This window comes from Nicotiana tabacum, chromosome 15 (genome assembly GCF_000715075.1).
Source record: "Nicotiana tabacum cultivar K326 chromosome 15, ASM71507v2, whole genome shotgun sequence".
In the NCBI taxonomy this organism is placed as follows: Eukaryota; Viridiplantae; Streptophyta; class Magnoliopsida; order Solanales; family Solanaceae; genus Nicotiana; species Nicotiana tabacum.
This window is the reverse complement of record NC_134094.1, coordinates 21,851,739-21,914,206: the sequence shown is the minus strand read 5'-3', so window position 1 is coordinate 21,914,206 and position 62,468 is coordinate 21,851,739. Positions and strand designations below refer to the sequence as shown.

Below are 62,468 nucleotides of genomic sequence, written 5' to 3'. Positions count from 1 at the left end.
AATTTTTGGGAAGTTTGACCGGGGGGTTGACTTTTTAATATCGGGGTCGGAATCCGATTCTGAAAATTGGAATACCTTTTTTATATCATTTATGACTTGTGTGCAAAATTTAAGGTCAATCAGACGTGATTTGATAGGTTCCGGAGTCGTTTGTAGAAATTTCAAAGTTTATTAGGCTTGAATTAGGGTGTAATTCATGGTTTTAGCGTTGTTTTAGGTGATTTGAGGGTTCGACTAAGTTCGTATGATGTTTTAGGACTTGTTGGTATATTTGGTTGAGGTCCCGAGGGGCTCGGGTGAGTTTTGGATGGTTAACGGATCATTTGTGGCCTTGGTAAGATTGCTATATCTGTTGCTGCATTTTTCGGATTTTCTCTTTCGCGTTTGCGAGTGGGCCCTCGCGCTCGCGAAGAGGAATTTCAGGCAGGTAGGATTTACTCTTCACGTTCGCGAGGGGGTCTCGCGTTCGCGAAAATGAGCTCGATTGTGCATCGCGTTCGCATTTGGGGTATCACGTTCGCAAAGAGAAAATGTTGGGAAGCACATTTTGTGCTTCGCGAACGCGAGGTACGTGTCGCGTTCGCGAAGAAGAGAGGTTTGGACAGAGAGTTTAAGTTCTGAAAATGGGACTTCCCATTTTCAGTTTTTAACGGATTGGAGCTCGGAAAGAGGCGATTTTCGAGAGTTTTTCAAGGAAAACAATGGGGTAAGTGTTCTTAACTCAATATTGGTTAAATTACCTGAATCCATGATTGTTTTTATCATATAATTGGTGAATTAAGTTGGAAAAGTTTGAAAACCCTCTTTGTTTAAATTGAAGATTTGAGGGTTGAGTTGTGGGTCAGATTTTGGTAAAATTGGTATGGTTAAACTCGTGGTTGAATGAGCTTCCGAATTTTGTAACTTTTGTCGAGTTCCAAGACGTGGGCCCCACAGACGATTTTTGAGCTAAAAATTTGGATTTTTATGGAAAATTAGCATTTTCTTATGGAATTAATTCCAATAAATTTTATTGATTGAAATAAAATTTTTGTGACTAGATTCGAGGCATTCAGAGGCCGATTTGCGAGGCAAAGGCATAGCAGAGTATAGAATTTCACGCTCTGAGGTAAGTAATAGTTTTAAATCTGGTCCTGAGAGTATGAAACCCCGAATTTTTTGTGTCATATGACTATTTTGGAGGTGACGCACATGCTAGGTGACGGGCGTGTGGGCGTGCACCGAGGGAATTGTGACTTGGTCCGTCCCGTAGAAACTGTATAGTTGAATAATTTATTGTTAGCTATATGCTCTCTATGTGTTGAACAAATTTGACTGTAAGTCATGTTTAGGCTACGTTATAGTACTGTTAGGACCCGCAGAGGTCGCGTACTTGTTGAATTATTTGCTAATTGTTGTTTTGTACTCTGTCATGATTTTTCTTGCGTATTATACCTTAGTCTTTCTGGATATTTGTTGATACATTATGTTATCTTAGTTTAGGTTGATCTTTGTGATTTCTGAGATCCCGAGAGACTAGAGAGGTTGAGGACTGAGTAAGGCCGAGGGCCTGTCGGTGAGGTAAGGATATTATGGCACGTGAGTTGTCCGTGCAGGATATTATAGCACGTGAGTTGTCCGTGCAGCACGTGAGTTGTCCATGCAGATTATGGCGCTTGGGCTGTAGGAGCCCCTCCGGAGTCTGTACACACCCCCAGTGAGCGCGGGTACCCATTGAGTGTGAGTGCTGAGGGCTGAGAGCTGAGTGATGAGTTGAGTGACTGTTGCCTGAGAGGCTGTACTTGCTTTGCATTTGTTATTGCACCTGATTGCTATCTAACATTGTGGTGAAATCTCTGAAAGATTTTATATCCGGATTACATGAAATTAAACTGTATAAAATTGATTTGACTTAAAATGCCAGATTTGAAAGCATGCCTATTCTTTGCTGGAATTACTTAAAGTGAACTATATCTGTGTAGCTCGTCATTATCTTCAGTTCCTTAGTTATTATTGTTACTTGCTGAGTTGGTTGTACTCATACTACACCCTGCACTTCGTGTGCAGATCCAGGTGTTCCCGGACATAGCGGGTGTTGATCATTTCGCGCAGTTGATTTTCAGGAAATTCAGAGATAGCTGTCGTGTTTCGCAGACCTTGTCTCTCTTTCCCTATCTCCTTGTTTACTGTATTTTGGTCTTAGACTATTATAGACCTTATGTTCCAGATTTGTATCTATATTAGATGCTCATGTACTCAGTGACACCAGGTTTTTGGGGAGTGTTCGTGTTAGTATTTATGAGATTTTGTATTGTATTAAATTATTGTATTTTCAAACTTAAGAGAAATTGTGATTTATCGAGATTATCGGCCTGCCTAGTATCGAGATAGGCGTCATCACGACAGGTTGGGATTTTGGGTCATGACAAGTTGGTATCAGAGCCTAGGTTCCATAGGTCTCACGAGTCATGAGCAGGTTTAGTAGAGTCTTGCCGATCGGTACGGAGACGTCTGTACTTATCTTCGAGAGGCTACAGAACTCTTAGGAAAAATTTCACTTTCTTGTATTCTGTCGTGCGAATTTGTTGATTCCGGAAACTAAATTTCTATTAATCTATTCTCTCACAGATGGTGAAGACACGTACTACCGGATCAGACGCTCAGCTACCAGTGCCACCAGTTAGGGCCGTGAGAGGCCGAGGCAGTGGTAGAGGCCGTGGCCGAGGTAGAGGTCGAGGTGTAGCTCATACCACAGTTGGACCAGCACATGTAGTACCACCAGTTGCTCCAGCTCAGGAGCAAATTTCGGATATAGTTGAGCCGACAGGATCAGCTAAGGCACTAGCTGTGCCTATTGAGATTCCAGGCCTTCAGGAGACTTTGGCCCAGAAATTGGCAGCTTGCACTGGTCTTGCTTAGGTGGTTTCGGCTCAGGCCGCACCTGTCTCTTCTCAAGCCGGGGGAGGTACTTAGACCCCCGTTGCCCGTACTCCAAACAGGTAGTACAGGGACTCAGATACCGGGGGCACTACCAGCCCATCTGGTTGCAGCTGCTCAGGCCCCGGTAGTTCCTATTATGGAAGATGATGAGCAGAGGAGACTTGAGAGATTTGAGAGACTTCGACCTCCATCTTTTAGTGGTGCTGAGTCAGAGGATGCCCAAGGTTTTCTGGATAAGTGTCAACGGATGCTTCGGACAACGGGTATTCTAAAGACCAGTGGGGTCTCATCCACTACTTTTCAGTTTTCTGGGGCTGCCTTCAGATAGTTGGAGTCTTACGAGAGGTGTAGGCCAGTCGGTGCAGCACCCCTTACCTGGCAGCAGTTCTCCGGTCTATTCCTAGAGAAGTTCGTACCTCAGTCCCGCAGAGAGGAGCTGCGCAGGCAGTTTGAGTAGCTTCGCCAGGGTGATATGTCCGTGACACAATATGAGATGAGATTTTCAGAATTGGCCCGTCATGCTATCTGGTTAATTCCTACAGACAAGGAAAGGATTAGAAGGTTCATAGATGGCCTCACTTTTCAGCTGCGATTACTCATAACTAGAGAGAGAGAGTGTCTGGTGCTACTTTCGACGAGGTTGTTGACATTACTCATCAGATTGAGATGGTTTGCATCCAGGAGCGGGTTGAGAGGGAGCTAAGAGGTCTCGTGGTTCCGGTGATTTCAACGGTGTTCCTTCAAGGGGTCAGTTTTACCGCGGTAGGGGCCGTTCTTACAGACACGCTCAGGCGGGTTGTCCAGTTCATCGCGGTGCATCAGCTAGTCACGGTTCTTACAGTGCTCACTCAGGCCATTCATCATTCAGTGCACTACCAGCGCAGAGTTCTCATCATGCCTCGTCTGCTCAGGCTTCTACAAGTAATTCTTCGGGTTATCAGGAGCAGCAATTCCGTCAAAGGAGGGGTTGTTTCGAGTGCGGAGAATTGGGTCATTTCAAGAGAGATTATCCTAGGCTGTTGAGTGGGGCTCCACAGCAGAGTTCTCGAACAACGACACTAGCTCCAGCAGTTACATCACCCACCCAGCCAGCTCGGGGTGGGGGTCAGGCAGCTAGGGGTCGCCCAAGAGGGGGAGGCCGATCAGGTGGCGGGCATGCTTGATTCTATGCTTTTCCTGCCAGGCCAGATATTGTTGCCTCAGACGCAGTGATCACATATATTGTTTCAGTGTGCCACAGGGAGGCTTCTATATTATTTGACCATGGTTCCACTTATTCATATGTATCATCATATTTTGCTCATTATCTAAATATGCCTTGTGAGTCCTTAGTTTCACCTGTTTATGTATCTACACCCGTGGGCGATATTATTACTGTGGATCGTGTGTATCAGTCGTGTGTGGTAACTATTGGGGAACTAGAGACTAGAGTTGATCTCTTATTACTCGGTATGGTTGATTTCGATGTAATCCTGGGTATGGATTAGTTGTATCCATGTCATGCTATTCTAGACTGTCACGCAAAAATCGTGACGTTGATGATACCGGGGTTGCCAAAGGTTGAATGGAGAGGTTCTCTAGATTTTTTTCCTAGTAGGGTAATTTCTTATTTGAAGGCCCAACGTATGGTTGGAAATGGATGTCTGTCATATTTGGCCTTTGTGAGAGATGTTGATGTTGATACTCCTATTATTGATTCAGTACCGGTCGTGCAAGACTTTCCGGATGTATTTCCTGCAAACCTACCGGGTATGCCACCCGACATGGATATTGATTTCGGTATTAACTTGGTGTAAGGAACTCAACCTATTTCTATTTCTCCGTATCACATGGCACCAGCTGAGTTAAAAGAATTGAAAGAACAACTTCAGGAACTCCTTGAAAAGGGGTTTATTAGGCCTAGTGTGTCACCTTGGGGTGCACTAGTTCTGTTTGTCAAAAAGAAAGATGATACTATGCGAATGTGTATTGATTATAGGCAGTTGAACAAAGTTACAATCAAGAATAAATATCCATTACCGCGTATTGATGACTTATTTGACTAACTTCAGGGAGCGAGGGTGTTCTCCAAAGTTGATTTGAGATCAGGGTATCACCAGTTGAAAATTCGAGATTCGGATATTCTAAAGATGACATTTAGAACTCGTTATGACCACTATGAATTTCTTGTGATGTCATTTGGGCTAACCAATACCCCAGCAGCATTTATGCATTTGATGAATAGTGTGTTCCAGCCATATCTTGATTTATTTATCGTAGTATTTATTGATGATATTCTGGTGTACTCACGTAGCCAGGAGGAGCATGTACAACACTTGGGTATTGTATTACAGAGGTTGAGAGAGGAAAAACTTTATGCCAAATTCTCTAAGTGTGAGTTCTGACTTAGTTCGATGGCATTCTTGGGACATATAGTGCCCAGTGAAGGAATTAAGGTGGATCCAAAGAAAATAGAGGCAGTTCAGAGTTGTCCCAAGCCATCTTCAGTTATTGAGATTCAGAGTTTTCTCAGCTTGGCCAGTTATTATCGTCGTTTTGTGAAGGGATTCTCGTCTATTGCATCGCCTATAACTAAATTGACCCAGAAAGGTGCTCCGTTCAGGTGGTCGGATGAGTGTGAAGAGAGCTTTCAGAAGCCAAAACAGCTTTGACTACAACTCCAGTATTGGTGTTGCCTACAGGTTCAGAATCTTATACTGTGTATTGTGATGCGTCGCGTATTGGTCTCGGCACAGTGCTGATGCAAGATGGTAGGGTGATTGCCTATGCATCCAGACAGTTAAAGGTACATGAGAAGAATTATCCAGTAGCAGAAGGATCTTAACTTGCGGCAGCGAAGGTGGCTGGAGTTGCTTAAGGATTATGATATCACCATTCTCTATCATCCCGGAAAGGCCAATGTGGTGGCCGATGCCTTGAGTCGTAAGACAGAGAGTTTGGGCAGTTTGGGCAGACGGAGGCCTTGGCTAATCAATTTGTTAGATTGGATATTTCTGAGCCGAATCGAGTTTTGGCCTGTGTGGTTTCTCGATCTTCTTTATATGATCGCATCAGAGAGTGCCAATATGATGATCCACATCTGCTTGTACTTAAGTATACGGTTCAGCACGGTGATGCCAAGGAAGTCACTATTGGAGATGACGGTGTATTACGGATGCAGGGCAGGCTATGTGTGCCTAATGTAGATGGTTTGCATGAGCTGATTCTCCAGGAAGCTCACAGTTCGCCTAAACGGTGTACCAGTGTCCATTATGTATTAGGATTTGAGACAACACTATTGGTGGAGGCGAATGAAGAAAGATATAGTTGGGTTTGTATCTCGGTGTTTAAATTGTCAACAGCTAAAGTACGAGTATCAGAGACCGGGCGAATTGCTACAGAGACTTGAAATTCCGGAGTGGAAGTGGGAGCGTATTACCATGGACTTCGTAGTTCGGCTCCCACCGACCTTGAGAAATTTTGATGCTGTTTGGGTGATTGTAGATCGGCTAACCAAGTCCGCACATTTTATTCCAGTTGGTACTAATTATTCTTCGGAGTGGTTGGCTGGGATTTATATTCGCAAGATTGTTCGCCTACATGGTGTGCCGGTGTCCATTATTTCAAATCGGGGTACGCCGTTTACCTCACAGTTTTGGAGGGCAGTGCAGCGAGAATTGGGCACACAGGTTCAGTTAAGTACAACATTTCACCCTCAGACGGACGAACAGTCCGAGCGCACTATTCAGATATTGGAGAATATGCTACGCGCTTGTGTAATTGATTTTGGGGGTTCTTGGGATTATTTTCTTCCACTTGCAGAGTTTGCTTACAGTAATAGCTATCAGTCAAGCATTCAGATGGCTCCGTATGAAGCTTTATATGGGAGACGGTGTCGGTCTCCGATGGGTTGGTTTGAGCCGGGTGAGGTTAGACTATTGGGTACTGACTTGGTTCAGGATGCTTTAGAGAAGGTCAAAGTAATTCAGGAACGGCTTCGCAAGACACCGTCTAGACAGAAGAGTTATGCCGACAGGAAAGTTCGTGATGTTATTCACATGGTTTGGGAGAAGGTTTTACTCAAGATTTCACCCATTAAGGGTGTGTTGAGGTTCGGGAAGAAGGGCAAGTTGAGCCCTCGGTATATTGGGCCTTTTGAGATACTTAAGAAAATTGGAGAGGTGGCTTATGAACTTGCTTTGCCACCTAGTCTATCAGGTGTCCATCCAGTGTTCCATGTATCCATGCTCCGAATGTATGTCGGAGATCCGTCTCATATTCTGGATTTCAGTACAGTACAGCTGAACGATAATTTGACTTATGATGTGGAGCCGGTGGCTATTTTAAATCGGCGGGATCGAAAGCTGAGGTCAAAGAGCATAGCACCAGTGAAGGTGCAGTGGAGAGGCCAGCCAGCCGGAGAAACTACTTGGGAGATTGAGCAGGAGATGCGGAGCAAATATCTACACTTATTTGAGACTCAAGGTATTGTTCTAAACTCGTTCGAGGGCAAATGTTTGTTTAAGAGGGAGAGAATATAACGACCCGGCTGGTCGTTTTGAGTATTATAACCTTGTTCCCCCATTTACTGCTCAATTTATGCTCTATAGTTATTTTATGACTTACCGGGTTAGTTGGTTCGGGTCCGGCAGGGATTCTGAGTGAAATGAGATAATTAGTCTCATAATTGAAAATTTAAGTTAGAAAAGTAGACCGGATATGGATCTATGTGTAAACGACATCGGATTTGAATTTTTATGATTCCAATAGCTCCGTATGGTGATTTTGGACTTAGGAGCGTGTCCGGAATATTATTTGGAGGTCCGTAGAGGAATTTGGCTTGAAATGCCGAAAGTTTAATTTTTGAGAAGTTTGATCGGGGGTTGAATTTTTGATATCGGGGTCGGAATCCGATTCTGAAAATTGAAATACCTCTGTTATATTATTTATGACTTGTGTGCAAAATTTGAGGTCAATCGGACGTGATTTGATAGGTTCCGGAGTCGTTTGTAGAAATTAGAAATTTCAAAGTTCATTAGGCTTGAATTGGGGTGTAATTCATGGTTTTAGCGTTGTTTTAGGTGATTTGAGGGTTCGGCTAAGTTTGTATGATATTTTTGGACTTGTTGGTATTTTTGGTTGAGGTCTCGAGGGGTTCGGGTGAGTTTTGGATGGTTAACAGATCATTTCTGGCCTTGGTAAGATTGCTCATATCTGTTGCTACATTTTTCGGATTTTCTCTTTCACATTCGCGAGTGGGCCCTCCCGTTCGCGAAGAGGAATTTCAGGTAGGCATGATTTACTCTCCGCATTAGCGAGGGGGTCTCGCGTTCGCGAAGAAGAGCTGGGTTGTGCATTGCGTTCGCGTTTGGGGTATCGCGTTCGTGAAGAGCAAATATTGGGAAGCACATTTTGTGCTTCGCGAACGCAAGGGACCTGTCGCGTTCGCGAAGAAGAGAGGTCTGTACAAAGAGTTTAAGTTCTGCAAATGGGACTTCGTCCCATTTTTAATTTTTGACGGATTGGAGCTCGGGAAGAGGCAATTTTCGAGAGTTTTTCATGGAAAACAACGGGATAAGTGTTCTTAACTCAATATTGGTTAAATTACCCGAATCTATGGTTGTTTTTATCATATAATTGGTGAATTAAGTTGAAAAAGTTTAAAAATCCTCTTGGTTTAAATTGAAGATTTGAGGGTCGAGTTGGGGTCGAATTTTGGTAAAATTGGTATGGTTAAACTCGTGATTGAATGGGCTTCCGAATTTTGTAACTTTTATCGAGTTCCGAGACGTGGGCCCCACAGGCAATATTTGAGCTAAAAATTTGGATTTTTATGGAAAATTAGCATTTTCTTATGGAATTAATTTCAATAAATTTTATTGACTGAAACGAATTATTTGTGACTAGATTCGAGGCATTCAGAGGCCGATTTGCGAGGCAAAGGCATAGCAGAGTAAAGAATTTCACGCTCTGAGGTAAGTAACAGTTTTAAATCTGGTCCTCAGGGTATGAAACCCCAAAATTTTTGTGTCATATTACTATTTTGGAGGTGACGCACATGCTAGGTGACGGGCGTGTGGGCGTGCAACGAGAGGATTGTGACTTGGTCCGTCCCGTGAAAATTGTATAGTTGAATAATTTATTGTTAGCTATATGCTCTCTATGTGTTGAAGAAATTTGACTGTAAATAATATTTAGGCTACGTTATAGTACTGTTGGGGCCCGCAAAGGTCGCATACTTGTTGAATTATTTGCTAATTGTTGTTTTGTACTCAGTTATGATTTTTCTTGCGTATTATACTTCAGTCTTTCTGGATATTTATTGATACATTATGTTATCTTTGTTTGGGTTGATCTTTGTGATTTCTGAGAGCTCGAGAGACTAGAGAGGTTGAGGACTGAGTAAGGCCGAGGGCCTGTCGGTGAGGTAAGGATATTATGGCACGTGAGTTGTCCGTGCAGGATATTATAGCACGTGAGTTGTCCGTGCAAATTATGGCACTTGGGCTGTGGGAGCCCCTCCGGAAGTCTGTACACCCTTAGTGAGCGCAGGTACCCATTGAGTGTGAGTGTTGAGGGCTGAGAGCCGAGTGATGAGTTGAGTGACTGTTGCCTGAGAGGCTGTACTTGCTTGGCATTTATTATTGCACTTGATTGCTATCTGGCATTGTGGTGAAATATCTGAAAGATTTTATATCCGAATTACATGAAATTGAACTGTATAAAATTAATTTGACTTAAACTGCCAAATTTGAAAGTATGTCTATTCTTTCCTGAAATTATTGAAAGTGAACTGTATCTGTGTAGCTCATCATTATCTTAAGTTCCTTAGTTATTATTGTTACTTGCTGAGTTGGTTGTACACATACTACACCCTGCACTTCGTGTGCAGATTCAGGTATTTTCGGACATAGCGGGTGTTGATCATTTCGCGCAGTTGATTTTCAGGAGATTCAGAGATAGCTACCGTGTTTCGCAGACCTTGTCTCTCTTTCCTTATCTCCTTGTTTGCTGTATTTTGGTCTTTGACTATTATATACCTTATGCTCCAGATTTATATCCATATTAGATGCTCATGTACTCAGTGACACCAGGTTTTTGGGAGTGTTCGTGTCAGTATTTATGAGATTTTATATTGTATTAAATTATTGTATTTTCAAACTTAAGATAAATTGTGGTTTATCGAGATTATCGGCTTACCTAGTATCGAGATAGGCGCCATTACTACAGGTTGGAATTTTGGGTCGTGACATCAGGTTATCCACTATGTGATTTAAAAAATGGTTTCATGTCCTGCTTCTTAATTAATATCAAATAATTATTTATAATTTTTATATAGAAGGTTTAATTTTAAGGTTATTTGCACATAATTCAAATAAACTAAATCATAATTTGATATGGTTTATGTCCGCGCATTGAGCGAGTACTAATACTAGTTAGGTATTAGTAAGCCTCTTGAATCTTGATAGACATTAATGTGTAATATGATAATAGTGGTAACTAACATGTTACAGGTTATAGTGTAAAGAATCTTTACATATATAACTTAATAAATTAGGCTAAAAACATGTCCATATTCGGGTCAATTTGTATAAATATCAGAATATAGAAGAAAAATATTTTTTTGATTTGATTGTTAGATATAATCGGGAACAACAAAACTTCTTTTTAAGTATGGTATATAATCAAAAAGTGGTTCTGAATTGGGTGAGATAGGTTAGGAGCCACTATTTAGCCAGAATTGAAAACACTTGGGGGTCATTTGGCAGGGTGTATAAGAATAGTGATAAATAAGGTGTATTAATAATGCAGGGATTAATAATGTATGAGTTAGTAATGCAATCATTAGTTAAGCAGATATTATTTCTTATTCACTGTTTGGTGTTGTGTATTAAAAATTAAAATGCATTGCATAATTTTTAAGAAAATTAGTTGCTTACAAAAATGCCCTCCATAGTTTTTAACTTTAAGAGACTTTAACAACAATTTTGTCTTTAACCATGGTAATGCATGCATTAATAGATTTGATATTGCTAATACCATGGTTTGTTATGTATTAGTTATACATAGGATAATATCAAATAGGTTGTATAACTAATACTTATATTAATAATACATAGGTTAAAAAAATATATCAAACAAGGGATTCGTAATACCAAAAGCTAATGCATGCATCATTTTCTCTAATACATCCTACCAAACAACTCCTTAGTCCTTATTGCAACCTTGTTCGTTAGCCCTTAACTGCATTAGTTGTACTTTACTGTAAGTTCTCTCGGACCTATGCATAGGGTTTGAGATAATAGTTTGCAAAAGTGTGTTGCAAAGTAATTTATCCAAGCAAGGGTTTGAAGAACATTACGGGCGACAAGTTACCAACTTCCTTGACATTTAGGCACTGAGCAGGTGTCATCCCCTATACATAGTCTTACAACTTTGCGAAGACCTGTGTTTTTAGTAAACAGTCGCTCGGGCTTGGTCACTGCAATCCCCTTGCGAGGAGGCACCCTTTCTCGTGAAGTTACGAGCTATTTTGCCGAGTTCCTTAGAGAGTTATCTCGCACCTTTTGATATTCTTTACCTACCCACTCCTTCAACGTTTGGTGTTTAAAAATTGGCTCGAGGTATTTTCTCTACCCCTTCTTCCCTCTGTTTGGCTCTTTCTCTAAGGGGTTGTGTAACAAGCGCTGGAATACCCATGAATTTTATCATCAACTTGATGAATTAATTTCAAGATATAAGGCTTTTTTTCTATAACAGATTATTCAAAAGGTTTTTTTCGTCTTTCCATCAATATTCTGCTTTTTCCTGGATATTTGGGTTCAAATATGAGAGGATTTAAATCCGTGAATTTTGTACCAGAAACAAACGCGCTACCAAGTTGTGCCACATCTCTTCAATTGTTTGATAGTATAATTGTAGAGGATTCATGTTTTGTTTTCCACATGGTTATTTCCTCCACCTTTTCCAAATGTGATTTATGTATTATGTATGACCGTGCTTAAGTGCATATCGATTGAAGTAAAAAACAGTGTTTTGCTTCTCAGTTGCTTGTGAAGTTAGTAACAAACATATACTTCATCAATAAACTCTTAGTACAAGATACCTAATTGAAAGAGAACCACAAACCACTACATGGAAAAATAGAAAAATAAAAGCAGACAAGTGACGTTTAGAAGGTGTATTTTCTGTACTTTTGGTTTGACTGCCTACTTTGGATATTTGAGATTTGATAGTTCATCAACCAACGGTCTAGATTGACCACCACTTCAAATGGTGTGAGCAATTTTAATAAATTTCCAACAATAAAATAAAACAAATAAATGTGAACAGAAAATGCTGAAAAGGTACTGCATTTCCAGAACTCCGGTTAACTTATCTTATTGAACCTCTCTCCTAAGGTTAACTTATCTTATAATCCTAAATAATCCTTAAACCAAATGCGGATAGAGTAGCAGATCAAAATCCGGAAGTTGAGTTGAGATGACAACACCAGTAAGTAAATTACAAAAACCACAAGGATTTAAGTAAATAAGTAATCAAAGTTTATCAGCTATCACCACAAAGCCTGTAGTGGGGCTTGGGTTTATTGGTTGATGTAACAAGAACTGTATATGTACACAAAAAGAAAAAAATTCAAACAATGAACAGAAAGAAAAGGTTTAGTTGCAATCCACCCAACTTGATGAATTTGTACATAGGGAAACTATTTGAGCTTTCCCACATCTGGGGTTGGAATCTAAAAATGGAAACTAAGATGATGGAGCTGCTGAAGATTTGCATATAGGACACCAATTCTTGTGCCTCAACCACTGTTGTACACACTCCACATGATAACCATGGTCACATTCCAACCTTCCTATTTCATCTCCAATCATATATTCCTCCTGCAAAACATGTCATTGAATTCATTTTGATATGCAACATCCTAGATCACGCCAGGGCGGATATATCTTCCTACAACGGGTGTTATCCGAAAATAATGCAGAGAAAACATCAATTTTGAACAAGTGAAAAAGCCTTAGAACCTCTAACAACCCAGACCCGAAACCACATAAAAGTCGAGCAGTGATAATATGTTGCCACCACATGTACAAAATCCTGCGTACGTTACTAGATGCATGGAACTATGTCTAGGATAGGATAGACTTGCATAAAACAGTCGAATGCATCTTTGACCAAAGTGTTGAAAGATTGGAAGTACTAATAGCAGAAGTAAATTTAGAGACATCCACTCAAATTATGTCTCTTATTAGGTCAAAAATATCTCCACCCCGTCGTGTCAAGAACAGAGTTTGATAAGGCATAAACCTAGAGAACCTTCCCTAAATAAAAGTTACCTAATTCAAGAACTAAAACATCTTAGTATGTACAACGTAAAACTAATATTAACTGCACTTCAAATAACATCACATAGAAAAAAATACCAAAGTGAAAATGCAAGGTGCTATGAACTTAAAAAGGAAGGTGAAAAACCTCCCGCACGATGAACTAGATCAAGTATAAAGCATCAGGCAATTTGGAATATAGAAAATATCACTTGAAATAAGTGGGAAAGACCTGACAAATAGTGCATTTGATCTCATCTTCATTCCCATCGCTACCAAATTCCCCCATTTCTGAAGGCATAGCCTGATATATGCTTTTCCGGAGGCACTTTGGCAATGCCTCCTCTGGTAGAGCTGTGCTAACACTGCCCATCCTTTCCTCAAGAGCTAATAATTCCTGTTAACAAGCAAAAAAGATATACGTTCTGTAGGCGGTAGAAGATAGTGGAAACTTCAAATTGTACGACCCCGAAATGTATTCTTTTTGCTCCATATGAAAAGATTAATCAAAAACCCTTTGAGCTATCGTGTGAAGCGTGAACACAGCCCCATCCCCCTCCCACCCTCACCTCCCCAAAAGAAAGGGCTTTCTCATTTTTGTCCTGTCAGCCGAAAATAATTACGGCCGCTAGCCCAAATATACAAAACATATACACTGATTATGTATAATATGTATATTAATACTTAATATACAAAAGATATACATTTTCCGGCTATTATTTTTATGACGGCCATAAAATGTAATTATCCCCAAAAAAACTTGACTTTCTGATGAAAATGTGTATTGCTGAACATAGTCAATAATCATATACTGGAGAGGAAATACAGACCTCATAGGACATATTGTCTATATCCAGTCTCATACCTCTATGCTGGTCATAGAAGTTAAGGCCACCAAGAAACAAGTTGGTCTCTAACACAAGTAGTTGCTGCACATGTAAAAATAAGAGGTCATCATAAATACAAATAAAGAATTTCCCGAGTGGTCAGAAATACTCCAAGACGGAATACCTCATATGTTAATTCTTCATCTTGTTCCATTCTCTCTAGTGCCACCAGTACCTGTACAGTAAAGCAGTGACCAAAATGAAATACCGTAACCATCAGGTAAGCCTCAGGAAGAATACAGAGTTGACCGCGATTTCTCTGAGTAAAATACCTGAGCAACTCCATCCATGTTATATCGCTGCAAGGCGTCACGGTTTATTAATTGGTTGATGCCTAGTTCTGCAGAAGTGCCATGCACTTCAGCTGGGAAATCTTCAACATCATTTCCAGAAAAACTATAAGCACTGGAATCGCTCGAAGAGGCATCTGAGAAAAACTGACTTGATGATTGCAGACTGAGATTTGGAGATTCAGGCTGAGATGACGAATCTCGTATTGAATCCCTAAACCTAGGCACATTCATTGACCTACGAGTCCTAACTGATACAGCACGATTATCCACCCTAACATCGAAGTTTTTACTACCCCTTGAATCAGAAATTGTGATACCACCACGCGTTGGACGAATGACATCTCCTTCTTTTGGTGATGCCCCACTTACTTTCTTCCCTTTAGAGGATGAACTGCTTTCACCTTCTGAGTTCCCTCTTTTTACCATGTCCCTTCTACTAAATCTTGAATTTGTTGTTAAAGAGACATCTGATCCTGAATTGCATTTTAGATTTCTCGGCACATATCCAGCCCCACTAGAAGTTCCCCTTGTCCCTGCACCAATGGCCTTAGATGATGAAGAAACAGAGGAACCTACTGGACTGTTTTGATTGGAATACTTTGGACTAAATAATCTACGAGGTTTACTGCTTGAAGCTCCACTAGAGCCACCTACTTCTGCCAATATAATTTTACTTGATCCAGTATCTCGCATTACTGAATCGAATTGGGGTTGCTGCGCTTTTGATGACTTCATGTGGCGTGGAACATCAGGCTGCTCACCATGTAAACAAGTAGTTTCAGATTGATCATTTTCAACGTGAGAAAAGGATTTAATGTGGGATTCCTTGAGTGACTTTCTAGCACTAGACGATGTTCGAGATGAACTCCCAACAACGTCTTTTCCATTTGAAGAAGTGAAAGAAGGCTTGAAAGGTCTTGGTTTCTCTGTACATTTAACTTGCGGGCTCTTCATAGAGTTGAGTCGGCTGCTGCATCCATATCGGGAGCACAACTGAACATTTTCATCCCTGCTGTCAGCTATATCTCTCAAACCTCTTCTGGGAACGTAAAGTCCATTAACAGCTCTTTTGCTCGAATATTCATCCATAGATTACATACAACCTCCTTATTTCTGTTAAAACCAAATAGCCGAAGGTTAGTATTAACAAGGCCTTAGAATCAAGAAGTTAAACACTTGCTTTAGCAAATTAAGACAGGACTAGGAAATAATTTTATCAATTAGATATTATAGCAATCTCCAAATTCCAAAAAAAATGATCAAGTTCATAGCAATAGAGAAGAAACTTCATTCACTTTCAGGGTGATAAATATATAGAAAACTTCAAAGCAAAATAAATTCATGAAGTCATAACCATTCATGGATGACAAAAACTTTCTCCAAATCCTAATATCAAACTCAGTATTTTCTTGAGAAACTTGTGAATCTTTTAATGGAAAGACCAATAGTAGTATTACTATTAAGACAACAGTAACGATAGTGGCAATTAGTAATAACATCTATTGCATGTTAATCAACTATCATCTACATAGCGCGTGTCTAGGAGACCACGGCCAAATGCGTTCAATATAACGAGGATTTGTCATAATTTGACCATTTTTAGCAGCACTTCTCCTTTTTCGGGACTTGGGACCGAACTCGCATAGGTGGCAAGTAAACCTAAGTACTACTAAAATTGCTCACACAACTCTGAATAATACAAATATAATCTATGAATATATGCCTCAATTTGACCGGATGATTTGCCCACAAATAATATTATAAAGATGGCTAAGCATTTACCACAGCTGCCTAACAGTGAATACCACTTGTTTTTCATCAATTCCTTATAAGATAATCCAAGAATCATACACATAAAGAACTATCCAGCAATCAGAAAAAAAGAACTAACTAAAGAAAATACTTAAAAGGACTTAGTTATCATTCAAAGATTGAACCTTTTACATCCTATTTGAAACAAAAGCTATCACGAAAACCTCACAAAACAAAATCAACATATAAAAATTTTCATCTTTGGCATATAAGTATTAAAAAAAGATGGAGAATCCCAATAAAACTGAGCATAACAAGGAAAAATCCAGTTAAAATTCAAACTTCAAAAATGAAGAAAAAGACATCGGACAGAAACTTGGAGACAAACACATGTCAAGAAAATCATACTGTTCACATATCATTAGTCAAAGACCATTGAAATAGCTCTTTTAGTTCTCTAAATATCAAAATACAATGAGAAATTATAAAAACAAAACAAAACTGTAACTCCAATAAAATTGAGCATACTAAGATAAAATAAAAGGGAAATATCAACTCCAATAAAATTGAGCATAATAAGAAGAAACCAGACAACATCAAAATTAGCAACTTGGAGAAAAAACACAAGGACAAAAAATCATTTTTTTTATATATATCAACAGTCAAAGACTATTGAAAAAGCTTTTCCAATTCTTTAAAACTCAAACCCATATCAAATATTACCAAAAAGAAAAGTGTATTACAGTTATCATATCATCAGTCAAAGACTATTGAAAATAGCTTTTAATTTCTGTAAATATCAAAATATTAAGAGAAAGGGGGAGAATCCCAAATGAAATTGAGCACAAATAACAACAATAAGAGCCTATCAAAAATCATATTATTGATATATCATCAGTCAAAAGACTATTGGGAATAGCCTTTTCAATTCTTTACACTCAAAACCCATATCAAATAATACAAAAAAATAAAATAAAAAATAGTGTATTCCAGTTATCATATCATTAGTCGTAAAAAAGAGATTAACACAGTTTTATTCTCTACCTTGTTCTCTTCTTTCGTGTTCTTCGTCTTCTTTACACAAAAGGAAAAGAAAATGTGAAGAAAAGGCCTTTTTAGAGAGAGAGAAAAGTGTGAATAATGTAGGATCCTAAGCAGGTGGAGAGGGACTAATAAGAGAGAAAAATATGAGAGAGAGAAAAATATGAGCAAACGGATAAATATACTGAAATGCCGTCCTACCAATGTATTCAAGAAGAGATATCAGCCGTTGGATTAGAATTAATTAGAAAGTCAAAAAATATGGACCACTTTTACTACTTGTCCCCACTCAACTAAAACAGTACCACGGACTACCAATTCTTAGAAAAAACAAAACAAAACAAAAAAAAGGTAATGAGTTCACTCTTTTTCGAGGGACAAGAAAAGGTAAAATATTCAGTTTTTTCTTGTTAAAAAATGATAATATGTTCTCTCTTTTTAAGGGAGACATGAAAACGTAAAAATTGTTATAAAATAAATATTGTGAAGTAAATAAATCGTATATAAGTATATAGAGATTAATATATTATTCAACTTCAAATTCATGTATATAATGAATTGAAATTTTCTCTATTTATAGAAAAAAGGAAGTTGATTGTAAGTTGCTTGTAAGTTGGTATTGTACAAGATATAGATAATCTTCTACCGGGGGTAATATTTATCCATAACATAGTACCGAAAGGATAAGCTCATTGTACTAGATATAGATAATCTTCTACGGGGGTAATATTTATCCATAATGGAGTACCGGAAGGATAAGCTTCTTCAGGAGACTTATTTCCAATAGAGTACTAAATAGATAAAAATATTTACGGTGGAGTCTCATATGGATAAGCTTCTTCGGGAAGCTTATTTACAATGGAGTACTAAATGAACATCCATAATATAATATATTTATAACACTCCCCCTTGGATGTTCATTAAAAGATAATGTGCCTCATTAAAGCCTTACTAGGAAAAACCCCGTGGAAAAAAAATCTAGTGAAAGAAAAAGACTACACATATTTAGTAATACGCATAACTAGTTGTCTCATTAAAAACCTTATAAGGAAAACCGTGTGGGAAAAACCTTAGTAAGAAAAAAAAAGTATAACGCGTATTTTACTCCTCGTGATAAAAATCTTGTTTCAAATATTTGAGTCTCCGCATTCCAATCTTGTATACTATCTTCTCAAAAATTAAAGTTGGTAAAGATTTAGTGAATAAATCTGCTGGATTGTCACTTAAACGGATTTGTTGCACATCAATGTCACCATTTTCTGAAGATCATGTGTGTAGAATAATTTTGGTGAAATGTGCTTCATTCTATCTCCTTTTATAAATCCTCCATTTAATTGGGTTATACATGCAGTATTGTCTTCGTATAAAATTGTAGATCTTTTATCACATTCCAAACAATATTTTTCTTGAATAAAATGAATCAGTGATCTCAACCATATGCATTCCCTACTTGCTTCATGAATATCTATTATCTCGGCATAATTTGAAGAAGTAGCAACAATAGATTGCTTTGTGGAGCGCCATGATATGACAATACTTTTATATGTAAATACGTACCCGGTTTGAGATCGAGCTTTATGTGGATCAGATAAATAACATGCATCTGCATAACCAACAAGATCCGCACTACCTTTATTAGAATAAAATAAACCCATATCAAGAGTTTTCTTTAAATATTGCAATATATGCTTAATCCCGTTCAAATGTCTATGTGTAGGAGAATAGTTATATCTTGCTAGTAAATTAACAAAAAATGTTATGTCAGGCCTTGTAGCATTACCAAGATACATAAGTGCACCAATTGCACTAAGATAGGGTACTTCGGGACCAAGGAGTTCCTCGTCCTCTTCTGGAGGTCGGAACAAATCCTTATTCACTTCAAGTGATCGAATAACCATTGGTGTACTCAATGGGTGCGCTTTGTCCATGTAAAAGCGTTTTAAGACCCTTTCTATATAGGCAGATTGATGGATAAAGATCTTGTCTGCTAAGTGTTCAATTTGCAGACCAAGACAAAGTTTTGTCTTTCCAAGATCTTTCATCTCAAATTATTTCTTAAGATATTCAATTGTCTTTTGGAGCTCTTCTGAAGTTCCAACAAGATTTATGTCATTCAATATAAACAGCAAGTATAATAAATTCTGATGCCATTTTCTTTATAAAAATACATGGACAAATAACATCATTTATGTAACCTTCTTTCAGCAAATATGCACTGAGGCGATTATATCACATGCGCCAAGATTGATTTAAACCGTATAAAGATCTTTGTAATATTATTGAGTACATTTTATGATACTTTGAACTATATGCTTCAAGCATTTTAAATCCTTCAGGGATCTTCATATAGACTTAATCAAATGAGTTATATAGGTTATGACTAGCATTTAGATATCATGACATCTTCAGGTGTCTGGACTATATGTCCGATCCTCATAATTTTTTACAATATTGTGAATTATATTGTATCAAATATATCATCGACGATCATTTTGTATCGGTTCCTAAGCGACATAACTTGTTGAGATCTCATCACTTTCTTTATTTTCAGGTACCTGAACTTCTTCTGGAGTTTCATGAAATGTTATAACGTGAGCTCTTCTAGATCTTATTTCCTCCTCATTATAATCATTTTGATCATTTGCTCCTATCATTTGTCAAGGATTGTTACCTTTGGAACCGATCGGTTTACTACGCTTTATGCGTGCAGTAAACTTTATCCTTCAGGCACTTTAATTTTAATAGGAGTATTTGTAGCTGAAATATGATATATAATTTTGGATCAACAAATACTTCTGGTATTTGACTTGAATTATCTTCTAAGTGAGGATCATATTAATGGTAATTCAACTCATATAGCATATTTTTCAGCTGTTTATTTCATCCCCCAAATATTAGAAAAACTAACATATATCCCCAATCTTCTTTGGGAAACCTATCTTTGTGCATTATGGTAGAGAAATTAATCATATACAACACATCAAAAGTTATTAAATAATAAAAATATTTGGTTTCTGATCCTAAACCAATTCTGAGGGGAAGACTTATCATATTTTATTGGTCTGATGCATACAAGTGTTGTTGTATGCAATTTAGAAAATTTTAGACCAACACATGAAGCTTTGTTCTCATAAGCAATAGTTTAGCCATTAATAGGAAGTATTTAATGCAAAACCATCTTGGATATAAACCAGCGTTATCAAGATGAACTGTCTTGATTTTATAATCTGAAAATTATGCTCTTAATTGAGAAAAGCAATTCAAATACCAAACTGCAGGTTGACAATGATCGCACATGTAACCATTTCATATATGCATCTATAAGTGGTTCACATGATAGGTGAATGGACCCATATTCACCTTTTATATATTTCAGAATTAGAGGTTATAGTCCCAACTTTGGCTAGTATAATCATATTATTATGAGAACAAACAACACAATAGAATTCTTAAAGAATTTTCTAGTTCTTCAATATATGCTTATCAGAATTCTCAATTAGCTCATCATATTTAAACCAGATGGCAAATAAAAACTTTCAATTTATTATGGCATATGCTATCTTTAAGTAAACTTCTAGTTTACTATGGCGCAAACTTTTATATCAGTAAACTTCTGATTTACTGTGGCTACTTTTGTATCAGTAAATTTCTGATTTACTATAGTTACTTTTGCCTCAGTTAAAATTTATGGTTTACTGTGACTGCTACGTGATGTAGTACAAATTAAATAATAAGGGGGGTAATTTCTCACATATATATTTACCCCTTATGATTGTGGAAACATGAAGATTTTCAATATTTCAATCATTTGTAGTCTCAGTATGATTGTCATTTGTATTAGTAAACTTCAGGTTTATCATAACATATGTTTTGACCATAATCATATAATATGAATGACATATTTGTATATAAGCTCTTCGAGAGCCTTCATTTATTATCCACAATCTAATATTATTCGGACACTACTTGTGTCATGTGTCTTCTAGACAAGCAGTTAGCTCTTCAAGAGTTTTTGATACATTTTGTACTATCAAATATTGCTCAGACACTTCTGGTATCATGAGAGAAAATCATAATCAAATGAACAATATAAAAACAATTCTAAATTTATAAATATCATAAATTAAGAATTTCAGTATTTTTACCAACTTTGTGACTAGTGTCTCCTTCAGGGAGAAACGCTATTAACATCTGAATATTTTATATCAAAGCGGCAACCACATAATCATTACATTCTTCAGGGAAAGATACACGAGTTGTTATTTTCTTCGAGATAGTTAATAATAACTAACCATAACATATCAATGTGGTTATAATAGAAAGTATTCTACAAGAATCTTTTTGCCTTAGAATAAAAAATTTTCAAAGATGTTTGACGTACAACAGGTACATGCGGCTAAGATCTTTATGCCACAAAAATAATATTTATATCCTTTATTATTCCACCTCTTCAAGAGGTGAGTTGCGATATTTCTTCATTCACTCAAGGGAATAAAAATATGTTTCAAAAATAACTTTGAATAGCTCATTATTTTGTTTAGTCACATAAAGATACCGCTTCAAAATATTTTCTTACTTCAAGAGAAAATTTCAATTGTTTTACTACTTCAGGAGCCACATAAAGACACTGCTTCAAAATATTTTCTTACTTCATGAGAAAATTTCAATTGTTTTACTACTTCAGGAGCAAATTTAAAATATAAAATGTTGAGTATATATTCTCTCAATCATATTACCTCTTCTGGAGGTGAATTGTTATATATTTACATCAAGAGTGCGTTCATATTTACAAGCTTTATTATTATTGTCACATTCACTTTAGGGAATGGATTAATACTTATCAAAAGTTCTCATTCTTCAGGGAACGGAACATAATTATTTGAATGTGCATTAATCACACCAAATTGTGCGATGACTTAGAAGCTCTTTTAATATAATGCTACTTCAGGAGCAAATCGATACATGCATGTAATATAGAGAATATTTCTCTAGCTTATCTTCAATTGTAACCATAGAAAGCCTAAATTATCACTTCTGGTGGTCATAGGCATATACCACTTCTGGTGGTTAATAAAATTTAGTTACAATAAGATATAAGATACATAACCACTTCTGGTGGTTGTATATTTCTTGCAAACTCTGCTAGAGTTTAAGTGGATCTAACAATATTATCCACTTTATAATCTTTTATTAAGATAGTAAGGATGAAAACAAATACCAAAATAGGTATTGTATACGTAGCATATAACTAAGCAAGCGATGATAAAGATATTAAACCAAATATAAGTAAAAGGCTCAAATTACTTTACATAAATTTGGCCACTCCAAGCGTAAGTAATATCCACATTATAACTGCCAAGAAGAAAAACTCACCACCTCAAGGATATAATCTGCCTTATGATGCTCGGAATGAATAAGATCTAATCACGGACGTAATACTGTCGCCTTACATCGGAGATGAATACTGAAATAGAAATTAAATTCGAAGTAAGTGCTCAAAATGGCAGAGTCTCGTGCTGATAACGTGTTATAAAATAAATATTGTGAAGTAAATAAATCGAAGACAAGTATAGAGAGAGATTGATATATTATTCAACTTCAAACTCATGTACATAATGAACTGAAATCTCCTCTATTTATAGATGAAAGGAAGCTGATGTGTAAGCTGCTACTGCACGCTGCTGTGTAAGCTGCTACTGCACGCTGCTATTGCAAGTTGTTGTGTAAGCTGCTATTGTACCTTATATAAATAATCTTCTATCGGAGGTAATATTTATCCATAACGGAGTACCGAAGGGATAAACTCATTGTAGCAGATATAGATAATCTTCTACCGGGGGTAATATTTATCCATAATGGAGTACCGAAAGGATAAAATTCTTCAGGAGGCTTATTTCCAATAGAGTACTAAATAGATAAATATATTTACAGTGGAGTCCCATATGGATAAGCTTCTTCGAGAAGCTTATTTACAACGGAATTCTAATTGAACATCCATAATATAATATATTTATAACAAAAATTAATTTTACCAAAGTATAATGAATCACTTTCCTTATTTTTTTTATTTTTTATTCTTTTAGTGGTGGAAAAGTTGGATTGAAGAAGAACAATATAATTTGTGTGGTGAAAAACCTTACTGCATCTCTAGGATTTAATGAAAATGGATCTTACAATTTGGTATTAGTGAAATGATTATGAGGTGCGCTTAAAATTGGCTGCCTATGTTATAAAAAATAAAATAAAACCCTTACAATTTCCAATTTCAATATGTAGAATACAAAAGGTCTACCTCCCCTTGAAATTTGAATAATAGACTCTCTTTTTATTTTTGACAATTAATTACACAAAAATATGTTTATTTTTGTTTTATAAACATGTCATCTCAATATAATTTTTACTATAAATGTTTATCTGTAATATAAAAAATTTACCAGCGCCTCACTAGCAATATTAGATAAAATTTGTTACACTATACCATAGTGCATTCAAAAAATTATATATCAATGCAGTTTATTACCAAATTTACTTTAATGCTTTTATGAAGCCTAAAAAATTAGTTTATTAAAAATTCTATATATTTATTTTTTCTCATTTGGGTACTAATAGTTTTTTTTATCTTTGGCTGGTTTTGAATTTTTTTGACTCTGACACATAGTTGACAGATTGATAAGCAATAATGTGATTAAAAAGTTACCAAGAATTAAGGCTTGTTTGAACGTCTGCTAAGCATTAAATTTTACTTAAATATTCTCTTTAGATTTTTTATGGTAACAGTAACCTTGAAAATCAAAATTAGTAAAACAAAATTAAACCTATGCACGGATGCTTGTAGAAATGGACATCTCGCAGGAATTGCCTGATAAGATACTGATTGAAGAGGCACGTGGAAAATGCAAGGAACAAACTCTGGAATATGAACGAAACCAACATATTGTGAGGAATGCCTATAGATAGGGAAACATACAGAGGAGTGCACAAAGTTACAAGTAGCCCAGAGGCAGCCCAAATCTGTTACTCAAGAAAACCATATGCCACCCAACAACAGCAAGTGAAAGCAACGAGACAACAGAAAAGGAAATAACCAACATCCCAGTGGAGAGTGAAGTCTGTGTCTGAGCAATCACAGATACAACATGAGGTTATACCTGAACAATCCTCTTAGAATCAGGAGGAAACAATATCAGCAGTACCTCTACAACAAAGGGATAGAGGGAAGCAGATGATGATGCCTCAAGGACATGTACAACAGAAGGGAGCCTTATCAAATGCAAACTTAGAAAATCTGCTGAGAAGGAATAGATACAGCCCTTTGAGAATTCAAGATGATAGCAGCACTAACAAGGTGACTGAATGGGTTGGCCTCAATGAGGAAAATCCCCCATGATCATAAGCTCATGGAACATAAGAGGGATGAAGAAGCCCTTCAAGCAGAAAGAACTCAAGGTATTTCTGCTAAAAAATAATATCACTCTACTGGGATGCCTTGAGACAAAGATAAAGCCTAGGAGGGTTACAAAAGTTTGAGCTAAATTTAGCAAAGATTGGAAGGTGTATTTCGATGATGTTATAAATGAGAGGGGAATGATCTGGCTATTGTGGAAAGAGCAAATGGTTCAGGTTCATATAGTGATGGCTAGCGATCAACTGGTACATTGCAAGGTGAAAGACAAGAGTTCACAATTTACATGCGACATAACATTTGTGTATGGAAAGAATACTATAGCTGAAAGAAGGATCCTATGGGAACAAATAAGAAAAATACACAATAATATGTAAGAGTCATGGTTGGTTATAGGTGATTTCAATAATGTATTATCTGCTGATGATCGAATCAATGAGAAACCTGTGCAGCAAGCTGAATTGATGGATTTTCAAAGATGTATAGCTGATACTGGTTTGGGACAACTTAACAAGATGGGTTGCCAATGGTCCTGATGTAATAAGAGGGAGGCAGAGCACATAATTTATAGCAAAATCGACTGGGCTTTTGGTAATACCTCTTGGCTTACATGATATAGCAGCCTTGAAGTTATATTTGAAAATCCTGGAGTATTAAACCATTCTCCTATTATCGTTAACACAAAAGTAGTCAAATCATATCTGCCAAAACCATTTAGACTCTAAAATGTGCTACTAATAATAAGAAATTTGAGAAAGATATGCACGATGTGTGGTGTCAACAAATACATGGGCATACTATATACTCTATATGGGTAAAGTTACAGAGACTAAAAGACAAGGCATGATAGCTGAACAAAGAGGTATCTTCATTAGAGAGAAAACTTGACAATTTGAGAGTACAATTGTAGATTACTCAAGGAAAACTTGATGTGGATCCATTTAATAGTCAGTTGATCTCAGAAGAAAAAGAGTTGTTGCTGCAGATAGAAAAATGGGAGGGAATTAATGAGGATGCGACAGAGATCTAGAGCAATGTGGATAAAAGCTGGAGACCAAAATACTAATCTTTCATGTGCATCTAAAGGCTAGGTAGGCTAAGAACAGAATTAGTTCCATCTATAATGATCAAGGATCCAAAATCACTGAGCCAAAACTGATAGAGCAAGAATTCACAGGATTCTTCCAATCTTTATTGGGAACTTGTGATGTTGAATTGCCATGTATTGATATCGATACAGCCAGAAATGGACCTTGTCTTACCAAATAACAACAAAGAGAACTTAATAGCCCAATAACAGAAAAGGACATAGATCAGGCCCTCAAAGAATTGTGTAATAAAAAAGAACCAGGTATAGATGGATTCCCTGCTGAATTCTTTAAAACGCACTGGGGTCTTATTGGAGGATAAGTCAAACAAGCTATACATGAATTCTTTGAAAATGGGAAAATGTTTAGAAGTATTAACTGTACCACAATTACACTTGTAACGACCCGACCGGTCATTTTGAGCTTTAGTGCGTCGTTCGACGGTTTGAGGTCTTGAGTAGTTTCACTTCAGGTATTATGACTTGCGCGTGTGGTTGGAATTGAATTTTGGGACGTTCGGAGTTGATTTGAAAAGAAAACTCTCATTTCATAAGCTTTAAGTTGGAAGAATTGACTAAGGGCTGATTTTGTGTAGAAGGCCTCAGAATCGGGATTTGAAAGTTTTTTTAGAGAAGTTTGATCGGGAGTGAACTTTTTGATATCGGGATCGGATTCTGATTCTGAAAGTTGGAGTAGGTCTGTAATGTCAAATGTGACTTATGTGTAAAATTTGAGGTCAATCAGACGTGATTTGATAAGTTTCGGCATCAATTGTAAGAGTTTGAAGCTTCAAAGTTTATTAGGTTTGAATTGGAGGGTGATTCGTAGTTTCGATGTTATTTGGCATGATTTGAGTCCTCGACTAAGTTCTTAATGTATTTTGGGATGTGTTGGTATATTTGGTTGAGGTCCCGAGGGCCTCGGGTGGATTTCGGATGGTTAACAAATCGAGTTTGGACTTGGAAGACACTCTGAGGCAACTGATATCTGGTGCAATCGCACTTGCGTGAAAATGGCCGCAGGTGTGAGCGTGCATGTGCGGCGATATGGTCGCAGAAGAGACATTTGGACGGAGCTGGGATGGCTGCAGATGCGAGGATTTTTCCACATTTGCTAGTCCGCAGATGCGAGAAAAGCTCCGCAGAAGCGGAATACGAGCTGGCAGCTGGAGTCGTAGAAGCAGAAGGTCTCCGCATATGCGAGACCGCAAAGGCGCATTTGGCATCGCAGGTGCGGAGCTGTGCTGGGCAGGGGGTATGCGCAGGGCGAGGTTTTGGCCTCACCTACGAGACCGTAGATGCGGTGAAGCGCCCGCAAGTGCAGTAGTCGGGCTGGGCAGTATTCTTTTTAAACAAAGGGATTGGATCAATTTCACTTCATTTCGTCCATAGGAGCTGATTTTGGAATAATTTTGGAGTGCCATCTTTATCAGCTATTATGGGATAAGTGATTTCTTTACACTGTGAATTAAATACATGATTTTTATATGGATTCAAACATGAAAATTTGGAATTTTGAAGAAAAACTAAAAATTGGTATTTTTGGATTTTAACCACGAAATTGGACATGGAATTTAGAATGAATTATATATTTGAGTTTGTGGGGTTATGGGTAATGTTTATCTTTGAAAAATTTTGAAATCCGGGCACGTGGGCCCGAGAGTGATTTTTATCGACTTTTCGAGCGGAGTTGAAAATTTTTGTAAATTGAATTATAATGAGTATTAGAGTATATATTTATGGATTTGCACCTTTATTGACTAGTTTTGGAGCGATGGACATTGGTTTGAGTTATTGGAAAGACTTTGGAGCCGGTTATGGAATTTTGGAGCGAGGTAAGTCTCATTTTTAACCTTGTAAGAGGGAATTAACCCCATAGGTAAATCAAATTATTATGTGCTTCTATTTGTGGGGGAAACATACGCACGGGGTAATGAGAGTACGTGCATAGCTACTATTATACTTATATCTGGGTAGTCTAGAACCCATATCTTGTTGTACTTACGATGTTTGCGCCCTACTTATTAATTTAATTGTTTAAAATATTTAGAAACTCGATAAATGAATTGTAAAAGGGTTAAACTTCATTTACTTGACTGTTAAATGAGAATTTGTAATTCTTGGAATATTTTTCCCTTAATAAATCTTGAATTGGTTGTTTAATGTGTTTTCTCTTTTGTGGAGCGGGTCGAACGCCTCGGTAGCAAATAAATTCATCTATGGTTCGTGCCATTCGACCCTCGGCAATGCACAGTTTAAATATTATATTGGATCGGGCCGTACGACCTCGATATAATTTACGCATGATAAATCTTTAAAGCCAATTTTAATTGATATTGCTTCTTTTGCTTGAGATATAAATTGTTAAATGACGAGAATAAGTTTGAAAAACTTTTCTATTAATAAAAGAATTGTCTACTCACTTCTTGTTATTGAGTTTACAACTATTTCATACAATTCATGCTTAAGTATAATATCGGTATTTATTGTTAGCCCGTAATAAGTGTCGGAGTCGACCCCTCGTCACTACTTCTTCGAGGTTAGACAGGATACTTACTGGGTACGCGTTGATTTACGTACTCATATTACACTTGCTGCACATTTTTGTGCAGGTACATATATATCTAGTGGCCTTGTGGGTGCAGAGGCGCGGTTATTGCGAGGACTTAGATAAGCTGCATTCTATTCTACAATCCGCAGCCACCAGAGTCTCCTTTAGAGTATTTATATTTTTTCTATCCAATTTGTATTCCGGACAGATACTGTATTTTATTTTACTTCCTAGTTGATGCTCATGCACTTGTGATACCGGATTTTGGGGTGATTATGGGTTGTTTGTTATTGAAATTGTGAAAATATTTTTATTTACTCTATAAAGTCCATCTTTTATTATTAAATTGAAGGAAATCGTGATTTCAAATACTAAAATGAGTAATTAAATTAATTAATTATTATTGGTTTGCCTGACAGCGGTGTTAGGCGCCATCACGACCTATAATGAATTTTGGGTCGTGACAACACTGGTTCCCAAAGTTAACAGTCTTACATCTGTTAAGGAGTTTAGACACATAGCATGCTTCTCTACAATTTACAAACTCATTGCAACGATCATAACGAGAAAATTAAAGATTGTGGTTGACTACATTGTTGGGCCTTCTCAATCAACATTTATAGAAGGGAGGAACATATTGGACAATATTATTATTGCACATAAGTTGGTTAAAGGCTACACTCAGAAAGGGGTCTCCCCAATGTGTTTGATCAAAGTTGACATACGAAAAGCATATGACTCAGTCGAGTGGCCGTTCATAAAAATGATACTATAGAATTTGGTATGCCTGTGAAGTTTGTACAGATTGTGATGGAGTATGTGACAACTATCAGTTATTCTCTGCTGATAAATGGAGGATTGGCTACCAAATTTTAAGCAAAGAAGGGGCTTAGGCAGGGAGATCCAATATCTCCCTACCTATTTGTATTGGTGATGGAATGCCTGAATCGATCACTGAAGATACTAGAGTGCATTCCAGACTTCAATTACCATCTGAGGTGTTCCAGAAAGAATCTAGCCCATATATGTTTTGTTGATGACCTGATCAAGTGTTGAAGAGCAAATAAGTTATCCATAAGCTTACTTATGAGCAGGTTTCAACATTTTTTAGAGGTGTCAGGGCTTAAAGAAAATATGAAAAAAGTGCATTGTATATTGCAGGGGTGTCAAGGGAGTTCAAAGAATTGATCCTTACAGAAATGCATTTCACAGCACGAGAGTTGTCATTCAAGTACATTGGAGTTCCTTTGTCCTTTAAGAAGCTATCTATCCAACAGTGCATGCCATTGATTGAAAGGATCATTGCACGACTCAATTGTTGGACTACTAAATTTCTATCTTATTGTGGTCGGTTATAATTGATCAAGAGTGTGATATTTGAAATGCAGACCTACTGGGCGCATGTATTCTTATTGCCAAAAAAGATAACTAAGCTAATTATGACTGCTTGTAGAACTTTCCTTTGGGCTGGGAGTAATGAACCTTTGACGAGAGCACTTATTGCTTGGGACAAAATCTGTATGTCACTCTCAGCTGGAGGTTTGAATGTCCTTGATGTGTCTAAAAATAAAGTTGCTTTATGTAAGCTTCTATGGGAAATCAATGCAAAAAAGGATACCATGTGGATCCAATGGATACATAGTTTCTATATCAAAGGGAAGGACATAATGACTATGCACACTCCTAAGGAGGCCTGCTGGCTAGTTAGAAAGATCTTTGACACTAGGGAATGGCTAATACAAAAGGATTCCTCTGCTGATCTGAATAAATACTGTATAAATAGGAAGTTCAACATTAAAAAGATGTATGTTGCAACAATGCCCCAGCACCCTAAGTGTCATCGAAAAATGATTGCAATTGATTAAAAAGCATTACTAAGGCATCAATTCATTCTGTGGTTGGACATGCATAGAAAGCTAGCTACAATGGATCGCCTAAGGAAATGGGGACTATCAATAGCAAGTGATTGTGTGCTCTGTGGGAATGACACTGAAGAGAGAATGGAGCACCTCTTTTTTGAATGTGATTATTTCAGGAATATTTGGGAAGCATTGTTAAAATGGCTGGGTGAAAGACATCAAATTGGTAGCTGAAATGCTGAGATTGAATGGTTAACGAAGAGAAGTTCATGTAGAGTTCGAGCTCACATGCTAGGATTCCTGTTTGCAGCTGTGATTTACCATGTCTGGGTAGAGAGGAACAAACGAAGATATCAAGCCTTCAGAGGATGAAGATTATTATACTAGAGCTACACATACGAGGGCAAAATGAATCCAAATGGCATGAGTTAGAAAGATTGAGCAACTACCCTACTTAGAAGTGTATAGTTATGTGTAGAGATAGTAAGTAAAAGATATGTAGTAGATAGAAAGTGGTTGTTAATTCTGTAATTGGTCTAGCTTAAGAGTCCAATTGAGCTAGCGGGTTGTAAATAATATACTTGGATTAAATGAAAATTGACTGTTTAACCAAAAAAAATAAAAAAATAAACAGGTCTAAATGTAATACTTAAAAAAGAGCCAATCCAATGAATAAAGCTATTCTATAAACCAATTTATTCTTAACATAGACATATTTTTATCTTTGATGATGCGAATCCAAATTAATTGGTATAGTAAATTCTGAAATTCTTTCAAACTATTTATTTATTGCTATATACACGAATGGAAAACTCAACTAATTAAGATTGGGATGTAATCATTATTTATAAATATGAATGAACAAAAATAGTAAAAAAGAATTCGCGGAGTTTAATTAAAATTAAAACACAAATGGGATCTAGTTGCACTGAAAACATAAATAAAGAAAAAAGAAAAGGATAAAGTCAGTAAAAAATCATGCTAGAATTAAAGATGGCCATTTGGTCAACTGATATTATTAGTGTTGGGAAGTAAAATCACCATAATTGCAAGACGTATGGGAAGATAAATATCCATTCAAGTCTTTACCAATTTTCTATTCAAATAAAGATGACAAGCAAATTCAAATAAAAACTGATCATCCGGACATCAAATAATATACTCCCTCCTTCAACTTTTACTTGTCTAGAGACTTTGCATACCCCTTAAGAAATAATAAATGAAGTGTATAATTTACCATGATAACCATATTAATTGATGCATATTTTTACTGGATTTGAGATAATGATTTGAAATGAGTAAATAATAATGTGGGTATAACAGGAAAAAAAATTGTCTTCTCTTGATATGGTAAAAGCGACAAGTAAAAATAAAAATCTATTTTTAGAATATCGGACTAGTAAAAGCGAACGGAGGGAGTATCTTAAATTAATATGGTGAAGATAAATAACAAATACAACAACAATAACAACAACCTAATGGAGTCGCATGAGTAGGATTCAGGGAGGCTAGTTTGTATGCAGACTTTACCTCTACTTTCGGGAGATAGAGAGATTATTTTTTATAGACCCTCAGCTATGAAAAAAAATAATAGAAAAAGCGATAACAACAACAAACACAATATACATTAAAATTTTATCATAAAAAACCTCTTTGAAGTGAATAAAAACCACGAGAACGTTTTTTTTTGTTTTTTTATTTTTTCATGCGGTATTCATTACTTGTATTAGAGTCGGATAAATTCGGATTCATACTGTGTATGACTCACTAAAGGAAAAGCGCTTCGTTCTCAAGCTTCAACTCCAAACCTTTGGTTAAAATTTAAAACAACAAGAACATTACTAATAGTTAAAACATGTGTCATCTTTCATATATGTCTTCTTCGTAGTAACACAAACAAATTAAATAGAAATTAAATATTTCGAAAGCTCACATCTAAATGGAACAAAAGGGAAAACAGGTTTCTGAAATGTCGTTTTCTTTAAATACATATTAGTACAAATATTTACGTTACTGTCAAATATAAATAGATGGACAAAATTGTGAAAAATGACACTGTATAGCCGCTGTAAAAATAATAGCCAAATATATATATATATATATATATATATATATATATATATATATATATACACACACATTATGTATGTTATATATAAAAATTATACAAATTTTATACACTTTTTTGACTATAAAATATAAATAATTTCTGACAGGAGCTGAAAATAATAATACTCCGAACAAAATAAGCAGATAAGTACGTATAAGAACTCCAAATAAGAGGAGCCACCTACTCGAGCTTTTGCTTTTGCGGACATAACCAAACCCCACCACTTAATATTATGAAAGTGAAAGTGAAACAAAGGGCCGCCTTATAAACTATTACAACCTATCAACTAGCCTTGTGTTGGAGTGATACTTGTTCATACTTAATTAAAAGTTTTGAGTTCAAGTTTTGGGTACGAAGTTCCTTTGTTAGAGAGTACTTTACGTTTTTACTCTCTTAATGTGAGACTTTTCGTTGTAAATTTGAATTTAATCGGGTTTCAATGCGAATACGAACACCGAATCAAAAATAAAAATATTCACAACCTCCTTTATTTTAATAACCATTGTGTCCGGATTAACTTACTTTTACCTCGACTAAGTTTAGAGTTACTTGCTACCTCCTATCAGCACGGGTATCTGATAACTCTATCGACCAAAGTTTGGATAGATGAGAAGAAATCATCTAGTGTTTTTGCCTTTATTTTTTATCCTGAGACCTCGCACTTCTCAATCCACTGACCTATTATTACTTTTTATATAAAAAACTCTGAGTTATATATATTCATAGTATAAAGTTTTTACATTGTTACTATAACTTAATTTGTAATAATATATAAATAGTAGTACTATTTTAATCAAGTTAGTAGTAATATTTAATTAGTAATTTATCTATAATTACCTTACAAACATCATTGCATTTCATCACGATGAACGCGTATATCCAGTTCGTTGTTTATTTTGTTTTTGAGAGTTAAACTTTGCTATATTATTTGATCAGCTTTTTAATATTTTCACGATCATTTTGATACAAAATTGTATTTTGCACCTTTTAATATTATTTCTAACTTTTTGCCCCTTTTTAAAGAAAAATAAAGTAACGATTTTCACGATCTCACTCCGAAAATTAATCTGTCAGTTTATTTGATGCGGAGATATCGTACATGCCAAGATAGATATGAAGTGTATAAAATTAAATAACACCTTACTAGAAAACATAATATAATTTTTAATTTAATCAAATATCAACCTATAAAGTTATAACCTCTGCCAGGAATATAAATCAAAGTATAATTAATCTCAATGAAAATTAAATACAATAAGTTAAACTTTAAATATTTCAATCCCGTTATTGCTTAAACTAATATAGCTCACGGCATCCTACATTGAGACGAGAGAAACTACCAATGGCGGATATACAATGAACCTTATGGGTACTTAAACATTCATTATTTTTTAGTCAAAACATTATAATTTCTATCTCGGAAACTAGTAATTAGAAACAAAAATATTAGTTGGGCACCCGATCTTAAAAGTAGAAAGTCTAGTTAAAGACTGAAAATTACATAAGTACAACTCATATATAAGCAACTAAACCGTGATATGGTAACTATCGACTTTACTTAAGTCAGATGCCTTGCAAATAAATAAAAGCTTTATTTTTGAACTATAATTAGTTTATTATATTTAAAATATTTGTGCATGTATCAACAAACAAGAGGTATAAAATAGTTGATGTGCGCGCTAACGTTATGAAAAAGAATATAATATAATTTTGATTGAGTAGGCAAAGTGGTACGCACAAATGGATAAAATAAATACAGACAATTGCGTACACGAACTATCCAACATCCACGAAGCTAGCTAGACATCCTTCCCTACTCCAAGGAATACTTCACCAATTGTTGTCATCTTGCATTTGCCTTTCTAGTCTAACACAAGTTTTAATTTTTATATCAGTTTTCTCTCTCTTTCTCCACCTTCCTTTTTTTTATTTTTTGGGGTTTGGGGTAGCAGGTCAGTACGGTGCACAAAATATCTCGCGTTCAATACATACACTAATAACTATTTTCACAAGTCAAATTCGTGACCTATACGTAACATAAAAATAATTTTACCGTTGCTTCAAGGCTCCCCTTCAAAGGTGGGGAGGGAAGGGCAGAAGTATGTACATATAATGTTTTTTGAATTTACAATAATTGTTTTCACTATTATTGGTTTTTGTTGTAGCAGAATAATCTACGTACCTTATTTTTTGGGTTATTAATAGCATTTTTTATGGACGACTACTTACAATTATTTTTCCTGTCGTGTATAAACTCTGTTTTAGGGAGGTAGATCTAATTGATTAATGGACTTAACTAGTTATTCCTACGGTACAAGCGAGAAAAGAGAGGAAATGAAATATTTAATTTGAGATTATAAGTAAATTCTTCATCGAGAGGTAGTGGAAAAAATAATTATATCCTTGATCAATATATCACTACCATTTAAAAAGATCCTTTTCTTTTTAAATCAAGATTATCATAAGAGGTTTGATGCACCTAAGTTAGCCCAGTAAGTAATGACAGACTAATTTGACCACTGTTTTAGTAAATGCAATTAGCCTATATTTTCTTAGTGGATTTTTTTTAGATTGAGACCTACATTATGTCGTTTAAACAATTATAGCAATTCTACTTTGTTTGACCAAAAAATATGAATTCCGATTAAACTATTAAATTTATGTAATAATGGGTTAAATCTAGTTAAGGATAACAGCCCTAGATGCTATCTCGAAAACGTGCAGGAGATGGGGATAGATCCCGTAAATGATTGATGTCAATAAATACAAAATACTCTTAAAGCATGAACATTAATGGAGATATAACTAACAATAAATGGCAGTAATTTAAGTAAATAAGGAGAATGATTCACCCAATAATGGATGGATTGGACGAAAATTTCTCCGGACAATGATGAGTGACAGAAAGGCCCATTGTATGAACAATCCTCGGATCTGGTGGAAAGATGGGGAATAATATGAATAAAAATCTTTATCAAAAGGTAATCTTTGTATTTTTGTAAGAGAGAGAAAATCTTATTCTCAAAAGTGTTCGTTCTTATCCAATGAATATTACACGCCTTTCTTCCTTTTTCTTTTCCCTTATATATTCAACACATATCCCTAGTAAACCCTAATAGTACAAATGTATTGAATATTAGAATATTTTCTCTAATATCTTATTCTAAGAACTAGCCGTTATTGTCCTTTACGCAGTGCTTGACCTTGACCATGGTCGACACTTTGGCCACGAATTTTGCTGCCTTCTGGTCGACCTTGACCGACTCTTTCCTTAATGTCATATTAGACCAAATACTCTTGGGGCAGATTTTGGCCCATACAGTTAGTCCCTCCGCTTATTGAGGCCGAGCCCAGACGACCTTAATGAGCATACACTGTTTATCGTAGTTGACAAAATTGGGCGAGCAAGTCAGATAGTGGCGACATGACCTTTCGTGAGCCGCAACCTTTGGGGCCGCATTGTTTCAGGATAACGTCATGACATCATGCGTCACTGTAACACGGTTTTCCGATGCCTTGCGTCGTTTCCCGCGCCTCTGCTATTTCGATACCTGCACTGGGTAATGATGGCATGATTTCTCGATCCTGATGCTTGAATTCTTATAAATAAGGACCTGAGGCCATTTGTGTTTGTTTTGCATTCTCTTGATATCAAATCCCTGTGTCTCCTTCTTCATTCTCCATATTGAATCCTTGTTTCCTTTTTACTTTGTCATTGCATATCCACTCCCCTGATTCCAATGATTTCAATTGCTTCCAACCCTTCTGTGCTTAAAACATCTTCTCACAAGAATATGGCTAACACACCCTCTAGTTTCGGCATGGCGATTAACCCTACCCCTTTGGCAGTGCGCATGCCTCCTCACGGCGACAGTGTTTCTGTTGCTCTTGAAGACGAGAAATTACCTACGGTGGAGGAAATAATCCCTCGCAATGAAAAGGCTAGATCCGACTGTTCGAAGTTGTCTGAAGACGATCCTGAGGCCTCGGAGTCAGTGATGAACGAGGTCGATCTCGCTAAGCTTAGGGCAAGGTTCAAAATTCCTGCTCATATCGATCTGATTCCAGCGGGGCACGATGTGGTACAGATACACCGTCCCAGATATTGCATGTTCTATGCGTATTCGTTCTATGTCGCTATTCCTTTCCTCTTCTCCCATTAGCGGAGGAATATTTCCCTTACTACGGCATTTGCCCGGCCTAACTCTCCCCTTACATCTACAAGCTTATCCGTTTGTTGACGACATATGCGGAGTTAGCTGGCTGTGGAGTCTCACTTCGCCACCTGATGTATCTCTTTGACCCTAGTTTCTATAGGGAGACTATGCTGCACCTCCGCCACCAAGGAAGTAATAGTCTGGTGGTGAAGATGGACAATAAGGCGAATTGCCAGTTCTGGCTCAACTACTTCTTCGTCAAGACCGATGACATGGTGGTCAACGTGAGCGGGTTCCCTGAGGCTTGGAATTACTCCCGTAAGTATCTTTTTGCCAAATATTTGTTTTTCCTGTTTTAGTCGTAATCTGACATTCCGTCCCTTCTTTGTGCAACCGAGACTTCGCCCCCTCCCTTGGTCGGGGATATTCACGACTAGGTCAGCCAAGTCTTGCCTCACACTGTGGGGATTCGTGAATGACCGGCCTTTATCAAAAAATTCGGGCCTGCGTCTTTCGTGACCTGTGAGTTCGTCTAAATGTATTTATTTCTATATATATAGTTATTATCTTTTGTCTATACCGTTTTGACCTCATGGTCGCCTTCTCATTCTGATTTTGTACAGGAAGTGACAGTCTTCTAAGTTTTTCTTTTTCAGCCCGAGGATCTTCGAGAAGGCCGAGGGCTCCTGCTCTGGCATTTCGTAAGAGGAAGGCTATTTTTATTCCTTTTGCTGCGGTGAGGTCTGCTCGGTCGTCGACTACACCTACAACAGGACTCTCGACTTCCCCTTTGCATCATCTAGTATACGAGGACGATGAGGAGGAATCATCGCCAAATGGTGATAACTTGCTTCCCCACAAGAGGAGATCTGTGGATGTCGGCGAAGGAGCTGCCCGGGAGGCAAGTTCGGCGATCGGGGATTTCATCATCCGAGAAACGGAGACCATAGAAATCAAAGATGATGCCAAATTACCGCCCACGATTCCGCCGTCGTCGGGAGCCGAGGAGGGTATGTCTCTCCCTGAGACCATGATGAATTTTGAAGGGCCGTCGGCGAGAGTCCCTGACGACTTACGACGGGATGAGCTATCGGCCTCACTACCAGCCGAGGATCCTTCTTCCAGGGTTGACACAAAAGGAAAAAGTGTAGCCGAAGAAGGTTACGAGACGGGCTTCAATATGGATGTCGAGGAAGTGAGGATGATGGGGGAAGGACTTACCCGATTTTAGGTGAGATTGGAGGGGACCACGCGGACTATTGCGATCCCCTTGGACCGGGATTTGCTGTTTGACACGGAGGACGTGGTCCCTTCTCTTGGTCTTCTCTTGTGACGACCCAAAATTCATTAAAGGTCATGATGGCGCCGGACACCGCTGTCAGGCAAGTCAATACTAAATACTTAATTCTTGTCTCCTTTTAATATTTTTGAAATTATAGTTTTTTCCCTCAATTAAATAGTAGAAGATGGAGTTTACAAAATACATAATAATATCTTTAAAAACAAAATTCCAATACAGTGCAACCCATAATCATCCCAAAACCCGGTATCACAAGTGCATGAGCATTAACTAGGAATGTAAGATAAAATACAATAACCGTCCGGAATACAAATTTGGACAGAAAAAAAAATACAACACTCTGAAGGAGACTCTGCTGGCTGCGGGTCGTACATAAGATGCAGCTCACCTAAGTCCCCGCCATAATCATGCCTCTTCGCCACAAGGCCGCTAAACATAGGTGTACCTGCACAAAAATGTGCAGTAAGTGTAGCATGAGTACGTAAATCAATACGTACCCAGTAAGTATCCCGCCTTACCTCGAAGAAGTAGTGATGCAGGGTCGACTCGGATACATACTATGGGCTATAATTAATACACTAATGATATGATTAAGCATGGATCACGTAAAACGTCTGTAAGCCCGATACCATGAAATAAGTAAACAATTCTTTTGTTAACAAGAAATTTTCCCAAATTCATTTTCATCATTTTAACTGTTTATATCTCAGGCCAATGAGGCAATATCAATTATTATAATTTTCGAAGCAATTAATACAATCATGCGCAAGTCATGCCGAGGTCGTACGGCCCGATCCAATAATAAAAATAAACTGTGCACTGCCGAGGGTCGAACGACGTGAACTATAGATGCATCTATAACCCCGCTCGCGAATCATACCTCCGACGCAGTCAAATGTAAACTTAAGGAATTACCCCGCTCGCGAATCATACTTGCGACGCAGTCAAACATACATTTAACATTTAAATCATATTTCTTTCTTGATTCTTTTCAAAATAAGGGAAATTCAACTTGAAGCTTTTTAAGAAAATTACCCCGCTCGCGAATCATACATGCGATGCGGTTACACATAGATTTCTTAAGCTATTATAATATTCCTCAATTCTTTTCGAAATTACGAAGTTCAAATGAAACCTTTAAAATCTTAAATTCTTCAATTTTAACTCCTTTCAAAACATTTAATAAGCAAACTCAATCTCGCTCCCTCTCAGGGCAAACAATAAACATAAATCAATAACAATATTAACAAGGCATGATGTGAGCCTAAAACTACCCGGACGTAGGCATAGCTAGTAGCTACGTACGGACTCTTGTCATCTCGTGCGTACGTAACCCCCACAAATAGAAGCACACAATAATTTAGTTCACTTATGGGGTTAATTCCCCCTTACAAGGTTAGAAAGGAGACTTACCTCGCTCCAAAGTTCCATAACCGGCTCCCAAGCCATTCAATCAACTCAAATCGATGCCCAACACTCCACAACTAGTCAAATAAGATGCAACCCAATCAAAATATGCTCTAATACTCAGAAGTAATCAATTTACAACAATTTCCAACTCCGCTCGAAAAATCGATAAAACCCCCCTTGGGCCTACGTGCCCGGATTCCGAAAATGTTCGAAGATAAACATTACCCATAACTTTATGAACTCAAATATATGATTTATTCCCAATTCCATGCCCAAATTCGTGATCAAAATCCAAAATACTAAATTCTAGGTTTTTTACCAAAAACCACACAATTTATACTAATTTCCATGTTCAAATCCATATAGACTCATGTATTTAAATCAAAATTGTGAAGAAAGCACTTACCCCATTATGATTGATGAAGATGGCACTACAATGTGCTCCAAAATCGGCTCCCATGGGCGAAAATGAAATTTGATAGATCCAGACCCTCGCTTTAAAGGAGACACTACCCAGCCCCAACTTCCGCACCTGCGGCCTCTTCGTCGCATCTACGGTCTCGCATGTACGGCCAATAACCTCGCTCCTGCGCATTCCCTCTGCCTAGCTCGACTCCGCACCTGCGCCTTTTTTTCCGCATCTGTGCCTTCGCAGGTGCGGACAACCCTTCGCACCTGCGATCACTGCTCAGCTTCGCCCATATGGCTCGCACCTGCGGCCTCGCACCTGTGGCCCTTTTGCGCAGGTGCGATCACACAAGATATCAACTGCCTCATCTTTTCTTCCAAGTCCAAACTCGATCCATTGACCATCCGGAATCCACCCGAGGCTCTCGGGACCTCAACCAATTATACCAACGCGTCCCAAAACACATTACGAACTTAGTCGAGCCTTGAAATCACATCAAACAACGTCGAATTCATGAACCACATACCATTCCAAGCTTAATGAACTTTAGAATTTCAAACTTCTACATTCGTTGTCGAAACCTATCAAATCACGTCTGATTGACCTCAAATTTTGCACACAAGTCACATTTGACATTACGGACCCACTCCAACTTCCGGAATTGGAATCCGACCCCGACATCAAAAAGTCCACTTCCGGTCAAACTTCTCAAAAACCTTCGATTTCCTAACTTTTGCCAAACGACTCCAAGATGACCTACGGATCTCCAAATCCACTTTCGGACACGCTCCCAATACCCGAATCACCATACGGAGTTATTCTCAGACTCGGAATTCCAAACGGATATCGATAACATTGAAATGCACTTCAACCCAAATTTATGGAATTCCTCCAAAATGCTAACTTCCACAATAGGTGCCGAAATGCTCCCGGGGCATCCAAAACCCGATCCGAACATACGCCCAAGTCCAAAATCATCTTACGAACCTGCTAGAACCTTCAAATCTCGATTCCGAGGCAGTTTACTCTAAAATCCAATCTTAGTCAATTCTTCCAACTTAAAGCTTTCGAAATGAGAATTTTCTTTCCAAACCGACTCTGAACTTCCCGAAATTCAATCCCGACCACGCGTACAAGTCATAATACCTGAAGTGAAGATGCTCATGGCCTCAAACCGCTGAACGACGCGCTAGAGCTCAAAACGACTAGTCTGCTCGTTACATTCTCTCCCACTTAAACATACGTTTGTCCTCGAACGTGCTAAGAACTGCTCTAGAGTTGTCTGAAATCACTGCTTAACACCTCGTGCACCTACCCGTGCTACCACAACTTAGTTAAGCACACTGGCTCGAGCAAATCCGAAAATCCTCCCTTTTATCTAGTCAAATAAGCCTTGGATCCAAATTCCAACATCTGAAATCCTCTACCAGGTCTGTTTCCAACATACGACCATCGTATCCATCACTACACGATGCACCAATACATGATTGCATACCTTTACTGAATTCATACCATACACCGTGTAACTCACATGGCCATAATAACATCCTCTGATAACGATGGTCGAAATCCCACGAATTTGATGCCCACACGCACCTCACGAAGCATATAAGTCCCGTTTCAGCTCTCGTAATACTGCCACAACAGAAAGGATGTGTAGAAATCATAGCCACCTGCTGAGTTACAATTTATGGAGTCTCTCCTCCCGACAAGAACCATTACCTCATTATGGACTGAATAACAATATTTACTCTCTAATATGTTTTATATAAAATCTGATCGTATTGATCCCAGTCCAATAATCTCGTCTCACCCCAGTACAAGCTGCCCAGGCAATAAGCCACCTCAGACACGGAAAAAGCCTAATATGATGCCACAATGTGCTAACAAGCTACAAACTTGAATGTGATATGTAAGGAAAACGAACTCAGGAAAGAACTACTCAACCCACGTAACTAATTAAACAACTGAAAAGTTGTTACGAACCTTCCTCCGAAAATGGAAAACAAAACACACAAAAATAGACATAGGGGACTGTACTCAACATCACACCATTGCGGCGTGCAACCCGATCCACACATGATACCCGTGGAGGCGTGACACCCGATCCAAATAACATAATAATCTAAAGAAAACACACATCGAGCCGTAACGCTTATACTCACAAAATGCCCGAATACCAACCATAAGCATGCCAAGTGCATAATACAAATCCTGGGGAGACGGGTAGCGTCATATGCTATAAAACTCAAGCACAACTAAGGTGCGATATATGATCTGCATCACGAGGGCCATCCTGCTCACATAATACCACAAACTACGGGATCTCAATACGAGTGCGCATATTCAAACTGTTTCACAACCCACATGGCACAATAGAGTATTACATGAAATAACTGACGACAGAAATAACATCCAAGGCCCGAAGACCCCTCCGAAAAAGACGCTATGCTGAAATTAACACATCCGGCCTGATATAGAGCCCACATTCACACTTAGATCCATCTACGGACCTCAAGCCGATTCAGATCGTACCGCACTGGGCTAATAACCTTTCAAGGATCCACAATAACCCTTTTTTCCCATGACACACAAGAACAACCGTCAATCCGAAACAAACTTCCACAATCCATAATCAAATGAACCGAGCGCCCTTCAGGTATAAATTCTCACATTAGCGATAGAACCACAATCTTAATACTTGGCTTTAAATCTTTAATCAATCAGGTGACTACATGTCACATCTATACAATCTTCCCGTGGGACACGCCCCCACGACTTTCCGCACCAGGTAACAAGTCTGTACATTCATACTACCGGCCACACCAATCTCTATAAAGCAAATTCAAGAATCCGCATTTAGTATGCAAAGCCTCTTCACACCAGGCACCGATCTCAGGTGACGCCAAAGACAATACCAGCTTACTCTAACCATCTAAATCCCTTCCCGCTCATCCGAGCTCTTGACATTCTTGTCGACACCAAACTGCAACCTTGATCCTCAACTTTCGAATCCTATGCCGATCACTGCACTTAGTCATGCCAATGCACAAGAGTACACGAATTTCATCTCAACTTCCGAAGTACTAATAGGGTAAACACTTCACCACATAGAAACTTTTTACTTAACTCGTTCCAAGAGAACCATCTCAACTCACGACTGAATCCTCATATCTGCAGAAAATACCAACCTCAAGTAGTGGTCTAAACCACCACAATCCTTCTGGGATCCGTCTACACCTAACATGCCATAATGCTCGAATGCCCCCAAATAAAATCAATTACGGCGGCCGTCAAACCTCGCACGTACCGCTACAAATCACATGCACAACTCAACACGTTGAAGGAGCTGATCATTGCCATCATCATGCCAATTCAACCATTGCTAACCAAAACCCGACTTCTCCTAATTTACTCTGGATCTTCCTTAGAAATAACAACAAATCCTTTATCAATATAACAAACTCAATACGCACTCATCCCGAGTGACCCCATTTCACGAGACCACATTTTCCCCAAAACCCACGAACCATTTCATACCCTCCTTGAGCGCATAATCACGTCTTTAACGGACACACCCATTCTGATGATTCTTCTATAAATCCAAAGTTACATGCTCCCCTTCCTCTCATGATACCCCATAGACCAAAGGTAACACGGAACATTCCAAGCTACTTTATCATAATCCGCTGCAAAAGCTCGATGTTCAACCATACCATGGACTCAAAATCCTTAGACACCACACCTTAACTTTTGAATCTACTAGGACCGTTATTGAGAGTCACCCACTCTGACTTGGTCCTGAATATAATCAACTCCAAGGCTCCTCTAGCACATGAGCACCCTCTCAAAGAAGTACCTGGCCGAATCATCTTCCTTGTAACTCGCCTCTACATGAAGCATAAATCCTGAGTCTTCTCAAAGCCTGAGCATGAATCGATAAGTAGCACGCATTCCTCAAATTGCTTGCTCAAATTACCACTGATGTTATCTTTCCTTAGTCGTAGCAACCCATCAATATGACGATACCCAAAAATCTTACAAATAGATGACCATGCAATCCAACTGTAGGCGGTGGGACTCTCCCACTTAGCTTGAAGCTACTATTGCATAAACCTGGAACCCACCAAGATTCTTCCTTCATCGACATGATCCAGCACAGTCAACTCGCCAAATTCCTCAAAAACCTTCTATTAACCTTTAATAAACACTCCGAAGCACTAGCCACATTTACATATTAAATCTCTTACCGGGTAGCCAGTGGAATTCTTCACAGAAGCTTCGTCAATCACCACGCGACCGCTAAACTGCTCACAGGAGATAACCCACCTGTGGAAATTACATGCCGACATATTCCAACGTCGCTGCACTAGGTATAATTACTACGAAATCAGTAGATCATCCTGAGTCTGAGCTCATTCACCAGTTGCACCAGTTCGTTCACTCCTCATGGACGTCAACTTAAGGTGCGACAATACATTCCAATATAAAGTCATGTCTTATCTTTCTTCATATCAAGCAACTCCCTCCTGTCACACCCAATCTTCCTCAATGTAGCAACTAATATTCCAAATTAAGCTCGTAGACCTAGTCACTGTCCATCATGAATCCCAAATCACTCTAAACTTTCCTCAAGGTGTGTAGCTATCCTATCATAGAACCCACATACTACTCTGCCACTCTCCCACTTTGGTCAAACTCACTCCTTTAAGTAACTACCCGACTCTTGTTTCTCACACTTGGCCTTCTATAAGTTTATCCACCGCAAGGCACCTCCCATATGTCCTTCCTCATCCTTCGCTGCCCAGTTGTTGCCTTAAATCAAAATCTACCTCTGTAGCACTTGAACCGATCGATCGCTACCTACTTTAAACCTTTCCGAAGATCATCTTCTTTGAGCCCTCAACACTCGTACCATTGATTAAGTCCTGAACCACCACACACTGCGATCTCTAACAGCCGCTTCCCCGGCACTATTTCACACTACCCTGCCCCGAAGGCAAATTGATGAAGACCATAACATCGGCGAACTTAACACATTGAATCCATGGCGACGATCCCACATCACAGATGAAGATTCCACCATGCTCGAAATACCAAGTCTCGTTACTCCGTCAACCCAAACCTGAACATTCATAGTCCGATTGCCTTTCTTTCGCCGGAAATAAAATATTGGATCTCTGAATCATGCATTGAGTAAACCTCCCTCCAAGTCATTCACTGCTTCGACGCATAGACAAGCATCCTACCATCACCTCAATACTGCGCGATAATAACACATGAGAATCATAGAAACCTGTGCATAGCCTCAAAGCTCGCAGAAGTACAACTACTGAGCTGAAATGATAGAATATCCTTCCACAAGGCAACGACAATAGCCCAAAAAACTATGCAGGGAGAAACATCCCGCACCACATCTGTAGTACCATAACAATCCCTCGATTCTCGATCGATAGCAAGCGCTTCACGTCGCATACCTCAATGGAATCAAATCGCACGATGAGGAGTCAAGAAGGGAAGTGCTCCTATCAGCCCGGTAGCCTCTCGAAGATAAGTACAGACGTCTCCGTACCGATCCGCAAGACTCTACTAGACTCGCTCATGACCCGTGAGACCTAAGTGAACCTGGCTCTGATATAATGTTGTCACGACCCAAAATCCATTAAAGGCCGTGATGGCCCCGGACACCGCTGTCAGGCAAGCCAACACTAAATACTTAATTCTGGTCTCCTTTTAATATTTTTGAAATCATAGTTTTTCCCCTCAATTAAATAGTAGAAGATGGAGTTTACAAAATATATAATAATATCTTTAAAAAAAAATTCAAATACAGTGTAACCCATAATCATCCCAAAACTCGGTATCACAAGTGCATGAGCATTAACTAGGAATGTAAGATAAAATACAATAACTATCCGGAATACAAATTTGGACAGGAAAGAAAATACAATACTCTGAAGGAGACTCTGCTGACTGCGGGTCGTACATAAGATGCAGCTCACCTAAGTCCCCGCCATAATTGCGCCTCTGCACCCACAAGGCCGCTAAACATAGGTGTACCTGCACAAAAATGTGTAGCAAGTGTAGCATGAGTACGTAAATCAACGCGTACCCAGTAAGTATCCCGCCTAACCTTGAAGAAGTAGTGACGAGGGGTCGACTCAGACACTTACTATGGGCTATAATTAATATACCAATGATATGATTAAGCATGGATCACGTAAAATGGCTGTAAGCCCGATACCATGAAATAAGTAAATAATTCTTTTGTTAACGAGAAATTTCCCCAAATTCATTTTCATCATTTTAACAGTTTATATCTCAGGCCAATAAGGCAATATCAATTATTATAATTTTCGAAGCAATTAATACAATCATGCGCAAGTTATGCCGAGGTCGTCGACCCGATCCAACAATAAAAATAAGTTGTGCACTGCCGAGGGTCAAACGACGCGAACCATAGATACATCTCTTACCCCTCTCGCGAATCATATATGTGACGCGGTTAAATGTAAACAAAGAATTACCCCGCTCGCGAATCATACCTGCGACGCGATCAAACATACATTTAACATTTAAATCATATTTCTTTCTTGATTCTTTTCAAAATAAGGGAAATTCAACTTGAAGATTTTTAAGAAAATTACCACGCTCGCGAATCATACATGCAACGCAGTTATACATAGATTTCTTAAGCTATTATAATATTCCTCAATTATTTTCTAAATTACGAAGTTCAAATAAAACCTTTAAAATCTTAAATTCTTCAATTTCAACTCCTTTCAAAACATTTAATAATCGGACTCAATCTCGCTCCCTCTCAAGGCAAATAATAAACATAAATCAATAACAATATCAACAAGGCATGATGTGAGCCTAAAACTACCCGGACGTAGGCATAGCTAGTAGCTACGTATGGACTCTCGTCATCTCGTGCATACGTAGATCCCACAAATAGAAGCACACAATAATTTAGTTCACCTATGGGGTTAATTCCCCCTTACAAAGTTAGAAATGAGACTTACCTCGCTCCAAAGTTCCATAACCGGCTCCCAAACCATTCAATCATCTCAAATCGATGGCCAACGCTCCACAACTAGTCAAATAAGATACAACCCAATCAAAATATTCTCTTATACTCAGAAGTAATCAATTTACAACAATTTCCAACTCCACTCGAAAAGTCGATAAAAACCCCCTTAGGGCCCACGTGCCCGGATTCCGAAATTTTCGAAGATAATCATTACCCATAACCTTATGAACTCAAATATATGATTTATTCCCAATTTCATACCCAAATTTGTGATCAAAATCCAAAATACCAAATTCTACGTTTTCTACCAAAAATCCCATAATTTATACTAATTTCCATGTTCAAATCCATATAAACTCATGTATTTAACTCAAAATTGTGATGAAAGCATTTACCCCATTATGATTGATGAAGATGACACTCCAATGTGCTCCAAAATCGGCTTCCATGGGGGAAAATAAAATAAGATAGAGCCAAACCCTCACTTTAAAGGAGACATTGCCCAGCCCTGACTTCCGCACCTGCGGCCTCTTCGTCGCATCTGCGGTCTCGCAGGTGCGGCCAAAACCTCACACCTGCGCATTCCCTCTGCCTAGCTCGACTCTTCACCTGCGCCTTTCCTTCCGCATCTGCGCCTTCACAAGTGCGGACAACCCTTCGCACCTGCAATCACTGCCCAGCTTCGACCATTGGCTCGCACCTGCAGCCTTTTTGCGCAGGTGCGATCACACCAGATATCGGCTGCCTCATCTTTTCTTCCAAGTACAAACTCGATCCGTTGGCCATCCGGAAACCACCTGAGTCCCTTGGGACCTCAACCAATTATACCAAAACGTCCCAAAACATATTACGAACTTAGTCGAGCCTTCAAATCACATCAAACAACATCAAATCATGAATCGCATCCCATTCCAAGCTTAATGAACTTTAGAATTTCAAACTTCTACATTCGATGCCAAAACCTATCAAATCACGTCCGATTGATCTCAAATTTTGCATACAAGTCACATTTGACATTACGGACCCACTACAACTTTCGGAATTGGAATCCGACTCCGACATCAAAAAGTCCACTTCCGGTCAAACTTCTAAAAAACCTTCAATTTCCTAACTTTCACCAAACGACTCGAAGATGACCTACGGACCTCCAAATCCACTTTCGGACGCGCTCCCAATATCGGAATCACCATACGGAGCTATTCTCAGACTCAAAATTCCAAACGGACATCGATAATATTGAAATGCACTTCAATCCAAATTTATGGAATTCTTCCAAAATGCTAACTTCCACAATAGGTGCCGAAATGCTCCTGGGGCATCGCAAATTTGATCCGAACATACGCCCAAGTCTGAAATCATCATACAAACCTGCTGGAACCTTCAAATCCTGATTCCGAATCCGTTTACTCTAAAATCTAATCTTAGTCAATTCTTCCAACTTAAAGTTTTCGAAATGAGAATTTTCTTTCCAAACCGACTCTGAACTTCCCGAAATTCAATTCCGACCATGCGTACAAGTCATAATACCTGAAGTGAAGCTGCTCATGGCCTTAAACCGCCGAACGATGTGCTAGAGCTCAAAACGACTGGTCTGGTCGTTACACCTCTATTCCGATGTGGAGGGTAAAACCCTTGAGAAGCTTAAGGACGCCACTTTATCGAGGAGCATAGCTGGCCTCACTCTTAGGGTAAGCTTTTTGATCTCTCTCTATTTTTTATGTCGAGTTCAGTTTCATTCTTACTCCTCGTTTTTTGTCTTTCTTTCAGACCGTGATTTTGTAGATCGAGAGCGCCCGACGAGAGGAGAGTCATAAGGCCATTTTCTAGAAGATGGAGCAGAAATATCGCCAATACTATGATAAGCACCGCTAGATCTGCAGGCAGTTCGATGGAAGCGATACTTTCCAGGCTCTCCGAGGTGAACTGAAGGAGAAGGATGACGAGTTGATGAGGGTCATCGAAAAATGTAGCGTTCTCGAGGGGGCGTTGAGGGACAAAGAAGAGGAGCTTGAGGTGAGCAATATGGTCGAGGCCCAATGTGCCGATATTCAAGCCCAAGTAGTCTCATTGCGCGCCGAGCTCGAGGAGTGTCAACTCAAAGCGGTCGCTCTGAGTGGCGAGGTCGCTGAAAAGGCAGTGGGTTTAGAGAAGGCGGAGTTGGCCCAGTTGTCAGCTGCGAGGAAAGTATAGGCTTTGGAGATCGTGATCCGCGTTCTCCGTTCTGAGCGGGAAGGTGCTCTGGAGAAGGTCCAGGCTCAGAGAGAAGCGACTTGATGAGCGGATAGGGGAGCTGGAGAAAGAGGCTTCGGGCCTTAGTGATCGAGTTGCTACTTTTGAGGCCGAGAAGGTGCAGTTATTGGCTCAACCGTCCTCTTCCCGTACTGCTTTTCCTGATATTTCACGGGATTTGTACGAGGAATGGATTCACGCCGAGGCCCAGTTGGATATATTCAGGGATCTGATAGGGGCAGGGGCTGTTTTGGAAGCCGACTTCAAGGATGCTCGTGCTAAGGCACGTAAAGCTCGGTTTGCTTCCGGCTATGACCCCGCTACACCAGAAGCTAGTGATGATGAGGATGCGGGCGTGGAACGGATTGAACATGATGCCTGGTATGAAGATGAGTATCCTGCTGGCGATGGCAAAGAGGTATGTGGAGATGGTCTGGGCGACCAAGCTGGTGGTGCTGTTGGGCTAGGCAGTGATTAGTTATTTTTCCTTCTTTTTTGTTTAGCCGCAGACTTGCATATATTTTTTGTAGGCCTGTATTCGAGCCTTTGGAAAAAATACTCTTAAGTGTGAAATGTTAGTTCTGTTATTTGTACATGATTCTTTTTCTTCGTTCGAGTTTATACGCTTGCTGATTTTGTTTCTTGGTTGCCTTCGTCGTAATAAATTTGTTCGAGTGGGTTGAACGAGGTTGAAACGAAGTTTAGGTTTGATCCCGGCCAATGGCCAGTAGATGTTGGTTCGAACGAGGTTGAACATGTCGCGAGGTTGAACATGTCGTGAGGTCAAATGCGTCGCATGTTTATCTATGGCCGAGGTCTGACTAGGTGTTCATTCGAACGTGATCAAATACACCATTTGTTTAGTTAAGGTCGTGGGCCAAGTAGGTGTTAATTTGAACAATGTTGAATGTAACCTTCATTTAGTTAAGGCCGTGGGATGAGTATGTGTTAATTTGAACGAGGTCGAATGTAACCTTTATCTATTCAGGGCTGTGGGCCGAGTAGGTGTTAATTCGAACGAGGTCGAATGTAACCTTTATTTATTTTAGGGCGGTGGGCCGAGTAGGTATTAATTCGAACGAGATTGAATGTAACCTTTATCTATTTAGGGTCGTGGGCCGAGTAGATATTAATTCGAACGAGGTCGAATATAACCTTTATCTGGGGAGAGCAGAAATAAATTTCATGTACTTGTGCTTTGTTCATATTCTTGGAGAGATTTGCATATTTTCTAGGTGTTGGATGGTAGTTCAGTCCCATTCCCAGTCTATCTAGTCCCTTCATTGGTCGAACTGGAAAAATAGTGAGAGATCGAGCAATGAACTAGCCGTCTAGTGCCCTCGTCTGTGCGCACTTCAATCCCAAAGTATCCCCATCACCACCTCGTTAAAAACCTTCTCGAGAAACCCAATTGGGACAAAACTCGAGTGAGGGAAAAAGAGTGCGACTTTGTGGACCTTATCCTTTAAAAGTTGAAGTACCTGAGGTGTGTAATATTCTAGTTGTTTGGTAGTTGCTTTTCTTCCATTGTTTCTAGTGTGAATGACCCTTTGTTTGTTGCTGCTGTGATTTTGTAGGGGCCGTCCCAGTTTGTTCCTAGTTTGCCTTTCTGTGGGTCTTTGCTTGCTTGTGTTTTAGCTTTAAGCACGTAGTCCCCGACTTTGAGTGGCCTGATCTTTGCCCTTTTGTTATAGTAGCATTCTGCTTGTTGCTTTTGGGCGACCATTCTTATGTAGGCCATATCCCTTTATTCCCCGACTACGTCGAGTTCCTACCTTCTACTGTCATCGTTATGGGGTCCGCTTTCACGGAAGTATCTTAGGCTGGGCTCCCCGACTTTGACTGATATTACTGCATCAATCCCATAGACTAATGAGTGTGGAGTTTCCCCTGTGCTCGTTTTGGGTGTTGTTCGGTAGGCCCAGAGTACTTCTTGTAATATTTTCGGCCATAGTCCCTTGGCGTCTTCGAGTTTCTTCTTCACGATGTTCAGTATTGACTTGTTGGAGGATTCCGCTTGCCCGTTGCCCGCGGGGTGGTAAGGTGTTGAGAGTATTCTTTTGATGTGCCATTTTTCAAAAAGGTCGGCGACCTTCTTTCCTGCAAATTGAGGTCCGTTATCGCAGTTGATTTCTTTGGGGAGACCGAAACGACATATGATGTTTTTCCATATGAAGGAGATCACTTTCTGTTCGCGAATTTGGGTGAATGCTCCTGCTTCCACCCATTTAGAGAAATAGTCAGTTAAAACTAAGAGAAATCGTACGTTACCTCGTCGTGCCGGGAGGGGGCCCACGATGTCCATTCCCCATTTGATGAACGACCAAGGTAAGTTACTGAGTGTAGGTGTTCGCCTGCTTGGTGGATCATTGGAGCGTACTTCTGGGATTGTTCATATTTTTTCACGAAATCCGTGGCCTCATTTTTCATGGTGGGCCAGTAATACCCTGCTTGTATGAGGCATCTGAACAAAGCTCGATTTTCGGAGTGAGCTCCACAGTTGCCTTCATGTACTTCTTCAAGGACATGCCGCGTCTAATTTGGGCCTAAGCATTTCTCCAGAGGGCCGCCATATGTCCTCTTGTATAGGTTGTTGTGAATAATTTTGTATCTGGCCGCTTGCATTCGCAGCTTCTTGGCCTCTTTTTTTTTGTTGGGGAGTACGCCATCCTGCAAATATGTAATAATATGGTTGCGCCGGTCCCAAGTCAAGTTTATAGTTCTTATCTCGATTTGATCTATCGACGAGTTGAGGAGGTGGACCACATTTCGGTCTCCGGTTGTAATGTTTTTGATGGCTGCTGCTAATTTGGCGAGACTGTCCGCCTCGATATTCTGTTCTCGGGGAATTTGGTCGAGCTGACATTCGTCGAACTCGGGTAGTAGTTTGCAGATTTTTGTCTGGTATCTTTATAAGCTTTGCTCCTTGATTTGGAAAATCCCTGTGACTTGGTTGACCACGAGTTGAGAATCGCAACGCAACCTTAGCCACTTCGCCCCGTATTTGAGTGTTAGTCTCAGTCCTGCAATTACGCCCTCATACGCGGCCTCGTTGTTAGTCATGTTCGGGCACCTTATGGACTGGAGAATCACTTTGCCTGTTGGGACTTCGAGTACGAGTCCCAGCCCAAACCCTGATGCATTAGACGCATCGTCGGTATACAAGACCCATAGGTCTTGTGTTTGGTAAGAAGTGTGGACGACTTCCTTTTCGACTTCGAGCATTATTTGCGCATTGAAGTCGGCGAGGACCTGTGATTTTATTGCCGTTCGCGGCCGATATATAATATCTTGCTCGCTTAGTTCGATGGCCCATTTGGCCAATCTGCCCGATAGTTCAGGTTTATGTAAAATGCTTCTTAAGGGAAAAGTCGTGACGACCAAGATGGGGTGGCATTGGAAATACGGTCTAAGCTTTCGTGAATCTACAACTAAGGCCAGAGCCAGTTTTTCAAGATGAGGGCATCTGGTCTCGGTGTCGACTAGTGTCTTGCTAATGTAATAGATGAGAGATTACATACCTTTATTTTCTTGGACTAATATTGCTCTCACAACTGCTTCGGACACGGCGGGATAGACGAGGAGAGGTCGCCCTGGTTCAGGTTTTGAGAGTAGCGGTGGTGAGGACAAGTACACCTTTAACTCCTTCAGGTCTTGATGCACTCAAGGGTCCATTGGAGGCCGTTCTCCTTTTTGAGTATGCCAAAAAACTTGTGGCACCTATCGGAGGATCATGAGATGAACCTCGAAAGGGCGATGATACGGCCAGTCAGCCTCTAGACCTGCCTTTTGGTGGTCAAGCGCTCTGGTATCCCTTCGATGGCCCTGATTTGGTCAGGATTGACCTCGATACCTCGCTGTGACATTAGGAAACCCAAGAATTTTCCTGAGGTCATGCTGAATGCACATTTTTCGAGGTTCATTTTCTTGCCGTATTGCCTGAGTATGCCAAAGGCTTATCTCAAGTGGTCGATGTGATCCTCTTTCCTTTTGGATTTGACCAGCATGTCATCGATGTAAACTTCCATCATTTTTCCGAGTTGTTCTTTGAACATTTTTGTCACCAGCCTTTGGTAAGTTGCCCCCGTATTTTTCAACCAGAAGGGCATGACCCTGTAGCGGTACATCCCCTGGTGGGTGATGAATGTGGTTTTTTCCTGGTCCTCTTCCTCCATGAGGATCTGATTATAGCCCAAGTAGGCATCCAAGAAACTTAGTAGCTCGTGCCCAGCTGTTGCGTCGATGAGTTGGTCGATATGAGGTAATGGAAATGAATTCTTGGGGCAAGCTTTGTTCAAGTCAGTGAAATCTATGCACATCCGCCACTTGCCATTCTTCTTTTTCACCATGACTATGTTGGCGACCCATTGGGGATACTTCGACTCCCTAACGGAGCCGTTTTCCAATAATATTTCCACTTCTTCGCATTCTGCGTCATTAATTGCGGAGTTGAACTTACGCCTAACTTGCCTCACCAAAGGGTAGAGTGGATCGACGTTCAATTTGTGCGTGGCAATTTTCTTTGGGATACTTGGCATATCTACATGGCTAAAAGCAAACAAGTCCGCGCTATCAGTTAAAATTTTACGAAACTTTCCTGGTTCTTGAAGTTTGCAACCGATGTAAGCTTTCTTGCTGTGGTCGTTGTTATCCAATTGAACTAGGTCGAGGTCCTCTATGGTCGATCCTGTGGCCTCGATCATATCGGGGTCTCTGATGACGTTCTCGCCGTTCGCGCATTCCGACCCTGACCCTGACCCTGTTGATTGCTATGCCTCTTTTTCTTTATACTTTATTTGTTGGGTGGCCGTGCAGTCTAGGGCGATGCGGTAATATTCCTGGGATGTGCGCTGCTCCCCTCGTATACTGAATATGCCCCATGGGGTTAGGAATTTGATGACTTGGTACAAGATGGAGGGTATAACTCTTATGGTGTGTATCCATGGTCTCCCTATTATGGCGTTGTATGTTGTGTCATGGTCCATGACGTGGAATGTCATCTCCAGAGTGATGCCACCCGCCAGGACGGGGAGTATGATCTCGCCATATGTTCGCTCAACTGCATTGTTAAAGCCTGTTAGTGTGATGCAATGTGGCACTATCTTGTCCTCGAGTTTCATTTGAGTGAGTACTCGAGGATGGATAATACACGCGCCGCTCCCGTTTTCTACCATAATCCATCTTACGTCGGTATCTAAAATTTGTAAAGTGATAACGAGAGCATCATAGTGAGGGAAAGGCAAACCGTTGGTATCTGATTTATCGAAGATGATACTTTCTCCGAGTTCATCATACCGTTCATGGGTGATCGACCGTTTGAGCTTATGGGTTATGGTGAACTTCACGCTGTTGATGGAAACATCGTCCCCACCACTGATGATCATGTGGATGGTGCGGGCTGGCGAGGGCGGCTTCGACGACCCTTGATATTGTTCGCGTCCCCTGGCAAAGCTGGTCCTTCCCCGATCACTCAGCAATTCTTTGAGGTGTCCCTGTCGCAGCATGTTTACGACCTCCTATCTTAGGGCGATGCAATCTTCAATTGTGTGTCCTCTCTCTTGATGGAACTCGCAGAGGGCGTCTGATTTTCTGGTATTCAGGTCCGACCTCATCTTTTGTGGCCACTTTACCTTTGGTCCGAGCTTCTCTAAGGCGTAGACGATCTCTGTAGGTGACACGCAAAAATTGTGAGCGAATAGTAAAGGGGGCATACCTTTTTTGATTTTGGTGAATCCCTATTCTTGACCGGGGTAGGCCTTCTTCATGGAGCTATGAGGATGCAGCGGTTGTTCTGACATATGGGAGATGCCATTCTTGGTTTGGTCATGAGGCCACGGGATCTCTTCTGATATAATTTCTCCGATCTTTTTTGGATTCTGCTTGTACTGAGGTCAGTCGATGAGTCGGCCCATTGAGGTTGTCTTCGCCTGCTCGGACTTCGGCATAGTATTCATTATGTATTTCGTCCCAAGTTGTTGGGGGATATTTCATAAGCCGACTTAATAATTTTCTTGTCGCCCTTGAACTATTTTTGCTTAGCCCGTTTTGAAAAGCAGCTGCCGCCATCCCTTCTGATACATTGGGCAAAGTCATTCTTACTCGGTTAAAATGGGCGAGGAAGTCCCTCAGTCCTTCTCCCGGGGACTGTTTGATAGCAAAGATGTCATTCACTCTTGCCTCAGCCTTCTTGGCCCCGGCATGGGCCGTCATGAACTTATCAGCCATTTCCTCGAAGGATTCGATGGAACGTGCCGGTAATTGCGAGTACCAAGTCAATGCACCTCCCGTGAGGGTTTCGCTGAATTTCTTTAGTAGAATGGAGGATACTTTTTCCTTGGCGAGGTCATTGCCTTTTACGGCGGTGACGTAATGGGTCACATGATCCTCAGGGTCGGTTGTGCCATCATATATTTTTAGATAAGGCGGCATTTTAAAGGTCTATGGTATGGCATGTGGGGAAACGCTATCACTGTACGGCTGCTCGACTAACCGACCAGCATCTCTCTTCGGCAATAACTTAGGAGCGCCCGGTATTTTATCGACCCTTTCTTGATGTTCTCTCATTTGATCCCGAAGGGCCTTGTTCTTGTTTTCCTCCATCCTTTTTAGAATGGTTGTGAGAGCATCATCGCCTGCATGATTAACAACATTGTGAGTAATACCTGTCGTTGTGGGTGGAAGAGGGGGTGGATCATGTTGCTCGTCCACTGGTGGTGCAACACAGGTTCTCGCATTTACTGCGGTCATGTCTTGAACGGGCTTACGGAGGACGCTAGTCAGTGTATCAGTTAGCCAGGCTCAAGGAGCTTCTTTATCGCTGGTGGTGTCTCCTCTCCCACGGATGTGAGGGCTATCTTGCCAAGGGATTTTATGATGCTGTAGTAGGATGGGGTGATCCACCTAGCCTAGGAGAGGCATTGGGCGTTGTGTCCTCATCCACTGCTTCCGAGCTTTTGTGGATGATATTCATGAGGTTGGTTGGGAGGTCACTCATTATTCTCGTTCTTCCTTCTCTGTTACCTGCCATATTAGATTTATGCGTGCAGGGAGAAAAATATTCTTGTTTTATTTTTGTTAATAACCAACGTCGATTGTAGATCTAGAAGAAACTAAAAGACTTAACTAGAAAATCCCCACAGACGGTGCCAAATTATTTGACAAAAAAGTGACTTCCGGTTAAACTATTAAATTTATATAATAATGTGTTAAATTTAGTTAAGGATAACAATCCTAGATGCTAATCTCAAAAACGTGGAGGAGACATGGATAGATCCCGTAAATGATTGATGTCAATAAATACAAAATACTCTTAAAGCATGAACATTAATGAAGATATAACTAACAATAAATGGTAGTAAATGGTATTTAAGTAAATACGGAGAATGATTCACCCAATAATGGATGGATTGGACGAATATTTCTCGTGACAATGATGAGTGACAGAAAAGTCCAAGATTTGTATGAACAATCCTCGGATCTGGTTTAAAGGTGGGGAATAATATGAATAAGAATCTTTATCAAAAGGTAATCTTTATATTTTTGTAAGAGAGAGAATCTTATTCTCAAAAGTGTTCGTTCTTATCCAATGGATATTACATGCCTTTCTTCCTTTTTCTTTTCCCTTATATATTCGATACATATCTCTAGTAAACTCTAATAGTACAAATATTAGAATATATCCTCGATCATAACAGGGTTGATGCACAGATTAGTTTGACCGCTGTTTTAGTAAATGCAATTAGCCTATATTTTCTTTGTGGATTTTTTCACATTGAGACCTGCATTATGTTGTTTGACCAATTATAGCAATTCCACTTATCATTGATGGATATATAGGGAATAAAGTTACTTTCAAATTGAAACAACTTGCAATTGTTAGGACGATGAAATTTAGTTTTCGTATGTCAAAAGAAAATTATTTAATTTTGGAAGTTTCTTGATATTAAGAAATTATTCAATTACTATAACTTATTGCTATTTACTATGAAAATATTGAATCAATATAAAAGTCAAATTAATATATCTCATCAACTTCTTCAACTTAATACCCTTTTCTTTAAAAGGTGCACCATGTTCCTTAAATTTGTTTACTTTTACAATCTTGAGCTATTATTCTAAATCATATAATTTTCATTACATAATTCGCATATTGCAAAAATGGAAAAAAGGACAATAGAATTGAACCTACACCTTCTTTTTTTTTGTGAGACTCCACCGGTACAACTTGAATATAAGTATTGATGGTTCTCATGGGGTTTAATATTTAAAGAATTAACCTAAATAGTCGTCCATCTAACCAATTAAACTAAAATAGTTGGCAGATATATAATATATATTTAATCTTGTTAATATATGTATACTGGTTAGGAAAAGTAAACACTGAATTCGACCTGCTATTCTGTAAAGATGCCATATATAATATTTTATGAAATTTGTATTTTATTTTTTTTTCTTTTTAAAAATTCCTTAATGGGATAGTTAAGACCTAACTGATGTCATCCATTTTCTAAGACATTATTATTATTATAAAGATCTTCTTTATTATTGTAATGTCTACTCAATGAGGGTGAGATAGGGAACAACCAGATATATGATATAGTTTTTGACACCAAATGGTTGTACTTAATTAGCTGGTTGATATGGTCTTTAGTGTAGATAGGCATTTGAAATTAAATTGAGATAGTCTGAGATTGTCAAATTATTGTGCTGGTCCCTCCTTAAAGTATAAATAATTAAAGTATTTCATTAATTTGCATATGCAGTCCCTTTCTCTTTTCCCTTTTACACAATTTTTCGTCCAAGTGCAAGTCATAAGTAATATTCATTTGGTCAATTTTTTTCTTTTCCTACTTTAATTTATTTGTGGTTTAAGTTTTTGATACACACGTTAAAAAAACTGTTTTATCATTTTTGTTATAAAAAATTTCAAAAAACTAAATATTATTGGACGATAAGATTGATACACTTGTCATATCTCTACGTACTATAATTATAGGATTATAGAAATGGCAATGTATGGTCCCCTTAGCTTATCGCATAAATGGACAAACGTATTCAGCCAAACTGCTTATCTGAACTTATCGGGGGAAAATGATTATTATAAAAAAAAAAAAGAGAAGAAGAATAAAAAAGAAAAAAGAAAAAAGAAAAAAGAAAAAAGAAAAAAGAAAAAAGAATAAAGGACATTTAGTTGCTAATAAAGACTTTTATAAAATTAAAAGCCGGCAGTGATTGAGAACTTTATTAGCAAAATTTTATAATTTGTGCCAATAATTTACTTTCTATAATTAATTAGACAATAAATACTCCAATTTCATACTTCAAAAAGCCTGCTTTGTTGTCCAAACACGGAAAAGAAATGAAAGTCTCCGGTCTTTTCCTTTATAAGTTGAAAGATCAGACATTAAAATATTTAACTATACTTTCTTGGTTTAAACGCGTTAAATTAATAAACTAATGTTAATCAATTTAGTTGGACCTTTTGTACCAATTATTGTTTCAAGTTTTGTTTTGTTGTGGTGCGATGTAAATTAATAAAGAAGCTAGTCAAAGGGAATCTATAAGTAATTCCACGCATGTGATATAAATTTAAATATCGTAGCTTTATTTTAAAAAGTATATTTTGGAGAAATTGTTTCTTTATATGGAGGCTAGAATTCTTTTTTCTTCTCCTTCCGTTTTCCTAAATGTTGGTTTCACTTTGAGAAGTAAAAAATATTATTAAATTAATATAAAAAATACTAGTATTTCTTTACCATGACCGAAAAAGGTACTATCAATTAGGCTCGCTCTTGACTGGGCCTCATCCTGGGCGACCATTCAGTTTGCAATATTTATTATTTACTTTTTCTGTCATATTTATTGTTTAATTATTTTAGCTATATACATAGATTATACATTTATTATATATAGTTATATACATAAATACATAAATTATGTATATATTATATTTTTCCCGGCTATTTTTAATTTAAGTGATGGGAAGAATAACAATTGGGTTAATATATTTATTTATCTCTTTTGAAAATCACATGTCCGTTCTTAGGTCTCAGATGTTTGTCATATGACAAAAAGAGGGATAAAATTGGAAAAATGATAAGTGTAGCCGCTCTTTAAAATAATAGACACTAATATATATTTTGATATATTAATATATAATTTTATACATAATTATTTATGTATATGTTTTATATATTTGGCTAGTGGTTATAATTATTTTTGCCGACCGGCCAAATGTATAACTTGCCCAATAAATTTCAAATAGTTACTTTTCAGCATTGTAATTAAAAGATAGCCATTGTCACGGAGTATCAAATTTCACACGTAATGTTATGAAGTTCTACCCGTGAAATTTAAAAATTCCATAACAATGGCTATTTTTTCAATTACAGAGTCTGATTTCCCACCTTGTAATCCCCTCCCCCATTTTCCTTCCCCCCCACATTACATATAATTTGAAAAAACTTTGAACTAGATAAGTTTTTTTTTTGTTTTTATTTCTTATGAATATTTGAATTGGTTTTGGAGGTGAATTTGAGTTCAATTGATTTTTGTTGAGTTTTGTGTTATGTTATATTTAAGTATCAATAAGATGTTTGTAGACAAGAAAAAGAAACAATTTATTTTTACATTTTAATCCATGAGTTAATACTAGGCTTGATTTGTGTGTTCATGTTGCTTAAATGTGCTTCAAAAATTAATTCTTTGGTCTCTATCTTCTTCTTCCCAACTAAATACTGCATAATAAAACAAACGGTAAATGGTCATATATATCCCTCTACTATCAAATATAAGTTATATATATCCTTCGTTTAACTTTCTTAATATTCATACCCCTACTGTTATACTTGTGGGTTCAAAATACCCCTCACCGGTTAAATCCCTCTCCAAAACTTAAAAACGACATGTGGCATGCCCTAGTTACACTAAAATAACCTGCAACATTTTTTATTCTATTTTATAAACCCCACCCGACCCAACTTCTTTACCCACCTCTATCCGAATCCCCCTTAGTACAGCAGATGATGCACTTATTTTTGGAGAAAAAGAAATTGGAAGTAATTTGTTATATTTCAAAATACTAATACTTCAACTTATTCACAAAAATAAAAAAAGAACTTAAATTTATCCCAAAGAATGATGGATGAGAAATATGAGAATTAAACTACACAAGAATATAGCTTACAAACTGATAAAGAATATAGCTTACAAACTGATAATTTATAAGTAGAAATTTATAAAACTTATTTTCGTATTTTTCTTGAATTAAAAAAATAAATAAATCCAACAACGAAAAGTATATCTAGATTCATTTCTGAAGTCTTTCTGCCTTTGAAGGTGTAAGCATTTAAATTTTATCGAATTTAAATTGATAAAATAAGCGTCTCGCCTAACTTTGTTGAGAGAATTTTTCCTACTATTTGACATTGTTTGCTACATGCGGGGTTGATACATATATGAGGTGACGAGCATATATGCATGTGCCAGGGTTAACCATGCTTGAAGGTAAATTATGTTATAAATTATGTCTTGTAGAATCGCGTGACCTTCTTGCCTCTTGCCTAACTTGACTACTAGATACTAAGAACATAGTATTAAATGTTAGAAACTAAGACTTAACTTATTACAACTTGATCAAATTTGATGGAATTCTAAGAATACATTGGTGTGTTTAATTTATTCATCAATATGCATAATCATTAATACATTGCTACACCCGATATTCTTGAGATACTAGATTCTATACTTGTGTTGTAGATCATTTGTGAGATTTATTGGAATACTTGAATAATAAGGTTCTTGCGGGTTTATTGAACTACTGTTGGCTTGGAAAGCTGTGATTGAGATTCATTTGGAATATTCGTTTAAACACTCTCCTTGACGTTATTTATGCTTCCTGCCTTGTTTCTCATTGATATACACATGGTTGGTAAGGAAGATATAAAACTGAACGGAAACTAGTGCTGACTAAACATCAATATAAAGCTGGGCCGACAAGGTCGTCATAACTACTACAGCTGATAAACCAACAAAATATATATACCAGGCCTACAAGCCCAACATACTGCACTAACTCACAGGATATGTCTACAAGCCTCTACTGATGGATGTATAGTGATCGGAACAGGGACCCGACCTACCCATAACATATATACATACATACATACATAAGATATACACAAAACCCTAGACCCGGCAACTCCGAAGGACGTGGAGCTTACCGATCAGGCTGAACTCGGGAAACACCTACTGAGGAGGTCTACCTGTCTGTCTATCTGAACCTGCACGCATGAAATGCAGTGTCCCCAGAAAAGGGACGTCAGTACTAAATAATGTACCTAGTATGTAAGGCAATAACATAACTGAAAGTTGAAACTGAACTGATAATATAATAACTAAAAGTAATTGGGAGTCAAAGATGATCTGGAGATATACTTACCTATTAATACTGACTCAACTCTTTCAATATAGTAAGTAAAATAAATGTTCGGCCCTATAAGGCTCGTTACGTGTAACTGCTCGGCTGTAGTAGGCTCGCTCATAGGTGCTCGACCATACTAGGCTCTGTATCTCGGCCATCTCGGGCTCGCTCATAGGCGCTCAGCCACAATAGGCTCGGTATATAACTTACCATCTGATCAGAGGTTGCCCAATAGGGGCCTGCCCATCGATTATAGCTCGATGGTGGTGAAAATACTGTAATACTATATATGCATAGACTCTTTACTCTCTTGATACCCTCTGCTCTCTTGACTGGAAGAAAATAATACTTAACTGAATATAAAGTCCCGATAAGGGAGAATACTGTAACTTCTGAGACTAGGATAATGTGAATAAATTCATGAATACGAACTTCTCTTTATGTCTCATTATCAAACACATGTAGCTACGAGATCATGCCAAAATGAAGGAAGGGCTTAGCCTTAACATACCTTATCACAATCTTTCCAATCACCAAGTTTAACTCGCCTCTTCGCACCTTAATCTACAACAATGATAATAGTACTATTATTAAGTTACGAAAGGTACAACTATCGCATAACGAATGACAAACTTATTTTATATTAAAACGGGCAGCATCTCCCTTATGATCATTAAAATGGGAAACATCTGCCCTATAATCCTTACTTCCTCCAAATTCAAGATAACACCAACAACACAAGAACTCAACAATAACAATATATATACATTATTTTCCAACCTTATATATACCACAAAATACTACAGAACAGCCCAACACACCCCAATCTCTTCATACAAAAAATGACCACCGTAGTAGTGTCAAACAACCCTAAAATATTACGACGAACGACCAGCCCACAACCCTGAATTTATGTGGTGTTTCTATATACCCTTCCTCCTCCAAAATTCCACAAAATAGTAGTAAAACACGTAGCCCAATAGCAACACAAAATAGTCCACAAAACAGTCCGCTACAAGTGAATAACTTGAACTCACGGCTTTCGATCACCGTCCCGTGAATTCTTACAAATATAGAACGACTTACTATGCATTTAAAACAGAAATAAATGAATGAAAGAGAGCAGTAAACTTACCTTATTTGTTGGATAACTCAGCTCCTATCTTGGTTCTTCAAACTCTAAGTGTTTACCTCCAATTAGAACTTGAAAGGGAGAGACAATCAATTGGGGTTTGTGGAAATTGTTTGGGAGGATTTTTGCAGAGCTTATGTCTGGTTATTATGCCCTATTATCAGTCTAA

The 62,468-nt window shown here is 38.4% G+C and overlaps 1 protein-coding gene across 1 annotated transcript; it reads right to left on the bottom strand.

Moving 5' to 3' along the window:
- Positions 1 to 12,426: 12,426 nt before the first annotated feature.
- LOC107766429 (uncharacterized) lies at positions 12,427 to 17,347 on the bottom strand. The gene is made up of 6 exons (XM_016585210.2): positions 17,203 to 17,347; positions 14,386 to 15,519; positions 14,238 to 14,288; positions 14,057 to 14,155; positions 13,459 to 13,623; positions 12,427 to 12,785 (listed from the first exon to the last, which is right to left on the bottom strand). Exons 2-6 carry the CDS (start codon positions 15,493 to 15,495, stop codon positions 12,651 to 12,653), a joined length of 1,560 nt encoding a protein of 519 aa, XP_016440696.1. The 5' UTR covers positions 15,496 to 15,519; positions 17,203 to 17,347; the 3' UTR covers positions 12,427 to 12,650.
- Positions 17,348 to 62,468: the final 45,121 nt, after the last annotated feature.

What these genes read in the sequence shown, in the direction of transcription:
- LOC107766429 (XM_016585210.2), bottom strand. Translation starts at nt 15,495, where the DNA reads ATGGATGAATATTCGAGCAAAAGAGCTGTTAATGGACTTTACGTTCCC. An exon ending in ATGAAGAATTAACATATGAG is followed by an intron (nt 14,156 to 14,237) that starts GTATTCCGTCTT and finishes TTACATGTGCAG; the next exon opens with CAACTACTTGTGTTAGAGAC. An exon ending in TCAAATGCACTATTTGTCAG is followed by an intron (nt 12,786 to 13,458) that starts GTCTTTCCCACT and finishes CATGTTTTGCAG; the next exon opens with GAGGAATATATGATTGGAGA.